This window comes from Ylistrum balloti, unplaced genomic scaffold (assembly GCF_031769215.1).
Source record: "Ylistrum balloti isolate Yb309-2 unplaced genomic scaffold, AGI_CSIRO_Ybal_v1 Utg370256, whole genome shotgun sequence".
NCBI lineage: Eukaryota > Metazoa > Mollusca > Bivalvia > Pectinida > Pectinidae > Ylistrum > Ylistrum balloti.
Genome location: NW_026782203.1, coordinates 74568 through 135515, shown reverse-complemented (window position 1 = coordinate 135515; position 60948 = coordinate 74568). Strand labels below are relative to the sequence as shown.

The 60948-nt window shown below is 36.5% G+C and overlaps 1 protein-coding gene across 2 annotated transcripts; it reads left to right on the top strand.

The window, feature by feature from the left end:
* Positions 1-452: 452 nt before the first annotated feature.
* On the top strand, positions 453-37320 carry LOC132552549 (ATP-dependent RNA helicase DHX29-like). 2 transcript variants are annotated; one of them, XM_060216726.1, is made up of 29 exons: positions 453-591; positions 1992-2062; positions 3864-3977; positions 4402-4531; positions 6084-6232; positions 6642-6734; positions 7870-7996; positions 8767-9039; positions 9192-9348; positions 11330-11453; positions 11586-11687; positions 13169-13300; positions 16132-16455; positions 16721-16990; positions 17215-17391; positions 18071-18160; positions 18883-18978; positions 20042-20131; positions 20523-20662; positions 21558-21731; positions 23656-23784; positions 24976-25051; positions 25512-25733; positions 25908-26044; positions 26527-26617; positions 28659-29015; positions 29967-30098; positions 34470-34566; positions 37221-37320. In XM_060216726.1, exons 1-29 carry the CDS (start codon positions 507-509, stop codon positions 37277-37279), a joined length of 4218 nt encoding a protein of 1405 aa, XP_060072709.1. In that variant the 5' UTR covers positions 453-506; the 3' UTR covers positions 37280-37320. The 2 variants fall into 2 exon arrangements, with proteins under 2 accessions (XP_060072709.1, XP_060072708.1); XM_060216725.1 differs by having other exon boundaries at positions 6642-6743.
* Positions 37321-60948: the final 23628 nt, after the last annotated feature.

The window sequence follows — 60948 nt, the reverse complement described above, 5'->3', positions numbered from 1 at the left end:
TGTCAACATAACCATAATCCAAACTCAAAATACCATAAAACAGGACAAAATTTGAACAAAAAAAAAGAAAGAAAGAAAAATACATGGAGACTCTTGTAAAAGTACAAAACACGAAAAGCAGCGTGTTCAATGAGAAACAAGCTTTGAGCGAAGCTGTGTGCCGACTGGTATCGCTTAAAATTATTGAACATCATAAATGCAAATGTGAGGCACTATATATGCACTCTACGATAATGAAATATGAACATCTAATAATCACTTGCTCCCACAAATTACCAATCTTATTTTTCGTCCGCTGAAAGGCTGAAGTAGTGGACGTTAACTCCCGTTAAACCCTTACTAGCGCGGAATAAGAGGCGACAATTCACGACGCGAAAATTCCGGAGCATGGATCATATCCGGTTCAATACTTAGAATTTAAAAGATGGCTGCGCCCATGACAAACACTTTGGATGAGAGTGCATGTAACAAAATTGTGATTTTTTCCTATATGAAAATAAATTAAAATGGGTAAAAAGAAACAAGCTAAACAAGAAAAGATTCAGCCTGCAGATGACTCCACGAAGTCAAAGAAACACAGAGATGAAAAAGGTAAGTCTACAAATATTACACCCGACAAACACTTGAGTGCCGATGTATCCGGATCCAGAGTCAACTGATCTAGAGGTGTCTAACTTTTTAGGGCGCCGTTGTTTGTAAAATGAATAATAAAAATTAAAAAAATTAGTCGAGATTATGTTCACCAAACTCACTAACTTATCGCCAGTTTTTTTTTCATCTGAAAATGCAATATTTTGTGTTATTTTGCTACATGTTTCACTTTTCATATGTCTGCTGGCAAATACTGTGTTATATTCAATTTTTAGTAATGAACAACGCAACAAAAACTTTGTGTGCACATCATGCATACGTTGTTTGCTAACTTGCACGATACAGTAGGATAGGATAGAACATTTTGTGCTTTTTGGGAAAAATTGTTAGCTAATATTGCATATTGAAAATTAAACAAAACCATGTGTAGTTATGACTAAGTAACGATCACAGGAAAATTAAAATTGATTGGTGAAAGTAATTTTCAATTTGACAGTTTTTGAAACAACACCAGACACTGCATTCATAAGTAAATAAGTCATTACTGACTCGGAATGGTTACTTAGGAAAGTGGAAACTCTGTTAAGGATGTTTGACTGGATGCCAGAATAATAAGCAGTGTCAGTTTGTTTGTTTTTATGCTCCCTGAAGGGAGAGCATATAGTTGTCTCCTTGTCTGTCCATCAAAATTTTGTCTAGAGCATAACAAACAAAACTTAATAGGTAGATAGATTTCAATAAGTCCTGTACACAAAAACCATCACTCTCTTTTGCATAATATAGGAGTTATTGCCCATTGTTATTTTTCATACTTAAATTTTGTTTCATTTGGGGAGCATAGTCTGTCTTTGCTGGCCATTGTTTTAATCAGCTAATCAATGAAAATAGTGTTTTAGTGGGAATTCTTCACTATCATGATTTATAGAACCTATGTTTTAAATTGCATAGGATGTTATTTGGTGTTAGGTGCTACCTTACATTATAGTTTGTGTTTCGTGATCTTAGAGTTAGTAGCTTATGCAGATGAGAAATATAATTTCCAGACTGTACTTTTCATCTTTTTTTTTTGTATGCTGGTGCTATGGTTGCAAGGTTCTAATCAAGTGGTGTTTTGTACGTGTTAAAAGATTTAGTGAATGTGATTTAAGTATACTCTTTGAGTGTAGGACTACTGACTTTATTTGACCCGTTGGCCTTGTCAAGTTTAGAAATTTGTAAGACCATGTAAACACTGCCAGTACTGATACTAGGCATGATGGGAAATGAACAAGATAAATGTACAATCATTATCAATGAATAATTATCTTAAATTAGACAAACCTCTGTCAATCTGTGATGCATGTATACATTATGGGTAAAATTCATATGGTTGCATTAGAAAAAAGAATAATGTATTTCAGGAAAGAAGACTTACTCTCTGCCAAAGTCAGGAGACAAATCTGTCGCGGATGACAAAGACAACACAGAAAAGGTAATGTACATTATTTAAAACAGGTGTAAAACATACCTTTATGGCTGTGATTCACAACTTGAATTAACTGTGTTAGCTCAGGCAGTTAAAGCATTGACCTACCTATCTTCAGGATGAGGTGCCTGGTTGGATGTTCGTTACCTGTGGTTGTTTGTGTATCTCAGGAAACTGAAAAACAGGTCGGTCTGTAATGTTTGTTGTCACGTTGTTAGGCAATACAATTTAATTTGTCCTAATCACTGGATGACATCTGACGTGCCTCCTGTATGTTGTTCCATGTGTATGCTTTCAGAAACATTGTTTTTTGACTGAAATGTCTTATTTTATGCTCCTCAAAAATTTTCAGGTTAACTTTTCCCACAGTTAAGCAAGGGCATGAAACTTTGTGTATACACTGGTCTTACGAAGGAAGTGTACAGTGTACCGAATTCAGGACCTGCAACCCATTGACTACAGAGTTATTTCCCTTTGTTATTATTATGTGCACAGAGAAAAACTTTAAATTGCTTGCATATAAACTAAGATAATGAAACTTGGTGGATACATTAATCCAACAAAGACGATGAGCAGTTTACCAATGTTAGGACCCACAACCCCTTAATTACAGATACTTGCCCTTTGTTAAAAATCTCCTCTCACGAGCATAACTTTGCTCACTCTTAAGCAAAGATCATGAAACTTATACATTTATCATACCAAAACAATGTTATGTGTACCAAATTCAGGGCCCTCCACCCCTCAATTACAGAGTTATTACCCTTGCTTGCCCAGAGCATAACTTTGCATGCATTTTAGGTAGGATAATGAAACTTGGTGTATACATTGATCAAACGAACGCATACTACATTTTACCAATGTTAGGGCTTGATACCCTTTAATGATCTTTATCAAAATTTTGTGTCCAGAGCATTACTTTGCCTGCATTTAAACTTGGATGTTGAACAATAATGTACACAAAAGCAAGGTACAGACTGGAGCAAAGCCAGGGCCTATGACCCCTCAGTACAGAGTTATTTCCCTTTGTTAAATGTTTTATCATAACCATAGCTTTGCTTGCATTAAAACTTGGATCATGAAACTTGTTATACATTGGTCATATGAAGAAAATGTGTAGTATACCTAATTCAGGGCCTGCACTCCTTTAAATTACAGAATTATTGCCCTTTGTTAAAATTTTGTGTCCAATAAAGTTGTTTTTTGGGGAGTATTCATCAATTCCACTAATACTTATTTTTTCAGGCTTTCTCATGATCTGTTGGATGTAATAAAAATTAATTCACAGCATAACTAATGTAATGAAGGCAAGCTCCCAGCCTATTGCTCATTTTGTGATTGATATCTGAAAACAATTAATTGACTACATCTTTAAGCCTTCAATTATATATATATATATATATACATATTAAGGGATCAGAAAATATTTGTACATATCACATATTCAACATCATGCTACCTTGATGGTTCAGTGGCAAAGTGGTTACATTTGTGCTCTCACCTTTAACCTAAGTGACCAGGGTTCAGTTACTTGATAGGTTATGTAAACGTATGTGGTCACCTGCCCAACCATATGGGTTTTTGCTGGATAAAGTTTGGTTAATCCTGCCACCACAAGACCTTGTATGCTACAATATTATCCAATCCAGGCCAACAAGAACAGTCAGCATAACTTAAAGATTTTTTTTTCAAAATTGTTGTAAATCAAATTAAGTTTAACAAGTATTTTTAGAGCTTAACTCACAGATTATGAAGAAATACCTTTATTAAGCACTGACATCAAAAATAGCATATCTTTTATTTCTAGATAAAGATACCACAACTTCTGGAACAAGACATCATTCAGCTGATCAATGGTGAACATGCACAGTCTACAAAGACCAAAGAACTCAGCAAGCGTATCACTAACAAAAAGCTCATGGTTGGTGTGATATTTAACAGACTCCTCAATGACTGCACGTTTACTTGTTGGATATTTACACGGCTTATAATGAGAGAGAAAATTATAAAAAAACATTTTGAGTTGTTAGCTGATAGAATTTTTGTTAATAAGAGTAATTAGGTCAGAGCAGCATTTTTTATAGGATTTTTTTCAAGCAAGTCCTGAACACGATTTCCAAAATTTTGACGATTTTCTAATACTAAGAGATATAGTGGTTCCTCAATGATGTAAGTCCCACAGGAAAATCCTGAATCCAGGATTCAAATATCGGAGTCGCAAAAATTGAAAATACCAAAATAGAAATCATTTGTTTGTAGATTATAGGGGTCAGAAAACACAACAAGAAAGAGAACCATTTGAGTTCATTCTGAATTGTAGAGAATTTGTTTTGTTTGTTGACTAGGACATGTACACCAGTCTACAGGGAGCTGGGTTCAGTCATAACCAAATCGAGCAGGCCATGAATAGTACCGTCACCTATGGAGGAGATCTGATAGACTCTCTGGATTGGCTCTGTCTCAACTTGGCTAATGGTAGGTCAACTCTATGGCTTCTTCATCGCAATATCCAACATCAGGGTTCTCGATCTGCCAGATTTGGGGCCAATATTCGGCCCCATTCCCAATGCAAAATAATATCTTTTTTCCCGAATTTAGACCCCAGGTTTTCCCAATTCTAAGGAAAACACTGCTATTTTTCCCAATTGTAAGGAAAACACTGCTATTTTTCCCAATTCTAAGGGCCCCGGGCCCCATTCCAATGGGGTGTGAGAGCCCTGAACATGGAAAAGAATAAAATAGAATCTACTATCACTTAACACTCCAACATGTAAGTGTTTCATAGGGTTATAGAATCTGTTACCCCATTTAGGGTGAGATAGGGGGATCTCTCTCTGAGAGGGAAGATTATTAAATAGTCAAACAGAGGCTTGACACCTAATAGTCTTTCCCCAAAGGAAGCTGGTTGGAAGTTACACATGCGTTGTAGCTTGTCTGAATCTTAGGTGTGACAAGGAAATCTCACGCTTGGAAAACATTTGGATTTACCTTTACATGGTAAAAGAAAATTATATCATAATTATCAGTTATTTTTCAATGTCCCGGACTGGCCACTGTTTTGACCGGTCAGTATCCTAGTATAGGTTCCTCATTTGCTACCTACGTGTATGTAGTAGCTATTATGTTTTTAAGAACTTTGTCCTCATTTTGGACGATGTTGATTTGGAGAGTTTGCGTTCAACATATTCAGAAGTTATGTTATTTATTGATGTTGCTCATATGTAAATAATTTGATACTTCCTCTGTCAGTTTTGTGTACCAAATAATCACAAAATTCAATCAAAGAAGACGGCCTCACAGATTCTTTGATTTTTCCACGGAAAATGATATTTAAAATCCCATAATCCTAAATCTACGTCAACACACACTTCTCACCTTTAATTCCTCAAGAAAATCTGCTAACATTACTACCTCTACATAACACAGGTTGTTATCTAGTGTAACGTAATAACATTATTTTATTTGATAATAAGCACATATCAGATGATAGTCCTGTAATGCAATCAGAGATCATTTTTTTTATCCATTGGGCTTATTACTGGAAAAAACATGATAAAACATATCATTCATAGTGTTATATTTTTGTTAGTTGTTGTTAAAGATGATGTGTTATAATGAGGGAATGTGGTAATATTGAAATGGACGAACAATCAGCTGTTGTGAAAGAGAAATCGGAGACATTGACTGGTAGATACATGAACTTGAAGTATGTTGGCATTATACTTGATTGCAAATATGATAGAAGAATGATATATGAATCAAGGTTTAGTGCGTAAATGTACATTTGAAAATATTTCTGTCTCCAGAAATCACAAAGGCTCATTCTGTACTCTCTTTCTTTATGTTGTAATATATTCACCAAGGGTGAAAGCCCTTAAACGACGAGGTATCACGCACTGAACAAAATCTATGAAAACACATTTATCTGTATTTTGCAACTATAAATATTTTGCAAGATTTTATACTGGATCAGAACAAATAGTGTTAAAAAGAATATATAAAGAACTATATTTTGTTTCTTATTTAGATAAGCTTCCTAAAGGATTTTCAGAAACATTGGAAAAAGCAGAAATCAAAATTCGGCCAAAATTTGAACGAAAAAAGTTTGAAATGTCACCTCAGCCACCGACAACTTCTGTAGAAGTAGAACCGAACCAGTCTCCAGAAAACTCAAAGGTACAAATACTGCTCTCTTTCTCTATGTTGTAATATATTCTCAAACAACATTCTTTTGTTAGTGGCAGAACCTAGTCTATCTCCAGAAAACACAAAGATACACTGCTGTTTTTCATTGTTGTAAACTCTCTCAATGAAAGGTCTTTTACTAGGATTGTTGTTTGATTGTGTTCTTGTCTAAATATACAGTTTGTAACCTCAGTTGTCATGTGACAGATTTCAATTTTCCCTTTGTACAGTTTAATGAATTAGTGCATGAATATATGGCCACCAATGCTTGTTTCTAACATTTGGCCATGTTGAGGTAGGAAGATGACATGGCCTGGTAAGAACTTTTTGCTGTTTACCTATATTCTTTGATTCATTTTTTTAAAAATTTTTTCTCTTATTTGTTTATTTTGTTTTTAAGTCAAAGGAGGAATCAATGAAGAACTGGATTCTTAAGTATTCAGAGCAGTCCTCTGATGAAGAGGAGGGAGAGGATGAAGAGGATATAAAAAACGTAGATCCGGTAATGTCTACAAATTATCATATAGAATCATAGACTGGTCCTATCTAGAATTGAGACCCGGCTCTATTAGGTTGAAGGCCAGAGAAGTGATTTATGGTCCTATATAGGATTGAGTATAGTCGTATCTCAGAGTTAAGCACAGTCCTATATTTTGAATGGAAGTCTGGTCCTCTTTAGCATTAAGACTTGGTCCTGTTTAGAATTGAGGCCCGACCCTATCTAGAATTGAGGCCTAGTCCTGTTTAGAATTGAGGCCCGATCCTATCTAGAATTGAGGCCTAGTCCTGTTTAGAATTGAGGCCCGATCCTATCTAGAATTGAGGTCCGATCTTATTTAGAATTGAGGCTTATTCCTGTTTAGAATTGAGGCCCAGTTCTGGTTTGCGTTGAGGCCCAATCCTATCTAGAATTGAGGTCTAGTCTTGTTTAGCATTGGGACCTGGTCCTGTTTGGAATTAAGGCCCAATCTTAAAATTGAGGCTTGATCCAATCTCGATTAAAGTATTAAGAATTGAAGCCCAGTCCTTAGTGTCCTATTCAGAATTGTAGCCACATCAAAGTTAACGCTGTTAAGAATTAATGACTGGTCATGTTGCAGTTGTGGTAACGCAAAACGCACCACAAATTTTATGCACACATGGTGCACACACACCCACATTTTGTGTGGTTTGGTAAAATGATTGGCTAAATATTACAGATTGAAAATTAAACAGAACATCTTATAATTATTTCTTAATAGCGATCACATGAACATTAAAATTGATCAGTGATGATGAAAGTCAAAAATTTTCGAAATAACACTGGACCTGCATGAATTAGTCTTATCATATATAGTTTCACACCTCAGAAGATGGGGAGTAGTAGTGCCTCGGGCAACAAAGTTTACCTGTATACAGGTATATACATTACATAACATTAAAATGGTAAAAATTGCTTCTACATTCTTGCATAATGATCTCACCCAAAAACTTGGTCAAAATTTATCTCTGGGAGCGAAAAACCAGACTCAGAATGTATACAATATTGTTTTCTCTCTAAAATCATTTTTCGAATTGCCAAGGACCGAGCCCCGTTTCATTAAGTTGCAGAACATGACAAAGGTATAACGATATCTGTATATTTTTAGAATGAACAGTATTTAGAACTGACTGCCAAGCTACTGGATGCTAAAGAAGAGGCTGCCTTGATTAAAAGGGAGGGAGACAAAGTGCGACAAAAAGAACTTGGACAGAAAATCAGAAAGTTAATCACTGGTGTGTTCTTATTTCTGCCTAATATCAATGACTAATTATTACACTGGTCTAGATTAGCCAGAGAAGCCGTATATTCGGATATTTTTGCGCTGTGCAATTTTTGCAAAAATCCCCAAAATATACCTTTTGTAATTTCTGTTTGTTTTTGGTTTTTGTGATGTTATTTTCTCAGAAATTTTTGAGGCATCTTTTGAAGAGTTTGAACACTTTAGAAAGTGTAGATTCTAACATCAATTGGAGATCTAACAGACCAGGCTAACTAGATCAGAGATTTACACGCAGACTTACATTTTCCTATTCAAGTATTCATGACTAGCAAGTGTTCAGGTGTATGTAGGTACATCAGCTCTATAGATGTTTTACTCCTGTGTTTACAATAAAAAGATATAAAACATTTTAATTCGTATAAATTTGATACCTGCGAAAAAATTCTGAATTTACGGTATTATAAATACAGTTCTCAAAAAAACACCTAGGGCTAGTAGATCATATTAAGGAGAATGCAAATTTTTAATATTTGCTATCAGAATAAAACTGATTTGGAGATAATAATTCTTTTTTGATATTTCTTAAAGAAAAATTAGTGTGTACAGCACCTTGCAAGTTTTCTTTGGTTCAAATTTTTCAGCAGCATTAGATTTTTGCATGCTGATGTATTGACACATATGTCTGGACATAGAATCATTTTTTCGGGACACTGATTTAATTGTGTTGTTTTGTTTTACCAGTCCTAAGGACATTACCAATGACTGTCCATTGTTGTCTTTCAGATATGGATGTTTTGGAAAGTGACCCAAAGTTTGACCCAGCTGTGAAAATCAAGGGTCTCGATAAGGAAAAAACTGATGCAGGAGATCAACCAAACACATTAGCCAGTGTGTGTCAAACTAAGTCTGATGATCACGCTGAGATCAAACAGACAGATCTTGATGGTAATTATGACAAAGGTAAATCCGAAGCAGTAGAAGATGATGACTGTACAGGATTTGCCTTGTTTGAAGAAATGGCGTCTAAAGAGGAACCAAAGAAAATTTCCCAGACTGGTAATTTGTATTTTTATTTTATCATTTCATGAATGTCTGTTTCTGTAATCATGAAAATGCTTACCAGTAGTTCTTACTAAACCCTTTGTATCCTTTTTTGTAAAAAAAGTTGTATTTTTGAGATTAATCTCTTTCCTTTCTGTTGGTTTCAGCGAAAGTGGCACAAGATGTGCGTCAGTTTGAGTATACTCGTCAGCAATGGACAGGAAAGTCCCCTAAACAGTTTCTCATTGATTGGTGTCGCAAACACAAATGTGAGGCCCCGAAGTATTACAAGATCCAGCACAGAGGAAGCAAATGGGCCAGCAGGTACAGACTAGTATGGTTTCAAGCCCATGCTATAGTCATTTAATCTGATAATAAAGGTCAGAAGGTCAGACATTCAAGGTCATCAGATCAGACAACTAAGGTCCCTAGGCACAGGCTAACAAGGTCAACGGGTCAATCATAAGGTTATTTAGTCAAGACTATTAAAGTGAGAAGGTCAGACACTACTAAGGCTCACAAGAAAAGACAACCAAGTAACAAGGTCAGAAAAACAGGGTCACCATTGGACATTTAAGGTCACAAGGTCAGAAAATTAGGGTCACCATCATATGCTTAAGATCACAAGGTTAGGAAATCAGGGTCACCATGAGAAAGTCAAGGTCACAAGGTCAGAAGATAAGGGTGTCTTTCAGTTGCACAAAATCACAAGGTTAGAAATCAGGGTCACCATTAGAAAGTCAAGGTCACAAGGTCAGAAAATCAGAGTCAGAACCAGACAGTCAATGTCACCAGATAATGAATTTTAGAAAGACAATCCAAAAATTATTCTACTTGGCAAAATAGACACCCTCTCAGATATTCAGAATCATCAGGTCAGATAATCAGGAACATCTGGCTCAGACCCTCAGATTTATAGGGTTAATCTCAAGGTCATTCAATTAGGCAATAGTAGTGACCTGGTCAGAATGTCAGGGTTGCAATGTCAGATGATCATCGTCCCCAGATGAAAACTTTCAGGGCCACCAGGTACATACATTCTGGGTCACCAGGTTGGACATTCAGGGTAGCATTTTCAAAACAAATCAGGAGTGATGAGGTAAAAGAAGGGTCACAAGGTCAAACAGTCAGGTTCGTAAAATGGACAGTCAGGACTATCAGGCCAGAAAATCAAGGTCCATAGGTCAGACAATCGGGTTCACCAGGTCAGACAGATTTGCCCTGTCAGACATGCAGGGTCATCATACCCGATAACAAGGTCAAGATCAGATTACTGAAAACAAACTTCTTTCACAGGTTCTAACTTTTGTGAATCCTGTAATATAGCAAGTTCAAGGTGATTTACTTTCACAAATTCTGAGCCACTTTTGTGAAATTCAGAATGTACGCTTTTCAGCTTAACCTTGTAGGGGGTCCTACATTTGGTCACTAACCTGACTACAACAGGTGAGCTTACTCTAAAAGCCTTTGTAGTGACCTGTTGATAGATGGGACTGACAACTTTTAACAACATATGGTATGATATCCATTTTACATTCAAATTCATTGTCTATATGATCACAAGTTTGCATGGCTGTAAAGGTAACCCATCATAGAATTTAAACTTGCTACAGATTTCTATCAGCATGTTTCATTAACGAATTATGAACCCCTCAATATGGAAAACTCAGGGAAATGATTTATCCACAACACTGATTGGTCCATCAATTTATTAAATACCTGACAGCTCTATGAATTGAACGTGTAGATTCAATATGAACTGCTTGTAAAGTAAATACTCATTTTATAAAACAACATATGTTCACTATAAAATTGATGTTAATTGTTCATGTTTTGATTCAGAGCATATAATGGTCATGATTTTGCTTTCTTATCAAAATTCTGAAAAGTAACTGGTAACTAGAAAAAGTAGGTTTATAGTAACAGAGCCTCTAGTCATATACTACATAAAGTAATCAGTGTCAGACACTCAGGATCACATCATCTGTGTCACTAGGTCAGACAATCAGGATCACATCATCAGTGTCACTAGGTCAGACAATCAGGATCACATCATCAGTGTCACTAGGTCAGACAATCAGGATCACATCATCAGTGTCACTAGGTCAGACAATCAGGATCACATCATCAGTGTCACTAGGTCAGACAATCAGGATCACATCATCAGTGTCACTAGGTCAGACAATCAGGATCACATCATCAGTGTCACTAGGTTAGACAATCAGGATTGTATTGTAAGATGTATTTGGTTATTTTTCAAGAAAGTTAGAATAAGTTTGTTTTGAATTGTTTTCCTGAATTTCAGATGTATGGTTGATCGTAAGAAGGATGGTAAGCTGGAAGTTGTTCCTGAGATTCTGTGTGAAAACATTAAAGAATCTGAGCACCTGGCATCAACACTTGCTTTGTATGAACTGTGCAAAGGTCAGGTTAGTTGTTGATATGGTTAGGCATTTGTCAACAGCAAGTGTCAGTAATCGTTATTAAGGTAGACAACATCTGTGTTGTATGTGATTGACATTTTGAATATTTCTCTATAATAAGAATTTTCTCATTGACAGTCTGTTCACCAGTTGTTGCCTCCTCCCTACAGAGCTGTGTGGCTAGAATGGCTTGACCAGGAGAAAGCAGAAGCAGATTTGGTCAAACAAACAGAGAACAAGGTGATGAAAATGTCACTTACATTTGCAGTCTCTTTAACTTGTGTCCTTCCCATATTATTGTCACTTTTTTCAGCCAGATAAAGTTAGATTTATGTAAATGCATATTCAGTAATCTCTAGGTCTGTCTGTCTCTGACTAAGTCTGTCCATCTCTGTGTAAGCCAGTCCATCTCTGCCTAAGTCTGTCCATCTCTGCCTAAGTCTCTCCATCACTGTGTAAGTCTGTCCATCTCTGCCTAAGTCTTTCCATCTCAGTGTAAGTCTGTCCATCTCTGTGTAAGTCTGTCCATCTCTGTGTAAGTCTGTCCATCTCAGTGTAAGTCTGTCCATCTCTGCCTAAGTCTTTCCATCTCTGTGTAAGTCTGTCCATCACTGTGTAAGTCTGTCCATCTCAGTGTAAGTCTGTCCATCTCTGTGTAAGTCTGTCCATCTCTGTGTAAGTCTGTCCATCTCTGCCTAAGTCTGTCCATCTCTGTGTAAGTCTGTCCATCTCTGTGTAAGTCTGTCCATCTCTGCCTAAGTATTTCCATCTCTGTGTAAGTCTGTCCATCACTGTGTAAGTCTGTCCATCTCAGTGTAAGTCTGTCCATCTCTGTGTAAGTCTGTCCATCTCTGTGTAAGTTTGTCCATCTCTTTGTAAGTCTGTCCATCTCTGCCTAAGTCTGTCCATCTCTGTGTAAGTCTGTCCATCTCTGCCTAAGTCTGTCCATCTGCTTAAGTCTGTCCATCTCTGTGTAAGTCTCTCCATCTCTGCCTAAGTCTGTCCATCTCTGCTTAAGTCTGTCCATCTCTGCCTAAGTCTCCCCATCTCTGTGTAAGTCTCTCCATCTCTGTGTAAATCTGTCCATCTCTGCCTAAATCTGTCCATCTCTGTGTAAATCTGTCCATCTCTGCCTAAGTCTGTCCATCTCTGTGTAAGTCTGTCCATCTCTGTGTAAGTCTGTCCATTGTAAGTCTGTCCATCTATGCGTAAGTCTCTCCATCTCTGTGTAAGTCTCTCCACTTCTGTTTAAGTCTGTCCATCTCTGCTTAAGTCTGTCCATCTCTGTGTAAGTCTGTCCATCTCGGTATAAGTCTGTCCATCTCTGCTTAAGTCTGTCCATCTCTGCTTAAGTCTGTCCATCTCTGTGTAAGTCTGTCCATCTCGGTATAAGTCTGTCCATCTCTGTTTAAGTCTCTCCATCTCTGCATAAGTCTCTCCATCTCATGCTTCATTTCTGCAATTCAATAAGAATTTGCTTACAAGGTACCTGATGATATTCGAAGATGACATCATCAAGTCCTATTCCTTATATGATTTTAATGGTCCTGGTTCTGTTAAAAGTAAAGGTCAAAGGTCACTCTTGATCACTTTCAAAATAAAAATGTTGTATACAAAATATTCTCAAGAATCTCTCTACAGATTTGATTTACAAAAAAAGCTGAACAAGTGTACACATCTCCCATTTATAGTATTGCATACTGACACATGTCTGATTGTAGCCTCGGGATCAATTCATCAGCAAATTGATGAAGAAGCTCAAAATCTCTATCAGTGTTATGGAAGCAGATCCTGAGGGAGAAGAAGATGATGTTGTGGAATCCTGGGAAGATCTAGACGACATGGATGATATGGTATCTTAATCAACTTTCAGTTAATCATTGACTGTGTATGGTCTTAATCATTAACTGTGTATGGTCTTAATCATTAACTGTGTATGGTCTTAATCATTAACTGTGTATGGTCTTGATCAGTAACTGTGCATGGTCTTAATCATTAACTGTGTATGGTCTTAATCAGTAACTGTGTATGGTCTATTAACTGTGTATGGTCTTAATTATTAACTGTGTATGGTCTTAATTGGTAACTGTGTATGGTCTTAATCAGTAACTGTGTATGGTCTTAATCATTTACTGTGTATGGTCTTAATCAGTAACTGTGTATGGTCTTAATCATTGACTATGTATGGTCTTAATCAGTAACTGTGTATGGTCTTAATCATTAACTGTGTATGGTCTTAATCAGTAACTGTGTATGGTCTTAATCAGTAACAGTAACTGTGTATGGTCTTAATCAGTAACTGTGTATGGTCTTAATCATTGACTGTGTATGGTCTTAATCATTAACTGTGTATGGTCTTAATCATTGACTGTGTATGGTCTTAATCATTGGCTGTGTATGGTCTTAATCATTAACTGTGTATGGTTTTAATCATTAACTGTGTATGGTCTTAATCATTAACTGTGTATGGTCTTAATCATTGACTGTGTATGGTCTTAATCATTAACTGTGTATAGTCTTAATCATTAACTGTGTATTGTCTTAATCAGTAACTGTGTATGGTCTTAATCAGTAACTGTGTATGGTCTTAATCAGTAACTGTGTATGGTCTTAATCATTAAATGTGTATGGTCTTAATCAGTAACTGTGTATGGTCTTAATCATTGACTGTGTATAGTCTTAATCATTGACTGTGTATGGTCTTAATCATTAAATGTGTATGGTCTTAATCAGTAACTGTGTATGGTCTTAATCATTGACTGTGTATAGTCTTAATCATTGATTGTGTATTGTCTTAATCATTGACTGTGTATGGTCTTAATCATTAAATGTGTATGGTCTTAATCAGTAACTGTGTATGGTCTTAATCATTGACTGTGTATAGTCTTAATCAGTAACTGTGTATGGTCTTAATCATTGACTGTGTATAGTCTTAATCATTGATTGTGTATGGTCTTAATCATTGACTGTGTATGGTCTTAATCATTGATTGTGTATGGTCTTAATCATTGACTGTGTATGGTCTTAATCAGTAACTGTGTATGGTCTTAATCATTAACTGTGTATGGTCTATTAACTGTGTATAGTCTTAATCAGTAACTGTGTATGGTCTTAATCATTGACTGTGTATAGTCTTAATCATTGATTGTGTATGGTCTTAATCATTGACTGTGTATGGTCTTAATCAGTAACTGTGTATGGTCTTAATCAGTAACTGTGTATGGTCTATTAACTGTGTATGGTCTTAATCATTGACTGTGTATGGTCTTAATCATTGACTGTGTATGGTCTTAATCATTAACTGTGTATGGTCTTAATCATTGACTGTGTATGGTTGTGTATGGTCTTAATCAGTAACTGTGTATGGTCTTAATCAGTAACTGTGTATGGTCTTAATCATTAAATATGTATGGTCTTAATCAGTAACTGTGTATGGTCTTAATCATTGACTGTGTATGGTCTTAATCAGTAACTGTGTATGGTCTTAATCAGTAACTGTGTATGGTCTAAATCATTAACTGTGTATGGTCTTAATCAGTAACTGTGTATGGTCTTAATCATTAACTGTGTATGGTCTTAATCATTAACTGTGTATGGTCTTAATCAGTAACTGTGTATGGTCTTAATCATTGACTGTGTATGGTCTTAATCATTGACTGTGTATGGTCTATTAACTGTGTATGGTCTTAATCATTAACTGTGTATGGTCTTAATCAGTAACTGTGTATGGTCTTAATCAGTAACTGTGTATGGTCTTAATCATTAACTGTGTATGGTCTTAATCAGTAACTGTGTATGGTCTTAATCAGTAACTGTGTATGGTCTTAATCATTAACTGTGTATGGTCTTAATCATTGACTGTGTGTGGTCTTAATCATTAACTGTGTATGGTCTTAATCAGTAACTGTGTATGGTCTTAATCATTGACTGTGTATGGTCTTAATCATTAACTGTGTATGGTCTTAATCATTGACTGTGTATGGTCTTAATCAGTAACTGTGTATGGTCTTAATCATTGCCTGTGTATGGTCTTAATCATTAACTGTGTATGGTCTTAATCATTAACTGTGTATGATTTTAATCATTAACTGTGTATGGTCTTAACATTTTTTTATATGTTTTATGATGCTATATAGTCGTGAGATTCTTAATTTATATCAGTTTGTGTGTAACATACGTAACATACTGATACATTGGTTCATTTTTGTTATCAAATCAATTTTGCAAATTGAATGTGGAATATGTAGGTGAGCCAGTTTAAGCTACATACCAGTCTGACAACCATTGTTCATATTTACATTATATACTATGGTAACCTTATCTAAATAATATTTCTTGAAAAGAAAAAATAATTATTCTTTAAACTCAGGTGTAATAATAATCCCTTGATGAAACAGCTCTTTATTTTGCAATAAATGTTACTGTTGTCATGGGCAATTAAAATAGCCGACAGACACAAAAAAGTAATTCCTCAGAAAAATCTAATTATTGAGTTGAAAGAATTTTGTTCACATTAATTGATAACAGTAATAGAGATAAGGCCCTTGTAGACATGATGTTTTGTTGTCATGTTTAAGCTGTCTACCTGGAAAAACATATCAGTTAATTTTTCATAATTAAAAAAAGTAAAAGATTTAAAAAACAGAAATGAATATTTCCTTTCATTTTTTATGTACAATTTAAGGAGTTTGAAGACTCTGATGACAAGAATGAACAAGACACAGAGCTAATTCCATCTGAACCATCTTCGGGTGATATGAAGTCATATAGTCACCTAACAAAATCGCGGAGAAGGGCTGGAACTATGTCAGGCAGGGAAATGAAGGACTTGTTCAAACAACGTTGTCAATCCGATGGATTCCGTACTCTGTTAAAAACCAGACAGGAGTTGCCTGTGTATAAACACCGCACCGCAATACTGGACATGATTGCGGGTCAGAGTGTGGTCGTGATTGCTGGCGAAACTGGTAGTGGCAAGAGTACTCAAATACCGCAGTTTTTACTAGAGGTGAAGACAGAATATTCACTAGCACAATTTGATTTTCTTTGTCTATCTCTAAAAAGGTTTTCTCAATGGAGTATTTTTATAGATTTAGCTATTCCAATGGAAATATTAGACTAAAACATTTGCTAACTTTTCTAATTTATGTCAAAAAACATCAACATCGATAGAAATTTGTATCATACTGTATTGTTGATTATGACAAAACAATGACATAAAAATTTTGGTTATTTTGTCGATTTCACTGACACAATAAATGTGTTGATTGCAGTACTTTGTAAGCCAAGGAGAAGGACACAAGTGTAATATTGTTTGTACTGAGCCTCGGAGAATTTCAGCAACAAGTCTCAGCCATCGTGTCTCCCAGGAGATGGGCGAGGGTGCGCTTGGACGCCAGGATTCTTTGGTCGGTTATCAAATACGTTTTGAGTCCAAGTGTGGCCCTAATTCCCGTTTGGTGTATTGTACGACTGGGGTGCTACTACGAAGACTACAGACAGATCCCACATTGAAAGAGGTGTCTCACATTGTAGTTGATGAGGTAATTAAGTATTAAGATTCATACTGTGCTAAACTTTAAAAAGACTCACAGGAAAACTTCATGCACAATTATCATTAGTTAAGTAAACATGAAACAGATGAGAGCGATTTTTAAGATTTTCTGTCACATTATTGTTTGAAGGTGACTTTTTCAAAGTTTGGACAAGATTCATTTGTTTCACGGAAGTTCATAAGACTGCATATTTAATTTATTTTCTATGTTAGGTCCATGAGCGGAGTGTCCAGTCAGACTTCCTCCTCATCATCTTGCGTCGTCTTCTGTCAGTTCGGACAGATCTGAAAATAATCCTGATGAGCGCTACATTGGACAGTGATAAATTCTCTGCATACTTCCATCACTGTAGTGTCATCAACATACCAGGTCGGACCTTTCCTGTGGCGGTAGGATGTCATTGTGATAGAAATTTAACATCCATCAATTTTATGAGGTGGAACAAATATCAGTCCCCACGTCTGTCCAAGGATGGCATTTAATTCATGGTTTGGCTCTGCTTATCTAATTCTAGATTATTAAAAGGTGCTATATTCACTTGTTTGTCTTTTGTACAATCTTTAGGATAGGTGATGGTAGACACTGCTGGTGGACATAGTCCCCTAGGTTAGCCGTAACCTTCATGCCATGTTTTAATTCAATTCAATAGTATCACAGTTCAGAAATACACATGTACTTGACGCTGTTCTAAAATTATTTGATAAATAATAAAAATTCTGAAATTTATGTAATTATGGGGCTGCTGCATTTCTCCGTCTAGATTTTGTTTTTTCTTTTGATCACTCCGGATTTTCCTCATTCGACATTAAGGCCCTTAGTGTCATTGACGTGTCATGCAAGGACAAAACAACTGCATGATGCAGTTTAATTCATTGTTTGGTTCTAATGTATCTCACTCTTAAGTTATTAAAAGGTGCTATTCACATGTATGTCTTTTGTACATTTTCTGTCTTGATCTTCATCGCATTATTGCTGCCTCTGCTGTAGAGTTATAACTATTTTTATGCTTTTAGCTCCTCATTGCTGTTCCATGTGTACACTTACTGTTATAATGTACTGTCACGTCAGGTTTACCACGTGGAAGATGTGATAGAACGTACATTGTACGTACTGGATGATGACTCACCATATGCCCTGAGACCAGAACAGTTAGTCAAGGTTCGTATAAAACATCCAGGAATTATCCTTAGTCAGGCAGTTTTTATTTTACTATTAACTTCCTTATCTTAACTTTCCTTGTTTCCTGTAAAAAGTGATCGTTCAGAGTAAACTCATGTACATGAGTTCACTTAATGTTACCCACCATGATGGAAAATTTCCAAAATTTAATGAATTATTACATGAAAGCACCTTTCTATCTCTGATGTGTTTCCAGTATTTTTTCTGGGCAATAAGAATCATAATTGTATTAAAATGTGTAATTTATGTCAAAATATGCATCTTAAGTTCTAATTTCTGTCTTCATTAACTCAATCTGAGTTGTGTAACTTCTCACCGTTGTATGTACATTTACAATAATGCATTAAGTTTCATATACATACAATTCAAGTTCGTTTTTTTTTTTAATATCATTTCTCAACAATGCAGCATACCCAGTATATACAATTAAATATTGTTATCTCAAACTCATATAATCCATAGACCCTGCTTAATTCAAAGTATTTAATTTGTCACGGCGAAACTTTTCACCAAACATTTGATCTCACTTAAATCAAATACAAGAATAACTTGAAGTTTTCCAACCATTCAATCAACTTCGAAATAACGAAGTTTGACTGGACACGTAAATGCATTAACATTTTTATTGCCGGTACTAATAGTTCTTGTGTATTTACAACATGTACTGAAATTTACGTGAATTGTTTTGTTAAATGTTTTAGGAAGAACAAGCTAATTTAGCTGTTACCGGTAAAGGTGGGGAGCAGACACATGTGGACGTCTACTGGACAAAAGAGAATGTATCCAAAATTGATCGAGTAAGTTATCCGTTTTCTGCCATGTTTTGATTATATTGAGATGACAGTGATCAATCTGCAATTTATTTTCCTGGGTTATTCTCAACCTTATTGCTAAAACCGATGGGTCTCATAATGTAACATTGAAGTATTTCCAGAAATTCTACACAATCCATCTACAAGTACAGGTTTGGGGACACGTAGATTTACCACAGAAATGGATGGCAGATTTTTATTGAGAAAACTGAATTTGTTTTTCCATTTTCTAGTAAAGAATTTAAATTGAGAGGAAAGCAATATGTGGTAGGGACATAAGGCAGTGTTGTCCATTTACCCTAAATTAGGGTACAGAACTTGTACCCATGTTTTTTCGACGGGTAACTGTACACTCAGTTTCAAAACACCGATAAAGGCGCGGTAGGATGACAAAGTATAGACTCAGGTTTGTGAACTGTGATTTTACAGGAAATACAAACGATCTAAAGTCACAATCATGTTAATCTCCATGTTATACATTGCCTGGGGTCGTGATTGGCCAAGTGGTTAAAGCATCTGACCGTCTTCATCATTAGTCCTCCATCTCTGGGTCACAGGTTCACAACCTACATACGACAGTCGCTAGATACTGGCTGCACGTTGGCGGTTTTTCCCTGGAAACTCCGGCTTTCCTTCACCTGGCATGTCCTTAGATGACCTTGGCTGTTAATAGGATATAAAGTAACAATACATAATAATGTAACAATTAGACTCATTAAAGAAGTGGAAGGTATTTTGATTGTGCGTTATACAGTATGGTTTATTCATAAGAATAAACATAAGCACTAGTTCTTGGATGTTGAATATCCTTTATTTTATCTATATGTTTACCTCATTCTAAGGATCTCTATTGAATACCCTGTGGGATTCATCCAGGAACATAACCGCAAGACCTCAAGAGTGTTGGCTCTCCAATATATCGTTTTCTTATGTATACAGTAAAGTTAAGTGTTTCTCTTTTATGCATTCATTTCCAAATATTCTACTTCACTTTCAAATTTTCATCTCAAACTTTTACAAGCCCTTATTTTTGTGGTTTTACTTTCAGACTGACCTGTGTCCTAAGACGTACAGTTTACGAACCCGTAACACAGTGACCAGATCTAACACTGATCGTATTAACATGGAGCTTATTGTGGTCAGTGTCTGATGCAAACAGAGATTCTAATAGATGAGGAAAATTGCTTCTTGCTTTGGCAAAGCAGACAAAATACTATGTGATGTTGTGTGAAATGATTTAGAAGATAGGAACCATGTAAAAATTACCAAATGGTGCATGTATATTGTTTTCGAGGTGCTTATAATTTATCAAAACCATCTTCCGTGACACTACAGTTATCAGGAAGAATCAAATTTAAAATTCACAATCTGTAAACATCTTTTGTTCCAACTTGTTTGGATTTGAATTAGATCAAATTTTAATTTGAGGAAAGATTTTAAACTTTGATTGAACAATAGGGTTCTACTCAAATGTTAAAGTTCAATATTTTCATGGGAAACACAAATGTGAATTTTTTGTTTCATTACAGGAACTGTTGTGTTACTTGGAGAAAAGTCCTGAGTTTTCCCAGGTAGAAGGAGCAGTCCTCATTTTTATGCCTGGTTTGGCCGATATCCAGGAACTGTATGAGCTACTGATGGCCGACCGTAACTTTACAAAATCTCAGAGGTAGGTACAAAATGTGAAATGTAGGAAAAATATTTCTTAAATATTGGGTATAATCTTGAATGTTTGGTAAAATCTTAAATATTGGGTATAATCTAAGATGTCTGGTAAAATCTTAAATGTTGGGTAAAATCTCAAGAATTGGTTTAATTCTAAATAAGTGGGTACAATTTCAAAATTTTTGTTGGATAAACTCTGAAAGTTTGGATAAAATTTCTATGGTAGGTCCAAAATCTCTACAGTAAGTACAAAATCTCAAAAGTACAGATCCAATATGACTTCTTGTATATATCCCTGGTGCATTGATTTCGGACTCCTTAAAAATCATATGTTGTGTTCATACTAAAAGATTTATAGAAAAACTGAGCAGTGAATCAAGACACTTGAGTGAACTTGCAGTTGCCGAGAAGCACACATGGGCGTAAAATCATCATTTGAATGAGAATGACAATTTGAAGCAAAATGATGTCAGAATGAAACTACAGTATGAAAACTGAGGATAACAATTTTTATGTGTGCACCTTTTCTACTGAATTAGTTTCAAGTTTATATTGTTTGGTACTTTTTTCCCAAATCAGCCATATTTCTTGGTAAACTTTTTTTTTTATAACATACACTATTGAAATAAATTTATTTTTCATCTGTTGGTCCACAACTCACTATTTTATTCACAGAAATGAGTCGTCAAAAGTGATCATTTTTAAATTTTCATTTTTTGTATATAAAACATCCAAGGATGAATTGATGGGTTATTTCATCATATCTAGGAGGATGTTTGACATGTAAAAATGTATGTTAAGAAATATATGCAAATTTGCCAATGAAATGTTCATGTGTACTCTCAATATTTTATGGTGAATGGATTAGCATGTTACATGTTGGTTTTCTTTTTTACCAGGTACCAAGTGATTGCCTTACATTCCATCCTGTCATCCTCAGACCAGAATGAGGCTTTCAGAGTCCCACCTCCAGGAATTAGGAAGGTTGTCATAGCAACCAACATAGCAGAAACTGGTATCACCATACCAGATGTTGTCTTCGTTATTGACACGGGGAAAGTGAAGGAAAATCGGTAAGATTCTATATTTGTGCTGTGTATTCATTTTTGCTTTATAGAGTGCTGGCAGGAATTAGTGCCCCAGCATACAAGATAGTTTTCTTTTTTGGAATTTTTTATTGAATTCAATTTAAAATAACAATAAACAATTTTACAAGTTCATTTTCCTACCCTGTAATCTGACAAAGCTGAATTATATACTTTTTGAGAAACTTTATTCCACATATTCAGCCTTTATGTATTGAATTGTCTTGTTATGGCATTCATTGTCTATATAAAAGACACTGGTTATTTTCAAGGGGTTTTAATTTTCTCTCTTTTCGAGGATGAAATAAACTGAGATGAGTCAACATTGTGACGTTTAAAAAATAACTGAAAAAGAAAACAGTAGTCTATTTCGCAAAAAGTTCAATTTTTTATTGAATTCAAAAAAATTTAAATCAATGGGAAAAAAATTTAGTTTATTTAAACAGAATTAATTTACATATCAGATAAAAACATACAGTTGAACTTGGTTATCTGAAACTTAAGGGACCATAGGGAAACTTTGAGATTACCAAGTATTCAATTGCAGTGAGTTTTAATGTTTTATGTAAAATTAGGCAGGAATCGCCAAAATGTTTGCAATTGAACAGGGTCTTGGAGTTTTATGAGTTGGAGAAAGCAAGGTTTGACTGCAGCACTTGATAAGACATTGCTGAATACAACACAGAGTTTTGTAGGATGCCCAATCATACAAGTTTTCAAATAAATATTCCAATAATTCCTTAAATACATATGAAAGTATCTTACATTATTTGTACTGGCATTTTTCATTACAATACAAATTTACTTTTGCTCAGTAAAACAACCATGTTGTTTTTATAATGTCAACTTTACCATAATGTTATATGCCTTTTTTGGTAGCTTTGTAATTATTTTAAGTTAACAATTTGTCTGACTGATAAATATTTGCTTGCTGCAGGTATGCATCAGGTATTTTAAAAATGAAAATGAGAAACATTATATATATAGAATTTATTAGATAACAGAATGTTTGACTTGAAAATTGGTCATATCCCTGCTGTGATGTTTTAGTGGAGTTGATAGTGATACAGGGTAATCATGTGAGTGAAAGTAGATATTACACTTCCTTTTCACCATGACAGCTGGGGTTTGTCTCACCAACATAATGAGAAATTACTAGGTCATCCTCCAAAGCCTGTCGTTTTCCACATGTATTCTCTTACCCTGGACAGATAAATCTTCTCTTTTTCCTTGTGTGAGATTTCCTTATCTTACCCTTGGATTGAGAAAAGCCTCACAATACTATTTTTACATTTGGAAAACTTTCCAAAAAGTGATGTCACTGGTGTGACCCGGAAGTGGAACTACTTTTATAAGGTCACACACATACACTAGTTAGTCTGCTTCTGAAATCACAGGTTATCTTCAAAACTGAAAATTCTGTGTTAACATTAAGATTGAAACTCATTTTAATCCTCAATTCATTGTTTAAGATATATAGATATCAAGGGAATAATTTTATTGAACATTATTGTGACATGTACACTATTTTTGTGTAAGATTAAATCACAATGCATGAAACATCTGAGGTTCTGGACTCATCATTATTCATACGCCATCCACACGTTTTTGTTTACACACAATACATTTGTCTTACACTCAGACATAGAAAACAGGGTAAGAAACATTTCATACACTCAGTAAGCCTCATGTTTGACAACTCAATAATCTTACCCCTCGGGTTGAGATTCCCCTATTCACACTAAAGGGGTTGAAAAATTTAATTAATTCCACATTTCTCTCTTAGATCCTCTCCTTCAGGCCCCTGAGGGCTGATAAGCATGATTACGTTATCTAACGACAATGTATGTAAAATATGTACCATTGAAAGGTATGTGTTGATGAATATTAATTGACATTTTGATGATTATAGGTACATGGAGTCTAGTCAGATGAGTGCTCTGAGGGAGGTATACATCAGTAAGGCTAATGCTAAACAGAGACAGGGAAGAGCTGGTCGAGTCAGAGAAGGCTTCTGTTTTAGGATGTATACCAAAGAAAGGTAAGGAACTGGTTTCCCATAACTAATTGTAGATAAGTTTTCAAAGATGAAACAGCATTTGTAAGGTCTTTATAGGAGAAGACATGGACATGGACACAACTGTGAAAGGATTTATCTCCCTTTATCAATGCTCTGTATTTACCATTGTTATGGTAAGAAAAAGTTATCTCACTTTATTGGTTGTTTTTGTTTCTCAGACTTACAGAAGGTTATCTCCCTTCATTTCTTTGTTCTTGTTTCTGACTAATACAGACGGTTATCTCCCTTTAGTTCATTGGCTTCCCTTGTTTCCCACAAATACAGAAGGTTATTTCCCTTCATTTCTTTGTTCTTGTTTCTGACTAATACAGACGGTTATCTCCCCTTAGTTCATTGGCTCCCCTTGTTTCCCACAATTACAGAAGGTTATCTCCATTCATTTCTTTGTTCTTGTTTCTGACTAATACAGACGGTTATCTCCCTTTAGTTCATTGGCTCTCCTTGTTTCCCACAAATACAGAAGGTTATTTCCCTTCATTTCTTTGTTCTCCTTGTTTCTGACTATTACAGAAGGTTATCTCCCTTCAGTTCATTTGTTCTCTTTGTTTTTCACACTTATAGAAAGTTATCTCCCTTTAGGTCATTGGTTCATTTATCACAGTAAGAAAATCACAAGCAGTTGAAAGATCTCTCACTGTATTAAAAGTAAGAGAACAACACTGTTCCTTAAAGTAAGGTAAGGGCTATTCATGTGGAATTAAAGGGCAAAAGTAGCTTTCTTCATTGAAAGTATTGTCCAATCTGTGTCAGTTGATGAAAGTAAAAGAATGACTGCCCATAGCTGATCATGGGTTGATAGGTGTGGCATATTTGACTTCCATAGGATGTTATCTGGTCCTCTATATTTCCTGTTTACACATTTTTTAACTTGACTCCTGTATTCCACTAGGAATCCACCCTAGGAAGACTGTCGATATTACTGAATCTACCAGAACAGACCTTGGATCTCGTTTTCTTTGTATTGTTTCTCAAAAGTGGTTACACAGTTGTCTACTTCAATGAAAAGAACATTTTGGCTGCCATTTTATCCAGTTAACATATGATGTTTGTTTGGATGGCTGTCAATACAGAAATACTTATAATATATTCTTTTTCAATTTAAATCTGATTATTTGATAAACTTTTACAAAATAATGTTTTAATTTTCCATAGATACCAGGACATGGCCCCGTATACTGTACCTGAGATACAGAGAGTTCCTCTGGAGGAACTCTGTTTACACATCATGGTAAGTGTAGTGAGGATCTTGGGTTAGCTCTTGCCTATGGCGGCTATGTTAAAGTACCAGTTCTGTGTTTATATTGGAGTTAAGGCTGTATGCTACCTGACTAATTATAACTCTGAATCATAAGAGTTAAATCTTACATGGCACTTATCACTTTATACCTATATATAAATTACCTTACATATTTTACCTGTGTTTATTTAGAAGTATAGGTTAAATGACACATCACTCATTACATCAATCAATGTAATTTCTCTCCCTAACAGATATTTTGATTGCTAAAACAGTTCAAAATGATGTCCAGAATTATCATCATGATGAATTTTTAATATCAATGTCAGCCTTGGTAAGGTGTGTGATGATAATGGTTAGTTGATATATAGCTTATTTTAGCAACTCTTCAAACAAAAAGAGATCCAATTTGCAGTAATCTAGCATAAACCATTAACTGTGAATGTTACAGAAATGTGATCTAGGAGAACCGGAGCACTTTTTGTCTGAAGCCCTGGACCCTCCCAGACCTAATGTGATTGCCAGGGCCATGGGGATGCTGCACGAAGTAGGGGCGTGTCAGGAGGGATCAATACTGACCCCTTTAGGTCACCATCTAGCTGCACTTCCTGTCCACGTACGCATTGGCAAAGTTCTTCTGATTGGTGCAATATTTGGATACCTTGAACCTGTGGTGAGTATGATAAACTTATTTCTTCACATGCGAAGTAAATATTAGCATCATCCTTTAAACCAAACCACAGATTCATGCTTTTGACCATATAGGAAATCTCTCAAAAGCTGCTTGTGTGTAGTTGATTAAAAATATTGATAACTAATAACTGATGATACTAATTTCCTGTTCCAGGCAGTGATTGCAGCTGCTATGACAACCAAATCTCCATTTGTAGCTCCTATACAGAAACTTGACCTTGCCCAAGCTGCTAAAGTATCCATGGCAACTGCTGCTTCAGATCACCTGACAGTCTACAAGGCTTATCTTGGGTAATTTGTAATTACTATTTATTTGTCTGTTTTGTCCGTCATCTGTCAGCATCCAATTGGTGAAAAGATTAGTTTTTATGTTGATGTTATCTGTGATGATCACATTTAGTTACTAAATTTTTTTATGTATTAAATTAAAAAATTATGATTTATTTTTTGGTATGCAAAGGCAGCAGTTTCATACATTTTTCACAGAGAATATAAGGATTATTTTTTACAGTATACTTCCATGCATTGAATGGAATTTTAATATAAACCTTGAAAATAAATTCAAAAAAGAAAAAAAATAGTTTTAAAAAACATGATTAGTTTCCAATTGAATGTATATGACAGAATAAAATATAGATGACAAAGTATCTCAAAAATTGAGAGTTATGCCCCTTCGCTACAGAGACGAGTTAGGTCTTTTCCTTATCTACATATATATATATTTAATAAGATGTGGATTTCCTAATAAACAGTGATATTGGTTTGATATACAGGTGGCAACAGACCAAAAGAGAAAGTGGTCATGTAGAACAACAGTACTGTCAAAAGTACTTTCTTAGAAGGAACACACTGCTGGAGATAGAGGTAAGCATTGATTGATTTAGTAATAACTTGATTGTGTTTTTACATTTTTTCTGGTGGCTATCATAACTATCTTTTTTGGTGTCTCTGTGTTTTGTGGAATATATATAAATTTATTGTATTTTTACATTTTTAGCCCACCATCTATTCAAATAGATGGTGGGTTATTCAAATCGCCTTGCGTCCGTGGTCCGTGGTCCGTCCGTCCGGCTGGGCGTCCGTCCGTCCGTAAACAATTCTTGTTACCGCTATTTCTGGAAAAGTACTGAATTTCATATGCAGGTTCCCCTTAGTCCCTAGTTGTGCATTGTACCTTTTTTGAACTTATTCGCATTCAAGATGGCCGACAGGTGGCCATCTTGGATTTTGGAAGTAAAAGTTTGTTACCGCTATTTCTGGAAAAGTACTGGATGGATATTTCTCAAATTTCATATGCAGGTTCCCCTTGGTCCCTAGTTGTGCATTGTACCTTTTTTGGACTGATTCGAATTCAAGATGGCCGACAGGTGGCCATCTTGGATTTTGGAAGTAAAAGTTTGTTACCGCTATTTCTTAGAAAGTACTAAATGGATCTTCCTCAAATTTCATATGCAGTTTCCCCTTGGTCCCTAGTTGTGCATTGTACCTTTTTTGGACTGATTCGAATTCAAGATGGCCGACAGGCAACCATCTTGGATTTTGGAAGTAAAAGTTTGTTACTGCTATTTCTTGGAAAGTACTGGATGGATCTTTCCCAAATTTCATATGCAGGTTCCCCTTGGTCCCTAGTTGTGCATTGTACCTTTTTTTGACTGATTCGAATTCAAGATGGCCGACAGGTGGCCATCTTGGATTTTGGATGTAAAAGTTTGTTACTGCTATTTCTTGGAAAGTACTGGATGGATCTTTCTCAAATTTCATATGCAGGTTCCCCTTGGTCCCTAGTTGTGCATTGTACCTTTTTGTGACTGATTCGAATTCAAGATGGCCGACAGGTGGCCATCTTGGATTTTGGATGTAAAAGTTTGTTACTGCTATTTCTTGGAAAGTACTGGATGGATATTTCTCAAATTTCATATGCAGGTTCCCCTTGGTCCCTAGTTGTGCATTGTACCTTTTTTTGACTGATTCGAATTCCAGATGGCCGACAGGTGGCCATCTTGGATTTTGGATGTAAAAGTTTGTTACTGCTATTTCTTGGAAAGTACTGGATGGATCTTTCTCAAATTTCATATGCAGGTTCCCCTTGGTCCCTAGTTGTGCATTGTACCTTTTCTGGACTGATTCGAATTCAAGATGGCAGACAGGTGGCCATCTTGGATTTTGAATGTAAAAGTTTGTTACTGCTATTTCTTGGAAAGTACTGGATGGATCTTTCTCAAATTTCATATGCAGGTTCCCTTTGGTTCCAAGTTGTGCATTATACCTTTTTGGACTGATCCGAAATCAAGATGGCTGACAGGCAGCCATCTTGGATTTTGAGAGTAAAATCTTGTTACTGCTATATCTGAGGAAGTCCAGGATGGATCCTTCTGATATTTCATTGATATTGGTTTCCCTTGGTCCCTAGTTGTGCATTGTACCTGTTTTGGACTGATTTGAAATCAAGGTGGCCCACAGGCAGCCATCTTGGATGTCGACAGTAATACAGCACAAGCATATTGTCCATTATCCACCTGTAACTGACTGCTATCTAATAATACTTTGGGATCTTTTTCAAATGATATTTGCTAATAGGTGCTTAATGAAAATATCTTGTGCCATCATTGAGTAAATTCAATGAAGACCAGTTCATGAACATTTACAACACCTGTAACAAACAAAAAAAAATCTTCAAGAACTGAAAACAGATCCTCAAATGGTGGGCGCCAAGATCCCTCTGGGATCTCTTGTTTTTTCTGGTGGTTTACTATGTTTTTTGGTGTCTCTGTGTTTTGTGGTAAATGTACCATGTTTATTGTCACTGTGATGTTTCTGAAAATCTAGTTTCTTACTGTTGTCATGGCATATTGCAGCAGCCTAATATGTATTAAATTATAAAATGTTTTTACTTTTCAACTTCCAGAATTTATCAAATGATTTGATTCGACTTGTAAAGTCTATCGGCTTTGGGGATTCCAGACATTCACAAAAGCAAATGACAACAGTCGCACCTGGATCTGTACTTGAAATAAGTAAATCTACTGTTGGAACAAGTACAGATATTGACTTAAAAACTGTTGCCATGTTGAAGGCAGTCATTGCTGCTGGTCTGTATCCAAATGTTGCCAAGATAACATACAGTGCTCCAGTCGATGCAGCTGCTCATCCTCGCAGGAACCATGTATGTGTGGGTGAGACCGCCCAGGGTCCAGCTGGTGTACATCCCTCCTCTGTCAACCGGACCCTAGCATCCAATGGATGGATAGCATATCAAGAGAAGGTTAGTATATAGAAATAGAAGTGGATTTTATTAGCAACACACAGTCATTCATCTGATGGTTTTTTCAAATTATTAAGTATAGGTTTTTGATCACCAACTGTGCTTTTGGACAGGGCCAAGGGTAAATGGTATTTCAGGTCTTAAAAAAAGTCAAAATTTTACTCTTCATGAAAGAAAATCTTTAAGGAAGATTAGATAAAACAAGAAATCTGAACTGATAATATTATACTGTTGGTCATTAACACTTGTTACAGAACTCCAGATATATTAAAATGTACCCAACAGTAAAATGTCTGCCATAACTTATTTTTTGACTGAAAAGATAAAAGTTGTACAGAAAAGAGTGAATTCCAAGTTTTAAGTAAGTTTCTATGTTTGTCATTATTATTTTGGAGTTGTCAATTATTTCAGTGATCTCATGACATCATTGATTATTGATAAATATACACATGGATTAACTTTGTCAATGATGATTAATTTTTTTTTAAATGAAGGGTATAAATGTAAAAAAAATTCACATTTTAAATTATATTTAAATTCATGTGGAAGTTTACACAGATATGGTCACCCATGAGAGAAAATTCACTTAAATAAAAATATTTAATCACTGGTTGAATTGAATAAAATTAGAAAACATGTCAAAATGGGATGGAGATATCTTCAGCATGATACTTATCTTTGTTTACTATACAAATATTTGTACATGTAGGCAATGTTAAAACAAACACTTTGTGTTGTTGAGTTTTCTTTTTAATTTAATTATCTATAATTATTTGTACAGAATTACTGCATTTCATGGAAACTACCCGATTCAATATACATAAATTGAGATGTCTTCAGTACATATACATGTATATGAATAATAAAATTATCAGTTTATTAGAAAAGCTATGCCAGGTTCTGTACATTATTGATATTAAAATATATGTGTTCTTATTGTTATAATTTTAGGTGACAACATCAAAGGTGTACCTAAGGGAGGTTACTCTTGTCTCTCCGTATTCCTTGTTGTTGTTTGGTGGTGATATACATGTTCAGCATACAGACCAATTAGTCACTATAGATGACAGAATTTCCTTTACGGTAAATATACCACAATTTTTATGTATTCTTTCTTATACAACAGAAAAAATATCTGAAGTCCTGATACAGGGAAATCAGTATTGATGTTGATTCTTCTGTAGAATGGATTCCTTGGGAAAAGCAGAGTCCAGTTCAGAAACTAAAAATGTAGACGAAAAAGAAAACTTGACAAAGTTCTCAGAAAACTGTATTTTATCAACACCATTAACACCTGTCAAGAGAATGTTGTCCAGTTATTTTTCTTTCTTAGTTCCCTTTACAGCAAGCATACAACTGTCAGTGTTACAACATAATTACTGTTTTATATTTGTTACGCTGTGATAGGCTTCCCTATTCCCAATGTGTCCACATCGTGGTTCATACCTCACTGAATAGTATGTGGGAGGCCAGCCACATGGTTTTTAAAACATCTTAAATAAAATGTCCTACCTGAGGACATAGCTATGGCTGCCTTGGAAAATCTGTGGTCACAGCTTCCTTAGAAACACAAGCTGTCCTGGAAAATGAGTGATGCTAGTAAAAATTCTTTTATGACATAATGAAGCAAAATTGACTGAATAAATTAAAGGTTTCTTGCCTAGGGGTCAAGGTCACAAATGCAAAGATGTGGACCAAATTTCTCAAAATATATCTCAAAAATACTTTATTGTTAATGCATACATTTAACACACACATATAACATTACAAATAAATGCAATAACAATTGGGATCAATTTTGAAATGAAGTGAGTAGCTAGACTACTCAAATTAATTAGGTCAAAGATTAAGGTCAACTTTTGAATGAAGCAAAATTTTCCAGAGTTGAATGAGGAAATTCTTGATTAGAGATCAAGGTTAGTGGGGTTTTTACTGGTAAATACGTACTATATGACAGTATGAACCAGAATATTAAATATGAAACTAGTAAGTCATTCAGATCTCATCGTAAACATTCTTTTTCTCAACTTGTAAATTATTTTTTGTTTCAATATTATTCAAAAGAATCAAAGATTATCTTCGTTTAATGAAAAGTCACCATGGAACAGGAGGATAAAAAAGGAAATAAGAATCACAAAGATGAGACTATTTCCTTACACAACCTACAATTAATTATTACTTTATTCAGTCATTGTTAAATGCCATTAAACATATTTCAAAGTTTTTATTCGACACATATAAGTATTTTTATCAAAATTTCATCAGTTTAGTTTGCGATGCCCTTTCTGACGTTTCAGTGCTCTAGTTTGCCTGGGATTGCTTTCAGACCGAGATGTTAATGGCTCCCTATGAAGCTGATAAGTAAAATCTAACACAGCCTTTCACTGATATCCTGTAAAATAATCCCAACCAAGGCTTTAGCCGAGGTTAGGATGTTACAGGATCTTCGCCCAGGACTAACATACCCCGATCTTACTCGGTTACAGGTTATAGATTTTTTTCTTGCACTTACTACTCTGAAAATTATTCAATATTTCATCAGAGTTTTGCATATCCCATGGGAGCCTCAGACTACCAACACAGCCTCTTCACTATTAAATTTAGATAGTGCCACATAAACAATGTAGGCCGCAAATAAAAATACTGTGCTACCTTTCAAGAGTTAGGGGCCACGCTATTTCATTATAAATATGATTAATTAAACAGAATATCGTTGAAATTTTAACAGTGATATAGTCTATGTTTATGTTGAAATGCAAGGATGTATGTGCTAACTACGCCTACATGATAGAAAAAAATCTTAGGATAGGTTATTATGTGGGACATCCCTGTCTGAGGTGCGAGAAAAGACTGATATTGTTGTATATTATACATACTGAAATGATTGTATAAAATATTTCAAGGATGTGGTTGTCCTTTGTTGAAATAAAGCCTTACCATTTTCTTACATTGTTCCTGATTGTCACAAGAGTATTAAGAATTAATTTCTGGAATTTTATTTACATTCAAGTTCATTAGATGGTGTACATTGCATGATTTGTAATGTATTGATAAGCTTTGATTAAATCAAGAAGAATTATGATAAAACTTCATCCTGATAGTAAATTAATTGTAAATCATTTATCCGTTTGAACTTACAAGGACTGATTGATAAGTTGTTAGCCTTGTATTGAAGGAGTTAAGCAGGGATATTCTTTTTTAACTCAACTATTCCCTAACTCTTTAAGGCTGTGTACCAGGAGGCCGGTGTCATTCGGTCAGTGGCAAGGCAAGTGAGGTGACTTTTGCAAAATGGACAAAATTGCTGAAAGAGCAGTGGTTAAATATTTGCATAAGAAAGGTCTAATACCTAAGGATATCCATCCTGATATGGTAGCAACACTAGGGAATGATGCCCCTTCATATGCTTCAGTGAACAAATGGGTGACGGAATTTAAACATGTCATGCAGAGCCTTGGGGATGACACCCTTCCTGGAAGGCCAGTCATTTTGGCAACCCCCGCAATGGTCAGTAAATGCCATGATATTGTTTTGACTGACAGTCAGTACAATAGGGATTTCATGGGAAAGCGTACACCCCTTCTTACAGAAGATCTTGCAACGAGAAAGCTCTCGGCCCATTGGGTACCAAGATTTCTGACAGTTGATCTTAAACACAACAGAGAGGTCTGGTAGCGTGCTAATATGAACGTTTTACATGCAGATCCTGCTAAGGTTCTGCAGGGGTTAGTGGCTGTGGATGAATCGTGGGTCCATCATTTCACCTAGAGGCCAAACAATAGCCTTAACAATGGAAGCACCCTGTTTCACCCTACCAAAGAAGGCAAAGACTATTCCATCAGCTGGAAAGGTTATGGCCTCGGATTTCTGAGATGCTGTTGGTATTCTGAATTAGATTATCTGCAGAAGGAACAAACAGTCTGTGGCAAATACAGTCGAACCCACTTAATTTGAACTCAGTTATATTGAAAAACTGGTTAATTTGAAATGAAAAACAAATAACCGTCAAAATGTCTTCTTTTACTTAGTATGTTCACCTTGTTTATTTTAAAATCGGTTAATTTGAAATCTCGCATTATTTGAAAGATAAATACTGGCCCTATGTAGTACTTATGAACTGTTTTCACATCGTTTAAATTGAAGGCCACCCCGGGGTCCGTGAGCATTTTCGTCACGCTTTGGTGCGTCTGTGTCTCTAGTTCAATGTCCAGGTAAAAATATGATACAAAAGAAATGAACTATGAGTATTAATCAATGAACTGTGTCTGTTATTTAAACAAATGTTTTGGTTAGTTTAACTTTGTATAGAGAAGAGAGCGATAGTTGTTTTACAATGGCTTCCTCAAGCAACAAGTGTAAACAACTGACAATTGATGAAAAACATAAACTTATTCAAGCAGTAGATAAACTACAAAGCTGTTTCTGATGAAGTATTTATCAAATTGTAGAAAGAATGTATATATACGTATGCTTTGTTTCATCATAAACGAGTGATAGGCCAAGGTGCTAGAAAAGGCTTATACCTGTGAATTTGAAACCTGGTTAATTTTCAGTAATATTCCATTCCCCAAAGATTTCAATATGGTAAGGTTTGACTGTATTATGCATCAGTTCTTAGGCGTTAAAGAGAAAATGTTAAACTCAAGTACTATGGAAAACTCAGTAAAGGTGTGTTGCTCTACCTGGACAATGCCTCTGTTCACAAGTCTGTCATTGCCATGGCTGCCATTAATGATTGTGGCATTAAATTGAATGAGCATCCGCCTTATTCGCCTGATCTCGCTCCATTAGACTCTCATCGATACCCAGAACTGAAAAAGCCATTTCCGATACCCTCTTTTGGTCAAACAATGCCATCATACATGACAATATACATACCGAGTGCAGTGGACGACTTTCTGAACAGTCAAAAAAAGGATTCCATTGAATGTGGGATTGAGGCCCTTAAACATGGCTGGCTGAATTGTAAAGATACTGAAAGGGATCAGGTTGGAAAATAATGCAATATGTCTGCCAAGCCCTTAATTATGAGGCTCACAGCTTATCAATCAAACCCCGTCGTAACAATTTCTATGCGACTTTTGTAAGGAAAGCCACATGGTTAATGTCTAACGGTTATGATATAAAAAAACATGTATATCTACAACCTTGATGTCTGTTTTGTGAAAACTTAGATAAAATGTATCACCCTAGATTCAGTTGATTTCATCAGGTCATTCAGATATTAAATTCATTCAAGTCAGTCTAAAAGTGGATTATGTTGAAATCAAATTTTGGAATTTTCAGTTATTGTGAAAATTATGAAATACAATTGATTATGCTTCATATTTGTTTGATGACGTTTAAAAAAGGGTTATGACAAATTTATTTGATCAATGAAGGTTGGCAACGTTTACACAAGTGAGGAAAAACGTCTTGAATGATATTTTAAGAACAGTTTTTTTTCTCATTCAGGCATTTGCTAAGACTGGAGTTATATTCCGTGAATTGAGGAAGTTACTGGATAAACTTTTGGAGAGAAAATTAGCGAATCCATCACTGGACCTGCTAGGTAAGTTTGATATACAGGCAGATCATAAAAGCCTACATAATGTGCGCAGCAAAAAATTAATTCTCTCAATATCGATATCCGGTAGCCAAGAAATGGATCTCAGAATGTTCAGCTAACATATCAGACCATCGATATAAAATCAATATCGATCTCCGGTAGCCAAGAAATGGATCTCAGAATGTTCAGCTAACACATCAGACCATCGATATAAAATCAATATCGATCTCCGGTAGATAAGAAATGGATCTCAGAATGTTCAGCTAACATATCAGACCATCGATATAAAATCAATATCGATCTCCGGTAGCCAAGAAATGGATCTCAGAATGTTCAGCTAACACACCAGACCATCGATATAAAATCAATATCGATCTCCGGTAGCCAAGAAATGGATCTCAGAATGTTCAGCTAACACATCAGACCATCGATATAGAGTCAATATCGATCTCCGGTAGCCAAGAAATGGATCTCAGAATGTTCAGCTTACACATCAGACCATCGATGTAAAGTCAATATCTTGAAAGTATTCTCTTCAAAATTAGTTTTCATCTCATTGGCTGACTTTTGATAACCTTTGATTTAATTACAGCCTGAAGTATGTATCAAAGCTTGTATGGGATACTTCTACAGATATGAAAATCTTTTTATAAACACAAACAAATCTAAAAATAGATGTTCCTAAAATAGTACAGTAATATTTTGAAATTGCAAAGTGACCATTCCTACAAACTTGGAATTTGGGCCATTGTCTTAGACTTTATGTTTGTTTCATCAAAGTAATTTAGAAAGTAAAGACATTAACTTATATATAATGTAATTTTTTTGTATCATATGATTTGAAAAGAACTCATCATGCCATATGGTCAAACCTCGTTATCTCGAACTTATATACATCAAAAACCATGTTTAATTCGAAGCCTTCCGTCACCCCATGCCTAACTTTACAAAAACTTCATACTCACTTGGTTATCAAAGTTTTCCCATGGTCCTGCTGAATTCAAGGATCAAGTGTATTTGAAATGACGTATAATGAAATCTTACCTTTTAGAATTTTAAACAATATCAAATAATATTAATAAAACATTTTAACCAATAAATTTAAAATTCATTAACTTGCCAAAGAAGTGTGCTGAAAAAGTCAGAAAAAACGCTATCAGTTGTGAGATATTTGTGTAGTCAACATAATCACTATGATGTTTGTCAAGGAAAGAAGCATGCAGTGTTATATTTGTGGGGGAGAAATGTTTACATAAGGGCCTTGTTACAGTGAAATCCGTTACTCAGTTTGAACGTTTGACAGATAAAGTATGCAAAATATTGATACAATAATTTTTGTTTACCTACTCTAAAATTCATATCAAATGGACCTAAATTTATCTGGTCGTTAGACTTCGTCGCATTCTTTCAGCAAGTTAAAAATCCCGGAAGAATGATGTAATTGATATTGTAATGGAACGCTCGCACTTTGTATCAGTGTTACCGGTTTACCACTCAGTATATATTAATATGTTATCACACCCTATTAGTCGTGTTTACCAGGCAGTGAAACAGGACACCTGTTCTGTAGATCCTACAGGTTACATTTCATTATACAATGATGTTTACAGTTGTATAATCACATTTTAATATGAGTGTTGAAAACTTCTTGTGTTTACACAGAAGAGATTTATGTAGCACATATGTCTCGTGTATTATTAATTTCTCTAGTATTAGTGATGGAGAAAACCCATTGACAGAGCCATCCATATATAATTATGTTTAGCATTTAATTAAACTTGATCTAATAGAATTTTAGAATTAGAAAATGTTTAGTAATAGAATAAGAAAAAATAATGGACCTAGACTGAAAAGCAATTTGAAATTACCTTTATAATACTGTGTTAACATCACTGATACAAGTTATAAATAACCTGAGCTACAACTCAGATGAGTTATCAATGACTAACTACCACTGACATGAGTTAACGATATATTTAGATACCACAAACACATTTACCAATTATATAGGCTATTACGTGTGTGAGTCACCAATGACATGAGCTACCAGTGGCCGGAGATACCTATGACATGAGCTACCACTGACGGGAGATACCTATGACATGAGCTACCACTGACGGGAGATACATATGACAGGAGCTACTACTGACAGGAGATACCAATGATATGAGCTACCAGTGGCAGGATATACGTATGACATGAGCTACAACTGACGGGAGATACATATGACATGAGCTACCACTGACGGGAGATATGTATGACATGAGTTACCACTGACGGGAGATACATATGACATGAGCTACCACTGACGGGAGGTACCTATGACATGAGCTACCACTGACGGGAGGTACATATGACATAAGCTACCACTGACGTGAGAAACATATGACATTAGCTACCACTGACGGGAGATACATATGACATTAGCTACTACTGACGGGAGATACATATGACATGAGCTACCACTGACGGGAGGTACCTATGACATGAGCTACAACTGACGGGAGATACCTATGACATGAGTTACCACTGACGGGAGATAATACGACATGAGCTACCACAGAAAGGATTGTGTTGATTAATTTAAAATTTGATCTTTTTAGTTAGAAATGTCTTCTTGTAAAACTCAGATTAAACAAACAATCCTTTACTTTCAGGTGACAAACTGATCATCGTGATATGCGAATTGCTCTGGTCAGAGAGGACAAGTAGATGACGGGGAAGGATACGTCTTTAATAAAACATATAATAAACAAAGATATGGCGTTGATTATTATTGTAGATAAGTTTAAAAATCGCTTGAAAACGGAAGTAAATATTGAATTTGTATTACAGAATGACAGCACTGGAATGAGGTTAATTATCGCGAATACATAGTTATCGATTTTTTCAATCTCGGCTGGATGTTTTTCATGTTTCTATGACTTCAACATCATGGAAATAGCCAAGGCAATATGGGGGCGGATGTCAAGAGAGACACCATATGTGCATCGGAAATCCAGTACAAAAAGCACATAGACGAACTCAAAAAGTACATACATGTAACTATGTATACCGAAGGCTTGTGCACCAAGATGAAATGAACGGTACTGCAGATATAGGGATTTTTTTGTGACAGAAACATGGATCTAGTGATAATAAGTGAGTTTGCACTTCATATTGATTTTCAAATTGACTTAAAAGTCATGAGTGGGTTGGGGGTGCCGTTTTCTGTCTCAGAATATCCAGTAATCCGCTGAATAACTTCTAAACCAAAATTGTTCGAAAAATGTCTGCTATGAATGGAAACAGCAAACAATTTATTACTGAAACGCGATATTCATTAGAATCTTGCATTCTACATACGTGAGATATCTAGGTTTTTGATCTCACCGTTGGTTCCCTGAACCCCGTTCTGCGGCCATATTTGTTTATACCAAATCACAAGCTGGCGATACCAGATACATTCTACGTTGAACCTCATGAAATGTTGCAATAGATGTAGCCGATTTGTCGAGGTGGCATCGATGTGCCCTTGTTGAAAAATACATGAAGGATTCCTCTGGTCCAATTTCAGTCGCCTCCGACGATGATAGAGTGGGATACAACAGGCTCTGTTCTTTCGATCTCTTATGTTCCTTTAACAGAAACAAGCACCGATCAGCAGGGAATGTTTCGCGAGCACTTTCACCTTACACTACCAATTTTTCATAACGTGAAATAAAGTTAAGTAATTTCAACATTTAATTTTTAACGTTAAAGTCACGTGAAACGATGACAAATATGAAAAATAACGTTCAAATTTGATGTTGGAAAACCAATTTTAACGTTTAAATAACGTTTCATAAAATATTGGCTGTGTATGGTTACCAGCCAGTAACCTTATTGTTAATAATTAAGCTGTGTACCAGTCTTTATCGCTGTTTGTCCTTTTATCATTCATGGATACCGTCATTGAAAACTCGACGTTGGTGAAATTCATCGCTAAACTTACCGTATCAAGTTCGTAGTACAATTATGATAACCCACAATGCGCCTAAAACTCCATGCTCAGATCATGCGCACACTCGCACGATACAGTATCGTGCGCACAACTGTGCAATAGGATCACACATTTTGTGCGGTTTGGTAAAAATGGTTTACTAAATATTACGGATTGAAATTTAAACGGAAAATTCGTTAAATTATTACTAAATAGAGATCACATGAATATATTAAAATTAATCGGTGATTATAAAAGTCATGTTTTATTCGACAGTTTTCTAAATAACACTGGACTGATCGTATATAGTTTCACACCACGGAAAGTGACCAGTAGTAGTACCTTGGGCAGCAAAAGTTGACCAGTATACGGGTATATACATGACAGGTCCGGATCTTTACCGGCTGAGTCGCCCCTGTAATAAATACCTCGTCCGCTGAAAGACCGATAGGTCGTAATAGTGGACGAAAACTTGTTAAAATAGATAAATGTAAGATACAACACTTTAGATTTGCCTGAACATATATTTTTGTGTACAAAATAAATGAAAAATGAGAGCATTATAGAAATAACATTTCCTTTCTGAAAGTATGTGGATTTAAATGATTCATTGCTGTGACATAAAGAGACGTCCATTTAATGTTTACATATATAATGTATATATAATGAGTGTCCGTGCACTCAGACTGGTCACGTGTGGCTCTTTGTAAACAAAGCGCCTTAAATTACGTGTGTATCTAACTAATCAGCCTGTATCTGATATATCTACTAGTGTCCAACCTATATTTTAATGGCTTAACTAGGAAATATACTTAGTTGTACTCATATTTATTTAGAAATAAATGAACCATGTCACACATTTATTTATAAGTCATTTCTAAATTTTGATCAACCACGATAGTATTGCATATTTGTGCGATAGACAAGATCTGTAATTCAAACTCAAATTCGATTAAATTTGAGCAACCACTTCCATGAATTGTCAAAATATCTTATTGACAAAGTTATATTTCACATTGGGAAACAGGAATTACCATCGCAATGGTATAATGCACAAGCTTTTGTACAACGAAGTTTTACTTCCAAAGGATCTCTATCATTCTTACTATTATTACAATCTTAACGGCCCGTCAACACTTGAAAGGTCATTAGGGCCAACAACTGGTGAAACACACAGCTATCCAAAAGGAAATAACATCAAACAAACTAAAAGGTAAAAGACAAACGCTTAAAATCTTAAATGGTTATATTATTATAAAAAAGATAAAAAGGTAAGTCATAGTGTATAATGTAGGTCAACATTTTTCAGATAACCTAGAATTTTAACGATCTCTACAGTTTCAAAAAGGGTCTTTGGACTTTAAACGTTACGATAAAACATTTCTCGGGTAGACAGAAGGTCAATGCAGTCCAATAAAAAATGTTTAACGGTGAATGGTTCATCACATCCTGTGCACCGGGGATAAGCTTAGCCTTTCAACATATATGAATGCGAAAGGTATGTGTGGCCCATCCGAAGACGGGCAAGGACAACTTCGTCCCGGTGTTTGTCTCTATAGCATGGAGACCATTCACCGATGATATTGTTTTAGGGAGTGCAATTTATTATTAGAATATAAAGTTCATTCCTCCTGTCATGGAACTGTTAAAAAGTGTTTGATTAATGCTTTAAAATCAGTAAAATGAAGTTTAAAAACAACAGGTGGTAGCGATAAAGCTTCCTTTGCGGCACGATCTGCTTTTTAATTGACCGATATTCCCATGTGCTCAGGGACATAGCACAAAGTAATACGAAAGTAAAAGGCAAGTTCATGATATAGTATTAAGGTTTTACGAATGAAAATATTTCTATTGCCAAGACTTTGTAGTACAGAAAGAGAGTCTGAATAGATAACAGGTGTCATTACGTTGTTTGTTTGAATATATTCAAGGGTGATGTAGATAGCTCGCGATTCTGTCGAGAATATTGGAGTATTGTTCGTTAGGCAGCATCCATACGCTTCATCTTGTGAAACCATGGCCGCGGCAACCTTATCATTATCTTCTGAACCATCAGTATATAAATGTAGAAATGTTTTATACTTTAACTGCAATTTCGGGAAACCAAAATTGTGATGTTGACATGTATTAGGGAACGGACAGGGAGGGGAAACCAAGAGGCGGGAACCGGGAGTAGGGTGGGATAGGGAGTGAGGACCAGGAACAGAACGGTTAAGTGGATGGAGTCGGAAATATGTCGTAAGTTTCATTTTGTGAATTTTGAGACTAGCAACCATTATTTCGAAAATTTTAATGTACTTTTGTAATTTCTTAGTAATATACTTCCAATTTAGGCAGTTTTTCTTGTTTAATTTTGGGAATTATCAAAAGAACAAAGGACCGTCAAATACTGTCATAACAACATGTCAACATGTAATTTACGAAAGGAAAGTAGAGTTGAAGTCATTCGCAAAGTCAATAAAGACTTTTAAATGGTGGATCGCAAGAAATTCTCGTTAAATGTCGAGACGACTACAATTATCTGGTATCAGACTTTTGACAAAAAGAAGGAGAGAGTACTTTCGACTTTGTCACCTACGTCTGCAAATGACCCAAATGGGTTGGGAACATGGCTACGAATGCCAGCATGTCATATGAACTAATTAACTGGTACGTGGAGTGTCCCAATTAAAACAGTATTTACAAGTCAGAAATCTTGTAGTAAATTTATGTCTTGTTGCAATTTTCGTAACACTTTGTAACGAAATAGCAAGATGACTACTGTAAATAAGTTATATTTCGCGTGGGATTATTTTCGCGTTAAAATGGGAATAGAGTCAATCGTGAATTCAAGTCTTTCGCGATTATTTGCGAGAAAATAAATCTGGATGAAATTTATGTTGATTTGGTTACCGATATCGGAGTCTTGAAGAGTCTTGGTCTCCTATAGTTCATCATTCCCGAATTTAAAATCATTTCTAGATCAGCGTTCGTGAAGTCTTTTTTTCGCGAAAACGTCTGAAAAAGTACATTCGCGAAGAAATCTAAGTGATTTACAGTATTTTTTATAGAACACAACGAACTGATGGACTGATCACACGAACGTTTTAGAATGACCAGTTCCATTACTATTATGCTCAAATGTTCCTGTGAGTTATCTTTAAAACGGAACCCTTCAATGTTATTGTGGAGGTGGGGGGAGGGCTCTTTGCGGAAACCTGGAATCAGTGACACCCCTCCCCCGTCCGCTGCCTCATACAGTGTAAACGATATACAATTAAAACAAACTTATATTTGACATCACGCATCGGTAATCATTGCTGGAGTATTGTATGCAAAGTCCAATGTAAATTAGCTTTCCGCACTATCTCAAAATCGGATTCGGGAATCGTTCAGGTATTTATCTCTTAAATCAATAGTTTACAATATTTATCACACGTAATCTGTTGTGAAATCGCTATTTATTATTTGTCTTTGTACTTTATATAATTTCCGTCAGCCATGACAGATGGACAAAGGTATGGAGTTGTGTGTCATTATTTGAAATATACATGTATATGTGATGTGACTTATTTACACAACAAAGGTAAACACCGTTTTTCAGAATCGACGTCATAATACCTAATTAAAGTCAAATATATCGATTTTACAGCTACGGAATAATCAATCTTTCAAATTAAACGACCAGTTCATCAACACGGTTATTGATTTAGTGTATGTACGTATATAACTGGGTAAAATATTGAGTGGTAACACAGCGTTTTAATAATTTAATAGCAGAATCGGCTCTCACTTACAAATGTAGATACATTACTTAGGGAGGCACCTGTCCGACCACGAGGGTCTTCACGGGTGCTCCCACAACGAGAACCATCGCCTTTCTTCATAGTAAGCCATTAAGACTGATTGATATTGCTGATCTTGTAAAAATGATAACATTGGGAAACTGACGTGATTACTGACAGTAACACAATTGGAGATGATTCTGACATTTTAATGTATTAGTAATGACAGACTGCGCGACGTTAAATATAGTAAAACCGAACGACCAATTAATCAATCTAATTGTCAACATGCTAACTATTCCAGACACATGTTTAACACCTTAACCCTCTGATCTCGTGAAGTACATTTCATAAAATACAGAAGTGAATGAACTATAAACTTGTATGATGATTAAAGAACGCACCCCAACAAGGTAAGCGCACGTTTTGCACGCGTGTTTGTAGGAGGTTGTCACGCGTTCTTGTAAGCCACTTTCTGATCGTGCGGAAGTGAAACCACAAGGACACATATTTATTTATAAATCTATCAACGCCCACTATTACGGCCTGTCGACTTTTTAGAAGACGCGACAAGGACACTCGACCCCATCCTCGATATTCGGAGATTACGCTCACTATCACTCTTTGCACCCCTAAATCATTCACAGATTCAAATTACAGACTTAAAAACGCTACTTTGAAGATTACAAAGGAGTTGCACCTGTTTTAAAAGCTGATACAGCATACCGTTTTGTGGTCTCGAGATTTATTTGGTGTACATCAGAGGATCAAACAAGTTCTCTTGTCTTATACACAAGGTGTCCACATACAGCCTTCAATTTTGCCATGATATGTTTCAGGGGTGCAGAAAACGAAAGTGAACGTAGCCCCTGGAGTATAGAGGATGATCCCACGCGAACACTACAATAATACGGAACGTCGAGCTTGAAAATAAAGTTTATTAAATGCTCTGGTATGTCACAGACAGGGGAGGTAACCGAAATTCCTCGCAACAATGGCGAACGGTCAAATAAAATCCAGAGGCGAGGCCGTGTCAGCGTTTACATTTTCACGTCAGGAGATACGAAATGAAAAATCGGAACAACATACTATTCTTACGCCTTGCCTACAAGCCTGTCTTATGTTGAACATGAATATTCTAACATCTATTTTGAATTTGGCGAGGGTGTTCGACTTCCTGTCTACAAATGATAATTAGATTCACAAAAAAGGCATGATCAATACCAATCTAATTTTGTGGAATATCTGTATAAGGAAACATTGTAGACTGATCATCATGGATAAAGGTATTTTGTGTGCTTGGATAATAACTCGATTGGTTATTTCATCGTAAGTAACCAATATAAATACACTTATCAATACTTCAATCTTAGGATAGTCTCAAGTGTTGTCTGTGGAATCCTAGAATTACCCAATATGGTACACCATTGTGTCTGCCTGTTAAAAACAAGCTAACAGCAACACGAATATGCACCGATGTGCTGAATAGAGAGAAAAACACATCTTGCGTTGAGTTTATAGCTGGTCAGCTGTTGACCATGGCCTTTTGTCAGCTCTTAAACAGCTCTTTTCTGTTCTGACTACTATTTGGAAAGACATTAGCGTAGTCACCGTCACCTTCATCCGATAAATGACCACCGCGAAATGAATTAGCAACGGTGTATGGAGAGCACGAGATGATATGGGATCATAATATAGTATATATACTAAGGTAGAAAATAGTGCGACGAGATAGTAAATCGATTACAGAAAACCATAAACAAGATGATACCAATGTACTACAGTCGATTGGGCTACGCTTTTTTAACACTTGGTCAAAGAGGCGCCAGAGTATGCAGCCCCTCATCCCTGTTTTGTATTGCCAGCGTACATATATACAAATGGTCACCTTTACCAGTCGATTGGAAAGGCTGTTTTCCCTATGAATTTATCTCTTCACGCGAAAAATGGCCTTAATGATCCACAACAATCTACGTCTGCTTTACAAGTGAAATAAGAACAGAGATGAAATTATCATAATAATGATATAGGGATAGAACTTAAACGAGAAAAATAGATTTGGTGTATAAAAAACGCCTGTTAAGGTCCAAAAAGATGGTGCATAAGACACTATTTAGAACTAGACACAGTACAACCATATATTGAATGAAACAAATGGAAACATCAGCAAACAACAGCTTCATTTGCCACTCGGATTATTGCAAAGGAGCTTGACAATCATCCAAAACGTTCGGAAAACTACCAACCTAAAAACAGGATATTTCGGAACATTTTTTCCAGGTTGGTTACGTCAATAGAATAGTAGTTCTTATATCACAACAAGAAGAATATTAGAGTGTGACGTTTCCATGACTACACTGTCACCTTCATCTTATAACATAATCAGTAGAGGATTAGAGTGTGACGTTTCGATGACTACACGGTCACCTTCATCTTATAACACATCCAGTAAAAGATTAGAGTGTGATGTTTCGATGACTACACGGTCACCTTCATCTTATAACACAACCAGTAGAAGATTAGAGTGTGACATTTCGATGACTACACGGTCACCTTCATCTTAAAACACACCCAGTAGAAGATTAGAGTGTGACGTTTCGATGACTATACGGTCACCGTCATCAGACAAATGACCGATGTTGAGTGTTCTAGCACTGACATAAGTTGTGTGTGAGATGATACGGAATCGACCAAATATTCACTAAGGTCGAAAACTGTGACGAAATGGTAAACAGATCATAGACCAAAAAATGCACAAAATTCTGTCATTATGGATTATGGTACAGCCGGAAAAGTTGGCCAATCGTCAGTGCTGTGGGCCTCACACTTGTCAAGTGTCTGATAAAGCTGACATTATCGAAACGTCACACTCTATTCTACTGTTGTGTTATGAGAATTAATATTCTATAATTACGGGATACTTAATAAATCTTCTGTCTTTTTTTTTTTTTTTTTTAGGTTTTTGTTAAAATCGCGACATAGAACACCTTATAGAACCTTTAAAGTGCCAAATCTGTAACGTAAACCTTGTCTGGTATCTATGTATTAAACAGACATCAAAAACTTGTGTTTAAGTAGATTGTAAAAGATAGTCATGTTCTTTGTATCTTACCGTACATGAATGACATACCCATAATCTGTTTGTATCTCTTATGGTTACCAAACCGTCCTTACGTTTAAGGTTAAGTGTCTTTGATGTAGAGATTTAGACCTCGTGTTCTACACCCAACACTAAACATACCAAGATCACCTTTAAACCTGATTTTGCATCTCAAGTCTAAGGTATATGTGTGTAATATTTAAATTTGGTAAGCAAAGCGATTTTCCTTAAAATGCAACTATTTTATCATTACCTGTCCCGCAGCATTGATAATGATATGCAAGAACTAGTTACCACGTTGTCAGTATGATATGACAGGATGGGAATATGATCTATGAAAACTAGTAAGCCTGCTGTGAGTATGATATTACCGTTTGGGATGACGACATTATAACATTTCAATGGGATGACACTATATAAGGTGAATCATTGTGCTTATTATCCATGGACAACGTCTTCATGTGACCAAGCCCTTATGGGGAAATAAACTCTTAAACAAACAAACAAAAAAGAAAAACACCCGGACACAAGTGGAGTCACTTTTGTTAAAATAATTCATGTTTCTAAGTTTGAAGACAACTGTTAAAAGGTTTCTTTTGAATGTTAAGACAGAGGAAAAAAGATTTCATATAATGCTTATGATGAACACATTATTCCTTGTCCTAAGCGAACCAATTTATCAAAGCTGGAAAGCCATAATACCAAATGGTTATTAAAAGATATTATATGGAACATGGGAGGCTATTTATTGTAAATGATCATTGTCGCTTCCCAATTTGTGCATCATGAAGCCCTACAACCTGGCAAATACTAGCCATAGTATACCGCTCAGCTAGATTTAACTTCTCTTTAACTCGATCGGTTGGGTATAAAATTGTTGAGCTTAAAGTTTCGAATCCTAGCGGATGTATTGAAAGAAGGCTAACAAATAAACAAATCAAATCGATTTAAAAATTGGATACCACTGTCTGGTAATTCTATAAACACACTTATCCAACGTGTCCCCCTTTGTACAATGGAGTTATTTGTGCCAGGTTGGTTGTTTGGTGATGTTATCTAAACATATAAATCATCTTGTGGTATACGTCGTGTACTAGACTGATAAGTGAGCGATGTTCCATGATGTAAAACTTTGAGTCGACAACCTAAACCACACACCACCCTTGTGATAGCACAGCTAGTTCTACTGCAGGATTTTCATTTCTCGTAAAAGATATTGATAATTGAACATGGCATGTCCACAATCTGGATTTTCCCTCTTGTGATCTAAATTTATTCCAGTTTTAAATTTTAAAAAAAGTTAGTTACATGATAGAAAAGCTACCATTTCCTTTCAAGTCCTAACTTTTACAAGACATCGGAAAGTTATATTAGTTTGAAACAAGTCATATCCTGCATTCCGTTGTAATTGTTAATAATCCATGTGTCTCTGTTGTATACGTTTGTTTAACATTGTCTATATTTCAGCAATTACGAAACAAATTATCAGCTTATATAAGTCTCTCATGTTGGCCTGGATAGAGGCACGCGAGGGAGTCTTGCTGTAGAAGGAAGTCAGAAAAAACATAGTATTGTAAAAGGTGTAGAGATTTTTACTTCAAAAGTCAATTTTTTCAACAAGATCATCCCAAAAAAGTGCAAGGAGATATTTACCGGCCCTGTGATTGTTTATCAGAGAACAGCCCCTACTGGTATCTTAAACCGGAAACAGGAAGTAAATAAACTTTACGAAATAAATGCATGATTTAATTGTCACAACAGACCATTATATATGTATAAGGTAATATTGCCGAAACACAGTTGAGGTATAGCAAACACTGTGATGTCTCTAGAACTTCCGGTATCCGATTGGTACCCGTAGATATGGCCGCTCAAGAGAATTTTATTGTGACACTCTTTTGAACTTCGGACGATTCCAAGAAAACTCTTACAACGGTTACGTATAGAGGTGAGCGTAAACAAACATGAAAACTATTTTGCTATCTCTCCTAGTGATACCGAACCTAATACCGTTTGTAAATTTTACTGTCATAGATACATCAAACAAACAACGTCATTTTGTTAGCCAAACTGTCGTTTTGTTTCTTTTATATTCTTAGATATTCACGTTAGTATTCGGTTTCGTTTAGATAATAATTTTTTTTTAAATGTCAATTATTTTTGATGCCACGATGTTTGGATTAGTTATTTTCGCCAACCCGATTGCTACGACAGGCTGAAAGCCGTCTTACCTTCAATGAACATGTAAATTTCTACCTTGTTACACCACCCCGGCAGGACGATCACTGCCAATCAATATCTAAGGACATTTGTACAGGTAACTTAAGCAAACGTGTTGACCCGTTTTAAACAGTAGCTTAAACTTTGTCAGCCAGGAAGTACAAACAAGCTCATCAAGGAGTACACGGTAAGCGACTTTCTAATATCTCGATCTGTTTCATCGTTTGATCTTAATCGTCGTTGTCATTCTTTCTTACCTTTTAAATGTCATTGTATCTTTCTTAAATTGTCACACAGATTAATTTTTTTTCTTTGTTAAGTTGTTGTATTTTCGTCTTTAAAGTCGCCATTTTGCCTTCCCTTTATTACATTATGCAGTCGAAACTCGAAATTCAAGGGACTGTGAAAAAAATATTTCGACTTATCCGAATTTCGACTTAAACGTACATGAGTAGTCATAATAATTACTTAGTTATCATTGGATTTCATCTTATTCAAGTTGTAATATTCACTGACTTAATGATGCTATTTAAAAGTACTTAGAGTTGTCTTTTTTATTTATTTTTATTTTTGTCTTAGGATTTTACGTAGAACAATTCATTTTCTAAAATAATGTTGTGAGCGGGTGTTATTGAAAATTCCAATCGATATTCTATATATGTAAAACCTACACAGCTAATTAGCATCTTTCCCTTCTTATCATTTCGCCTAACAAAGTATTGATCGTATTTTATGATGACCTGGAAAAGAGTCAAACAACATTGGAGATTTTATAAAAATACCCCAACAAATTTCATGTGAAATACAAAAAAACTATGTAACATCGATATAACACACCAGGACCTTGTAAAGTAGCAATTACACCCAGGATATTGTAAAATGAATACACGCGAAGACAATGTATAGTGGAAATTACACGCCACTACTGTGTGTGGTGGATATTACACGTCAGGACATTGTATGGTGAATATTACACGTCAGGACTGTGTGTGGTGGATATCACACGCCAGGACTGTGTATGGTGGATATTACACGCCAGGACTGTGTGTGGTGGATATTACACGTCAGGACAGTGTATGGTGGATATTACACGCCAGGACTGTGTATGGTAGAAATTACACGTCAGGACTGTGTATGGTGGATATCACACGCCAGGACAGTGTATAGTGGAAATTACACGCCACTACTGTGTGTGGTGGATATTACACGTCAGGACTGTGTATGGTGGATATTACACGTCAGGACTGTGTATGGTGGATATTACACGTCAGGAAAGTGTGTATAGTGGAAATTACACGCCAGTACCGTGTATGTTGAATACTACACGTCAGGAAAGTGTGTATAGTAGAAATTACACGCCAGTACCGTGTATGGTGAATATTACACATCAGGAAAGTGTATGGTGAGGAAATCATTATTACATATTTATATCTAGAATGTACAAAAAATAATTATTTCTGATATTGCTTACTACAAAATCGATACATACGAAATTATACCACCTCAATGTAACATATCTACACTTCCAGCTAAAAGGTGTCAACATCTATCAGCATTGCCAGATATGGCCGTTAAATGCTGTTAATGTGTCGATGACTTGTTTCACAAACATAGGAGTACCTGTCTCTGTGTTAAACATAGGGGCACCTGTCTCTGTGTTAAACATAGGAGTACCTGTCTCTGTGTTAAACATAGGAGTACCTGTCTCCGTGTTAAACATAGGAGTACCTGTCTCTATGTTATCATAAGGACTTACCAGCTCTCCTCTGTATTAAGCCTTGTTAGTAATATAACTGTGAAGAATTGTCCACTGAACCGTGTATCTGATACTCTAAGTCATCAGAATATGTTATTATCGATTGGAAGAACCATTAATATTTTACTTTGTAACAATACTCCATGATATAAGATCAATTATACATGAGTACCATTAATCATGGAAACGATGAAAATTGGTGATTAAACACGGAATCAAGATTAATACCGCTGCTATGAAATCCGACCTGTCTTTATATAAAAGTTTCCTCTTTATCCGGTAATATTAGTATCAATGAGGCCATATCGGTTCTCGTTAACTATAACCAGCTGTCTTCTATATCAAGTCGTGTTAGTCATAATCTGCTGTCCTCTGTATCAAGTCTTGTCAGCTATGATCAGCTGTTCTCTGTATCAAATCTTGTTAGCTATGACAAGCTGCCCTCTGTATCAAGTCTTGTAAGCAGACACCTGCTGTCCTCAGTATCGTGTTTTGCTAGCTATGACAAGCTGTTTCCTGTATAAAGTCATGTTAATTATGACGTGCTGTCTTCTGTATCAAGTCTTATTAGCTATGACAAGCTGTTTTCTGTATCAACTCGGTTAGCTATGACAAGCTGTGCTCTGTACCAAGTCTTGTTAGCTATGACAAGCTGTTTCCTGTATCAAATCGGTTAGTTCTGACAAGCTGCTCTGTGTATCAAGTCTTGTTAGCTATGTTCAACTGTCCTCTGTACCACGTCGTGTTAGCTATGATCAGCTGTTCCCTGTACCACGTCGTGTTAGCTATGACCAGCTGTCCTCTGTATCAAGTCTTGTTAGCTATGGTCAACTGTCCTCTGTACCACGTCGCCGACAGTGTAACAGTGTCACCACACAACATAGCACAAAACATCAGTCACACAAACTCACCACACAACATAGCACAAAACATCAGTCACACAAACTCACACTACACTACATAGCACAAAACATCAGTCACACAAACTCACATCACAACATAGCACAAAACATCAGTCACACAAACTCACCACACAACATAGCACAAAACATCAGTCACACAAACTCACCACACAACATAGCACAAAACATCAGTCACACAAACTCACCACACAACATAGCACAAAACATCAGTCACACAAACTCACACTACACTACATAGCACAAAACATCAGTCACACACACCCACCACACACTAAAACACAAACAGTGGTCACACACTCACCACACAATAAAACACTTACAGCTATCACACACACTCACCACACAATAAAACACTAACAGCGATCACACAAACTCACCACACAACATAGCACAAAACATCAGTCACACAAACTCACATCACACAACATAGCACAAAACATCAGTCACACAAACTCACACTACACTATATAGCACAAAACATCAGTCACACAAACTCACACGACACTACATAACAAAAAACATCAGTCACACAAACTCACCACACAACATAGCACAAAACATCAGTCACACAAACTCACCACACAACATAGCACAAAACATCAGTCACACAAACTCACATCACACCCAAATAGCACAAACATCAGTCACACAAACTCACACTACACTACATAGCACAAAACATCAGTCACACAAACTCACAACACAACATAGCACAAAACATCAGTCACACAAACTCACATCACACAACATAGCACAAAACATCAGTCACACAAACTCACCACACAACATAGCACAAAACATCAGTCACACAAACTCACCACACAACATAACACAAAACATCAGTCACACAAACTCACCACACAACATAGCACAAAACATCAGTCACACAAACTCACACTAAACTACATAGCACAAAACATCAGTCACACAAACACATCACCACAAAACATAGCACAAACACATATAGCACACAAACATCACACAACTCACACACAACATAGCACAAAACATCAGTCACACAAACTCACCACACAACATAGCACAAAACATCAGTCACACAAACTCACCACACAACATAGCACAAAACATCAGTCACACAAACTCACAACACACCAAAATAGCACAAAAAATCAGTCACACAAAATCACTCTACACTACATAGCACAAAACATCAGTCACACAAACTCACAATACATAGCACAAAACATCAGTCACACAAACTCACCACACAACATAACACAAAACATCAGTCACACAAACTCACCACACAACATAGCACAAAACATCAGTCACACAAACTCACATCACAACATAGCACAAAACATCAGTCACACAAACTCACCACACAACATAGCACAAAACACCAGTCACACAAACTCACATCACACAACAAAGCACAAAACATCAGTCACACAAACTCACATCACACAACATAGCACAAAAGATCAGTCACACAAACTCACAAAACATCAGTCACACAAACTCACACTACACTACATAGCAAAAAACATCAGTCACACAAACTCACATCACAACATAGCACAAAACATCAGTCACACAAACTCACACCACACAACATAGCACAAAACACCAGTCACACAAACTCACCACACAACATAGCACAAAACATCAGTCACACAAACTCACACTACACTACATAGCAAAAAACATCAGTCACACAAACTCACCACACAACATAGCACAAAACATCAGTCACACAAACTCACCACACAACATAGCACAAAACAACACACACACACACTCACCACACAACATAGCACAACACATCACTCACCCAAACTCACCACACTACATAGCACAAAACATCAGTCACACAAACTCACATCACAACATAGCACAAAACATCAGTCACACAAACTCACCACACAACATAGCACAAAACACCAGTCACACAAACTCACATCACACAACAAAGCACAAAACATCAGTCACACAAACTCACCACACAACATAGCACAAAACACCAGTCACACAAACTCACCACACAACATAGCACAAAACATCAGTCACACAAACTCACCACACAACATAGCACAAAACATCAGTCACACAAACTCACCACACAACATAGCACAAAACATCAGTCACACAAACTCACATCACACAACAAAGCACAAAACATCAGTCACACAAACTCACACTACACTACATAGCACAAAACATCAGTCACACAAACTCATAAAATATAGTACAAAACATCAGTCACACAAACTCACATCACAACATAGCACAAAACATCAGTCACACAAACTCACCACACAACATAGCACAAAACACCAGTCACACAAACTCACACACAACATAGCACAAAACATCAGTCACACAAACTCACACACACAACATAGCACAAAACATCAGTCACACAAACTCACATCACACAACATAGCACAAAACATCAGTCACACAAACTCACCACACAACATAGCACAAAACATCAGTCACACAAACTCACATCACACAACATAGCACAAAACATCAGTCACACAAACTCACAACACAACAAAGCACACAAACATCAGTCACACAAACTCACACGACACTACACACAAACTCACCACACAACATAGCACAAAACATCAGTCACACAAACTCACCACACAACATAGCACAAAACATCAGTCACACAAACTCACCACACAACAAAGCACAAAACATCAGTCACACAAACTCACCACACAACATAGCACAAAACATCAGTCACACACACTCACATCACACCAAAATAGCACAAAACATCAGTCACACAAACTCACCACACAACATAGCACAAAACAAACACAAACTCACACACACACATAGCACAAAACATCACACACACACACATAGCACAAAACATCAGTCACACAAACTCACAAAACATCACACACACAAAGCACAAAACATCAGTCACACAAACTCACACTACACGGTATAACACAAAACATCAGTCACACAAACTCACATCACAACATAGCACAAAACATCAGTCACACAAACTCACACTACACTACATAGCAAAAAACATCAGTCACACAAACTCACCACACAACATAGCACAAAACATCAGTCACTCAAACTCACATCACAACATAGCACAAAACATCAGTCACACAAACTCACACACACACTACACTACATTTCACAAAACATCAGTCACACAAACTCACCACACAACATAGCACAAAACATCAGTCACACAAACTCACATCACAACATAGCACAAAACATCAGTCACACAAACTCACACTACACTACATAGCAAAAAACATCAGTCACACAAACTCACATCACAACATAGCACAAAACATCAGTCACACAAACTCACACTACACTACATAGCATACACAAACTCACCACAAAACATCAGTCACACAAACACACCTACACTACAAAGCACAAAACATCAGTCACACAAACTCACCACACAACATAGCACAAAACATCAGTCACACAAACTCACCACACAACATAGCACAAAACATCAGTCACACAAAATCACCTCACCACACAAAATAGCACAAAACATCAGTCACACAAACTCACCACACAACAAAGCACAAAACATCAGTCACACAAACTCACCACACAACATAGCACAAAACATCAGTCACACAAACTCACCACACAATATAGCACAAAACATCAGTCACACAAACTCACCACACAACATAGCACAAAACATCAGTCACACAAACTCACATCACACAACATAGCACAAAACATCAGTCACACAAACTCACCACACAACATAGCACAAAACATCAGTCACACAAACTCACCACACAACAAAGCACAAAACATCAGTCACACAAACTCACACTACACTACATAGCACAAAACATCAGTCACACAAACTCACCACACAACATAGCACAAAACATCAGTCACACAAACTCACCACACAACATAGCACAAAACATCAGTCACACACACTCACATCACACCAAAATAGCACAAACATCAGTCACACAAACTCACCACACAACATAGCGCAAAACATCAGTCACACAAACTCACCCACATCACACACAAACTACACAAGTCACACAAACACACACACAACATAGCACAAAACATCAGTCACACAAACTCACACTAGCACACAACATAGCACAAAACATCAGTCACACAAACTCACCACACAACATAGCACAAAACATCAGTCACACAAACTCACATCACACAACATAGCACAAAACATCAGTCACACAAACTCACATCACACCAAAATAGCACAAAACATCAGTCACACAAACTCACACTACACTACATAGCACAAAACATCAGTCACACAAACTCACATCACAACATAGCACAAAACATCAGTCACACAAACTCACCACACAAACTCACACAACAAATAGCACAAAACATCAGTCACACAAACTCACACGACACTACATAACAAAAAACATCAGTCACACAAACTCACCACACAACATAGCACAAAACATCAGTCACACAAACTCACCACACAACATAGCACAAAACATCAGTCACACAAACTCACACTACACGGTATAACACAAAACATCAGTCACACAAACTCACATCACATCCAAATAGCACAAACATCAGTCACACAAACTCACACTACACTACATAGCACAAAACATCAGTCACACAAACTCACCACACAACAAAACATAGTCACACAAACTCACATCACACAACATAGCACAAAACATCAGTCACACAAACTCACCACACAACATAGCACAAAACATCAGTCACACAAACTCACACACACAACACAACAGCACAAAACATCAGTCACACAAACTCACAACACAAAATATAACAAAACATCTCTCACACAAAATCTCATCACACAACATAGCACAAAACACCAGTCACACAAACTCACCACACAACATAGCACAAAACATCAGTCACACAAACTCACACTACACTACACAAAACATCAGTCACACAAACTCACACGACACTACATAACAAAAAACATCAGTCACACAAACTCACCACACAACATAGCACAAAACATCAGTCACACAAATTCACCACACAACAAAGCACAAAACATCAGTCACACAAACTCACCACACAACATAGCACAAAACATCAGTCACACAAACTCACCACACAACATAGCACAAAACATCAGTCACACAAACTCACATCACACAACATAGCACAAAACATCAGTCACACAAACTCACCACACAACATACACAAAACACACACACAAACTCACATCACATAGCACAAAACATCAGTCACACAAACTCACCACACAACATAGCACAAAACATCAGTCACACAAACTCACCACACAACATAGCACAAAACATCAGTCACACAAACTCACAACACAACATAGCACAAAACATCAGTCACACAAACTCACATCACACCAAAATAGCACAAAACATCAGTCACACAAACTAAACACACAACATAGCACAAAACACCAGTCACACAAACTCACATCACACAACAAAGCACAAAACATCAGTCACACAAACTCACCACACAACATAGCACAAAACATCAGCACACAAACATCACACACAACACAACTCACATCAGTCACACACCAAACATAGCACAAAACATCAGTCACACAAACTCACCACACAACATAGCACAAAACATCAGTCACAAAAACTCACACTACACTATATAGCACAAACCATCAGTCACACACACTCACATCACACCAAAATAGCACAAACATCAGTCACACAAACTCACCACACAACATAGCACAAAACATCAGTCACACAAACTCACCACACAACATAGCACAAAACATCAGTCACACAAACTCACCACACACACATCATAGCACAAAACATCAGTCACACAAACTCACACACAACATAGCACAAAACATACACACTACATAGCACAAAACATCAGTCACACAAACTCACCACACAACATAGCACAAAACATCAGTCACACAAACTCACCACACAACATAGCACAAAACATCAGTCACACAAACTCACCACACAACATAGCACAAAACATCAGTCACACACACTCACCACACAACATAGCACAAAACATCAGTCACACAAACTCACATCACAACAAAGCACAAAACATCAGTCACACAAACTCACCACACAACATAGCACAAAACATCAGTCACACAAACTCACCACACAACATAGCACAAAACATCAGTCACACAAACTCACCACACAACATAGCACAAAACATCAGTCACACAAACTCACATCACACAACATAGCACAAAACATCAGTCACACAAACTCTCATCACACAACATAGCACAAAACATCAGTCACACAAACTCACCACACAACATAGCACAAAACATCAGTCACACAAACTCACCACACAACATAGCACAAAACATCAGTCACACAAACTCACCACACTACATAGCACAAAACATCAGTCACACAAACTCACACTACACTACATAGCACAAAACATCAGTCACACAAACTCACCACACAACATAGCACAAAACATCAGTCACACAAACTCACCACACAACATACACAAACTCACAAAACATCAACACACAACTAACACAAACACACACAACATAGCACAAAACATCAGTCACACAAACTCACACACACCAAAATAGCACAAACATCAGTCACACAAACTCACCACACAACATAGCACAAAACATCAGTCACACAAACTCACCACACAACATAGCACAAAACATCAGTCACACAAACTCACATCACACAACATAGCACAAAACATCAGTCACACAAACTCACATCACACAACATAGCACAAAACATCAGTCACACAAACTCACCACACAACATAGCACAAAACATCAGTCACACAAACTCACAATCACTACACACAAACTCACACACAAACTCACACAACATAGCACAAAACATCAGTCACACAAACTCACACCACACAAAATAGCAAAAAACAACAGACACACAAACACACCACACAACATAGCACAAAACATCAGTCACACAAACTCACCACACAACATAGCACAAAACATCAACACAAACTCACCACACAACATAGCACAAAACATCAGTCACACAAACTCACACACAACATAGCACAAAACATCAGTCACACAAACTCACATCACACAAATAGCACAAACATAGCACACAAACATCAGTCACACAAACTCACACACACACTCACACAACATAGCACAAAACATCAGTCACACAAACTCACCACACAACATAGCACAAAACATCAGTCACACAAACTCACCACACAACATAGCACAAAACATCAGTCACACAAACTCACCACACAACATAGCACAAAACATCAGTCACACAAACTCACCACACAACATAGCACAAAACATCAGTCACACAAACTCACACAACACTACATAGCACAAAACATCAGTCACACAAACTCACACACACACAAAACATCAGTCACACAAACTCACACACAACATCACCACACAAACTCACACACATAGCACAAAACATCAGTCACACAAACTCACAACACACAACATAGCACAAAACATCAGTCACACAAACTCACACAACACAACATATCACAAAACATCAGTCACACAAACTCACACTACACTACATAGCACAAAACATCAGTCACACAAACTCACCACACAACATAGCACAAAACATCAGTCACACAAACTCACACGACACTACATAACAAAAAACATCAGTCACACAAACTCACCACACAACAAAGAACAAAAACATCAGTCACACAAACTCACATCACAAAACATCAGTCACACAAACTCTCACACAACATAGCACAAAACATCAGTCACACAAACTCACATCACACCAAAATAGCACAAAACATCAGTCACACAAACTCACACTACACTACATAGCACAAAACATCAGTCACACAAACTCACCACACAACATAGCACAAAACATCAGTCACACAAACTCACCACACAACATAGCACAAAACATCAGTCACACAAACTCACACTACACATAGCACAAAACATCAGTCACACAAACTCACATCACACACAAATAGCACAAACATCAGTCACACAAACTCACACTACACTACATAGCACAAAACATCAGTCACACAAACTCACCACACAACATAGCACAAAACATCAGTCACACAAACTCACCACACAACATAGCACAAAACATCAGTCACACAAACTCACCACACAACATAGCACAAAACATCAGTCACACAAACTCACCACACAACATAGCACAAAACATCAGTCACACAAACTCACCACACAACATAGCACAAAACATCAGTCACACAAACTCACACACAACATAGCACAAAACATCAGTCACACAAACTCACAACACACCCAAAGACAAAAAACATCAGACACACAATCACACCACACAGCATAACATAAAACAACAGTCACACAAATTCACCACACAACATAGCACAAAACATCAGTCACACAAACTCACCACACAACATAGCACAAAACATCAGTCACACAAACTCACCACACAACATAGCACAAAACATCAGTCACACAAACTCACCACACAACATAGCACAAAACATCAGTCACACAAACTCACCACACAACATAGCACAAAACATCAGTCACACAAACTCACCACACAACATAGCACAAAACATCAGTCACACAAACTCACCACACAACATACACACAAACTCACCACACAACATAGCACAAAACATCAGTCACACAAACTCACCACACATAGCACAACATAGCACAAAACATCAGTCACACAAACTCAACACACAACATAGCACAAAACATCAGTCACACACACTCACATCACACCAAAATAGCACAAACATCAGTCACACAAACTCACCACACAACATAGCACAAAACATCAGTCACACAAACTCACCACACAACATAGCACAAAACATCAGTCACACAAACTCACCACACAACATAGCACAAAACACACAAACTCACACACACAACATAGCACAAAACATCAGTCACACAAACTCACCACACAACATAGCACAAAACATCAGTCACACAAACTCACCACACAACATAGCACAAAACATCAGTCACACAAACTCACCACACAACATAGCACAAAACATCAGTCACACAAACTCACCACACAACATAGCACAAAACATCAGTCACACAAACTCACACAACACTACATAGCAAAAAACATCAGTCACAAAAACTCACCACACAACATAGCACAAAACATCAGTCACACAAACTCACATCACACAACATAGCACAAAACATCAGTCACACAAACTCACCACACAACATAGCACAAAACATCAGTCACACAAACTCACCACACAACATAGCACAAAACATCAGTCACACAAACTCACCACACAACATAGCACAAAACATCAGTCACACAAACTCACATCACACAACATAGCACAAAACATCAGTCACACAAACTCACACTACACTACATAGCACAAAACATCAGTCACACAAACTCACCACACAACATAGCACAAAACATCAGTCACACAAACTCACCACACAACATAGCACAAAACATAGCACAAAACATCAGTCACACAAACTCACACACAAACTCACACACACATAGCACAAAACATCAGTCACACAAACTCACACACAACATAGCACAAAACATCACACACACTCACACACAACATAGCACAAAACATCAGTCACACACACTCACATCACACCAAAATAGCACAAAACATCAGTCACACAAACTCACCACACAACATAGCACAAAACATCAGTCACACAAACTCACCACACAACATAGCACAAAACATCAGTCACACAAACTCACCACACAACATAGCACAAAACATCAGTCACACAAACTCACATCACACCAAAATAGCACAAAACATCAGTCACACAAACTCACCACACAACATAGCACAAAACATCAGTCACACAAACTCACCACACAACATAGCACAAAACATCAGTCACACAAACTCACCACACAACAAAGCACAAAACATCAGTCACACAAACTCACACGACACTACATAACAAAAAACATCAGTCACACAAACTCACCACACAACATAGCACAAAACATCAGTCACACAAACTCACCACACAACATAGCACAAAACATCAGTCACACAAACTCACCACACAACATAGCACAAAACATCAGTCACACAAACTCACCACACAACATAGCACAAAACATCAGTCACACAAACTCACCACACAACATAGCACAAAACATCAGTCACACAAACTCACCACACAACATAGCACAAAACATCAGTCACACAAACTCACCACACAACATAGCACAAAACATCAGTCACACAAACTCACATCACACCAAAATAGCACAAAACATCAGTCACACAAACTCACCACACCACATAGCACAAAACACCAGTCACACAAACTCACATCACACCCAAATAGCACAAAACATCAGTCACACAAACTCACATCACACAACATAGCACAAAACATCAGTCACACACCCACCACACACTAAAATACAAACAGCGATCTCACAAACTCACCACACAACATAGCACAAAACACCAGTCACACAAACTCACATCACACAACATAGCACAAAACATCAGTCACACAAACTCACCACACAACATAGCACAAAACATCAGTCACACAAACTCACCACACAACATAGCACAAAACATCAGTCACACAAACTCACACTACACTGTATAGCACAAAACATCAGTCACACAAACTC

What these genes read in the sequence shown, in the direction of transcription:
- LOC132552549 (XM_060216725.1), top strand. Translation starts at nt 507, where the DNA reads ATGGGTAAAAAGAAACAAGCTAAACAAGAAAAGATTCAGCCTGCAGAT. An exon ending in AACTCTGTTTACACATCATG is followed by an intron (nt 25,052 to 25,511) that starts GTAAGTGTAGTG and finishes TGAATGTTACAG; the next exon opens with AAATGTGATCTAGGAGAACC. An exon ending in TCCATCACTGGACCTGCTAG is followed by an intron (nt 34,567 to 37,220) that starts GTAAGTTTGATA and finishes CTTTACTTTCAG; the next exon opens with GTGACAAACTGATCATCGTG.